Source organism: Gopherus evgoodei, chromosome 14, assembly GCF_007399415.2.
Source record: "Gopherus evgoodei ecotype Sinaloan lineage chromosome 14, rGopEvg1_v1.p, whole genome shotgun sequence".
In the NCBI taxonomy this organism is placed as follows: Eukaryota; Metazoa; Chordata; order Testudines; family Testudinidae; genus Gopherus; species Gopherus evgoodei.
Genome location: NC_044335.1, coordinates 19,792,694 through 19,864,782, shown reverse-complemented (window position 1 = coordinate 19,864,782; position 72,089 = coordinate 19,792,694). Strand labels below are relative to the sequence as shown.

General features: G+C 43.6%; 1 protein-coding gene across 2 annotated transcripts; it reads right to left on the bottom strand.

Annotated features, from left to right (window-relative positions):
• Positions 1 to 14,830: 14,830 nt before the first annotated feature.
• On the bottom strand, positions 14,831 to 44,623 carry LOC115635055 (thyrotropin-releasing hormone receptor-like). 2 transcript variants are annotated; one of them, XM_030533279.1, is made up of 3 exons: positions 44,542 to 44,623; positions 42,000 to 42,889; positions 14,831 to 17,005 (listed from the first exon to the last, which is right to left on the bottom strand). In XM_030533279.1, the coding sequence occupies exons 2-3, from the start codon at positions 42,804 to 42,806 to the stop codon at positions 16,625 to 16,627; spliced, it is 1,188 nt and encodes a 395-aa protein (XP_030389139.1). In that variant the 5' UTR covers positions 42,807 to 42,889; positions 44,542 to 44,623; the 3' UTR covers positions 14,831 to 16,624. The 2 variants fall into 2 exon arrangements, with proteins under 2 accessions (XP_030389139.1, XP_030389138.1); XM_030533278.1 differs by lacking the exon at positions 44,542 to 44,623 and adding an exon at positions 43,788 to 43,889.
• Between the last annotated feature and the right edge of the window lie 27,466 nt (positions 44,624 to 72,089).

The following is a 72,089-nucleotide window of genomic DNA, read 5'->3' as shown; positions in this document are numbered from 1 at the left end:
ACAACTTGTGGAGTAGATGTTAAAAGAAATCGTGTACTTAGAAAAACAGCTATAAGAGGGAAGCCTCATTAACGTGGTATGCTGGCTGGCCAAAGGCACCATGGAGTGGCTACTTTGACATGGAGTTTCCATCCAGAGGGTCAATAAAAATACCTGTGAACATGCCGCTGATGTAAGACAGTGCAGGACATCCTACAGGTGCTTTTTATCCTTGCCTGTATATCAGACAGCGTTGATGAGAGATGCTCGTATCCATAACAACCCCTTGCACTATTCAGCCCTCGAAAGTTGAATGCAGACCTTGACCGGTGGAGTTCTTCCCTCCTTGGCCCCTACCAGTGTCAATTTTGATTAGTTCATATCTGCACACTGGGGGATTCTCACACCTTCCTCTGAAATAGGTGGTATTGGACACTGTCGCAGGCAGGACACTGGGCTGGATGAACCTTGGATCTGATCCAGTATGACCGTTCCTGTGTTCCTAACTACCCAGCTCAGCCCCACTGAGACTCAAAGGACCTGATTCTGCCACCGTAATTTACACCGAGTATTATGTACCTGTTTGCGGAGGTCACTCTACGGATTCCATAAGAGCCTGGGTTATAAATGAATGGGACTACTCCAAGGTAAGGTGCTACTCAACATACAAGGGGGAGAACTGAGCCCAAAGGCAGCAAGGAAAGGGAGTCAATGGCCCAAGGGATAGAAAAGAGCAGAAGGGCGAGATTGCCATGAGGTGGGGGTTCATTTCTTTAAAGCATCACCTCATGCTTCCATTTCCAAACTAGCTAACACAAGGAACAGGGCACCATGTGTGCGCACAACTCAGGGAAATGTTGGTGAACATGAGCTGAGCCCTGGCTGATGTCTGGGGCTAGAGATAAGTGCTTCCTCCCTCTGGAAAGGAGGTGGGAAGAGACATTCAGATATTGTGATGGTGGGAGCAATACAAGCGCCATGGACTCCACTTCTCTAGCTGCATTTAAGCTGCCAGGGAAACAACCCTGTCCAGGAAACAAACTGCACAACAATGATACAGTCTTAAAGTCAGGAGCCAAGCTGTACGCTAGAGGCAGTCAAAAATTCAGCTGCTCTGCTGCAAGGCATGGTATACAGGCTGCATTAGGTCAGTCCATACATGGCTGCTCCAAAGCCCTTTAAAGCTAATGGAAAGGCACACGCACTGATATCAGAGGGCTCCAGCTCAGGCCCATAAAAATGAGATTTCCACAGGAGTATTGCCAGAGCAAACAGTGGCTACTAAATACTCACTCCTGCCATCTCAGGGACACAGCAAAGGTGTGGACAGGTAACCTCACGGTGGCACAATGCCCACGTGTGTGGGGGGAGTGTGCTTCCTACTGTGATGCGGGTACACCATGCACACACCCCTGGGGTGGGGGCTCGAGACCTAGGGCAGCCACTTGCTTGTGCAGTCAGACAGCAACATAGCTGCAAGGGAGGCTGACGCTGGGACATCCTCCCTCCCCAGCTCTCCTAGGAAGGTGATTCTCCAACTGTGGTTCTGTGTAGCCAGCCATTGCTCAGACAGATCGGCCAACCTGAATGTTACCAGTGCTCCAGAGTAAAAAGAGCCTCTTGAGTTCAGTGTCAGGGAGTGTTGCCCATGCAGCTGGAGTGCTCAGAAGAACTATTCAGCTCCTTTATTAAATTACTCTGTATTAGAAGGGATCCTATATATACACATGGTTTGATGCATGACATATTTAAATATACTTGTGAAATTGAATGCCTTGATTAAAAAATGTGCTGAAGAGCTACCGCTGAGCACTCAAAATCAGAGGACAAGGGTGCCAAAGTGTATATGCTGATTGAAAGCTCCCCAGGAGTCCTTTCAAAATAGGGATTGCAAATTAAACAAATAATGTTTGATTGATTACATTAATATGGCTGAGACCAATCTCCTCTCACCAGGTTTACGCCTCCCAAGCTTAATGGCTGCTCCTTAAACAGCAGCAATTTCATTTGCTCCCAGATTGTGTCTCTAAACTAATTAGCTCAGAGAAGCAATCTGGGACCAGATAATTTCAAATGAGCCATATTTTACTTTATTATTGAACTGGAGGTTCATCCACTCTTCCTCCACTACAAAGCTTAGTGGCTGTCCAGTTATTCAGATCTCCAGCACAGCCTTATGGAGCCTGAGCATTATAATTGAACTGTATTGTGACTTATTTTTAATAATGTGTTCCCTCCTCTTTACGAGGGTGTTTGTTCCTGATTTGTGGCTATGTCTCTGTTAATGGTGCCTATTTTAAAGGGATTGCAAATAGAGCAAAGAGAGCTATTAAATTTGCAGTCTGAGTCCTACAAAGAGGATCTCAGCAGTATTTGCCTCTTGGCTATCTGCCTGCAGATCCTGGATGGCAGGGGCTTGGGTTCTCTATTGAGGTTATGGGCACCGGAATCAAATTCAGCCTAGCTAGGGTGACCAGACAGCAAATGTGAAAAATCGGGACTGGGGTGGGGGGATAATAGGAGCCTATAAAAGACAAAGACCCCAGAATCGGATGATTCAGGATAAGAAACAAGGGCAAGTAATCACATTGAGAAGGGTTTGTAGGATTGAGCTCTAAGATAAATGTATTACTGTTGTAGAGTGAAACAATTAACAGAGAATGAAGGCAGAACTCTATGCGGAGAGCAAAAAATGATGAGGGAATGTGCACAAGAGGGAAGGAGTGTGCCTGACCCATTTCCAAGAAGTACTATGAACACAGAATAGCTGAGGGGACCAAGGAAGTTAATCCAGTAGTTAAAATGCATCATGATTACCAGCTTCATTTCTTAGGCAGATTGCTCTTGGGATCTTTACCTATGGGAGGGAAGGTTAAAAACCATACCAGCTTTGAACCCTGAATAACTCTGACTTGATTCTGTTATCGATTCCTCTCGAAGTTACTAACTGCCCAATCCTGACAAGCTTGCCGTATGCAACCAGCCCCAATAAGGTCAGTGGGGCAAGATCCAGGGGGATGAGCTTCTTGTAGGAGGAAAGGTTTGCTAGGATGAGCCCTGAACACCCAAAGCAGATACCTCGACCATAGAGTTAAACAAGAGCTGTGAAGATTTGCTCCTATTACAGGGAGAATGGTTAGTACCAAGAGCTCTTCCTCCCTCCAGTTTAAAGGGAAAAAGCCAAAATTTTAAGCACAGTTTTATGAATTTATTTTAGCTTCCATGTTTTCTGATAACTACCTCCACCTCGCCCAAAGCTTTAATATAACATGCCCCCTACTGGCTCAGTTGCACCTACTTGACAAACACTGATCCATCCTTGCCATCTCAGTTTCTCATCTCAATTGCATCTTCACCAGTACTTTTCTGACAGCTGCTTATTTAACGTTTGCTCTCTTGGCTGGCTGGCTGGCTGTTCTGTAGCTAGAGAGCAATAATATTGCTGGCTCATGCACTAACTGAGCCAAGTCCTGGACATTTTTATACTAGATATTTAGAACGGAGGACATTCTCCTCACCTGCCAGCCTGGAACACCGGGGAGGTAATTACCTTGACGGCACCAGGGTCCAGTAGCTATCTTCAGAAAGAATTGGTGCACGTCAAAACTACTTTGGGGCCATACACTGCAGTCTTCACGTAGACCTTACACAGGCAGAACGCCTACTGACTCAATGGGAATTTCACTTGAGCAAACATAGGACTTAGATGCCTCCATACCTTTGTGGATCCAGGCCTTAGATCAGCAACAGGAAGTGTGTAGGGCAGTGGACCCTATTTGACACATGCATGGGTAGGTGCTACAAAACGGATGTCAAACCATCTGTGGCCCACTTTACAGCAGCGATTAGAGACTGCACAGTTTGATAAGAGGCTGTAACTATTTCAAAGCAGAGTTCAGAAAGAACTAACAAACCATAAATGAGGAGGCTGTCTGGGTGGAGAGAAATTCAGGCAACTCCTCAGATGAGTTAGCAGGACTTGTCTTGAGGCAAATGTCAAGTTTTGTCCTAAGACAATTCAAATTTCCCCTGTAAAATCTACAAGCCCATACAACAGGTAAAGCGAGAGACAGTGTTGCCTAATAGATAGAGCACTGGCCTGGGATGCAGGAGTACCACATTCTATTCTGGCCTGCTGGGTGACCTTGGCTAAGTCACTTAACCTCTATGTGCCTCAGTTTCCCTATCTGTAAAATGGGGATAATGATGCTTGCTTTCCTTTGCAAAGCACTTTGGGATCTACTGATGAGAACTTGATATTGTTATTATTTTAGATAGTTGTGGTGTGCACTGCTGGGCTTACCTCTTGTCATGTAAATCTGAGAGCCTGTCCTGGTAATGAGGAGATTGCTAGTATTTGCACACACACACACAAGCAGATCTTTTTGAAAGGGACATGTAAGGAAAATGTGCACAAAAGGATCCACTGATGAGAACCACTGCAAGGATGAGCAATATGAAAGATGAAGCCTGCTGCTGAAAGACTGGAATCCCCAAGCATTGGTTCCACATCCAGATTATGGCCAAATTAAGTTGAACAGTATTTCACATGGCATCTTTGGGCATGATCGTGCCATTTGCACATCTTCTAGCTACTCTAGGGCCCTAGGATATAACTGAATAAGTAACTGTCTGCCCTATTTCTTTTCTTCGTATCCCCTTCTCAACCACATTTTGATTGCATATTCCTTCCCTGATATGCCTTCAGAGTTTCCTTTAATGCCCGAATGAGAATAGAATATGTCCAGATCCACTGCGCACCCAACAGCTCCATAGTGCACAGCAGCGAGCTTCACCCCAGCGTACAAAAGCCCCATTTTGAAAAGCTCCCTAGATTAGAATGAATGAACCCTCTGCAGGAACTGGCAGGGTTGGGCTTAAAACTCTTCTCCAAACAAGTGCCTTGAAAAAGCTTCCAGAATTGCAGAAGAATGAAGCCACCTGGCTGCCTGCAGTCTACTGCTAATCAGTCTTAATGGCTCAGCTGCAGGATGGCCAGACAGGAATATGAATTAGCCCCACCTTCTCCAAGGGGAAATATAAACCAGAGCTGGGGGCTGTGACTAGAAGATACTGTAGTTAGATAGGGGGTGTTTTCTGTGGTGGAAGATGGATGCATATGGTCAGCATTGTTGTAGGGACAATGAGATTGGAGAGGCTGAGCTTTTTCACACGTTCCTTTTCTTCTCCCTCCTCTCCCCCATTAAATTACTTTTTTGAGGTTTGTAAAAGCCGTTCTACAGATAAGCTTTTCCCCTGTCACTTAAGCCTATGAATTTAAAGAGGGAAAACACCAGAGTACATGTCTTCCTGTCATTAAGGGGAAACTTGTATTGAGTAGTGGGGAAAGGAGTTCCCTGAAAGGTAGCTGGCATCAGGGATGCCCATTATCTGGGCTATTGACACTAAAATATTTCTCTCCCTTAGTATTTGCTCTTGATCAATTTTGCATCTTTTTTATCTCTCTCTCTCTCTGTTACTTTCCTCCTGGTCATGTGATGCAACTAACATTTGAGCTGAACTTCCCAAGACTGGTGGATGGAATGTGGCTGGAACTAGGAAGACAGAATTTGCTGCTCTCTTATTTGTGTGGGTGCTGGCTGCAGAGAGCCTTTTCCCTCCACGGTCTGCATTAAGGGTTCGCAAACATTACCAAGCTGCCACCCAACCTCAGTCTCTGGGAGTGTTTGCAGCCAGGACCCAAAAGCTGCTGCTGCAGCAAGAAAACATTACTGGAAGGACTATCCCAGGGCACAATAATACTTTAGAGTGTAATGGTTGTCCCGGAAACACCTTTCTCCCAAACAGCCACAACAGGGAGTGAGGATGCATATTTATGTAAAAGCGAGTGCCAGATTCTGGGTACAAAACACTAGCAGTCTGTGGATGAAGCATCCCTGGTTTAGCAAGACAGGTTGTTTTCCTGCTCTCTGCAATGTAATTTCATACAGAGGTTTTTGCTCTGGCCTGCTTGTGCATATTGGTACGTGACTTTTGGTATTAGTCTCCTAGACATTCTGCCTTCTCCTAAATGCAACTTCTAAAAGGCGCAGTCTCATCTTTGTTCAGAGCAAGATATGGGATCTTTCTAAAAGTCGTGCTGTAGCTCAGACAGAACTTATGGGTTTGATACGGAATGGACTGGGTGAAGTTCAGTGGTTATGTACAAGTCAGACTAGGTGATTGGCATGGCCTTTTCTGGCCTTAAATCTGTGCACCTTTCCGTCTCCTGCAACCTCTGCCTTTTGGATGCTTTTCTATTTGTCTTGCAAACAGGGATCAAAGGGTGCAAATATCTGTTTCTCCCGTTAAAAAGAAAAAGAGAACCCCTAGGATTATTTTATTCATTTTTAGAGCATCATAGGTAAGCTGTGCTCTGTACAGATAAAGAGAAAACAGACTCCTTGCACCACAGAACATCAGTCTGAGTTCAGTGCTGATAAAATACAGAAATACTTAGGGCCAGTGTCCAATGGAGCAGCTGTTTTAAAAAGGAGGGGTGTTGAGGTCAACACAAGGTAATTCAGTTTGTCTACTTCTATGGCTCCTATCTCCACAATACCCATGCCTGAGTTGCGACTAAATGCTGCATGAGACTGGCTGGGGTTAAACCAACTGGGTAACACAGAGGGGTTATGAGTGTAACAAGATGCAGGGGTGGGGTTAAGAGATCAAAGAGAGTCAGATCTCTGCCCTTATAAAGGAAATCAAGAGGGATGTCAAGCTCACTGCTAATTGATAGGGGGCAGACTCTGTAGGAAGACTTCTCCTGATGCTATGTTCAAGGTGTGTCAGCGAAGAGAACCTTAGCACAGTCAGACAGTGGCGAATGTAACTAGCAAACAGAAAGGAAGAGCATTTCAAATGCATTTCAGCTCTTTCTTGACAGAATAGGCAATTGCTGCCCCAGACTGATAGACCCTCCTTTTTTAGCATGTGCTTTAATGCCTAGTGCACTGGCTTTAATTAAAGCTGAATAGCAGTGGAGTAACTCTATGGAGCTCAGGAACATGGCTGGGAATTTCAGTCTTGTGCAGTTATCCCAGCTAATTGCCTCTTATGAAGCCACCAGATAACATTGTGCCTTGTACCTACATGGGTATAATCTGAGCACTGGGAGCAATGGCCTTTCGAAAAAGTGATAATTTATAAGTGTATGTGCTGCTGTACCATAGCAGCTCAGCACATAACTGCTAGTGGGCCTCTGTCCCACAGGGTTTACAGCCTAAGGGCAGGAGCCAATGCAATGCAATCCAAGAGAAGACAGGACGCACATGCAGGTGGGCTGTGGGTTTTAGAACTTCCGTGCACGTAGCCATGTGGGATTTGTGTTTTCAACAACAGCCACCAGGCCCTTTTTTGTGTTTCTCTTGAGGAGCTCTTGCTTAAATTCTGGGGAAGGATAATGAGAGTAACTAGGGAAAAAAGGGAAAGGACCAATGAAGAAAGAGAGAACAGAGCAGAAAGTATGGTTACAGGTACTCCAAATGCCTACAGTAGATTATGTGCTGGTAGCAAGACAAGGGAGAGCAACCATCTTTACCAAGCCAGGGCCTTTCCAGAAAGGGGGTTCCCTTTGCTATGTGTCATGGCTCATTATCAGTATTCTTAAAATATTTCTTTTTCCACATTTATTTTATACTTTCTTGTATCGAAAAAAAACAAAACAAAGAAAGAAGATACTAGATTGACAGCTTGGGCCAGCTGAGAGTGGTATTCAATTTAGTGAGCAACAGAATCCACTCAGAATCCTCCCACTGACTCATGCAATGTCAATTCAGGGCTGAATTGTTTTTAGATTTTCATTGATAGTTGAATTTATGATGATTATGTGAAATTGTCAACCAGTGTGACAGGTCTCTGGCCCTGTCTGCCTGGTGTAAAATTACATCCATTTACTCTGGCTGGAGATGCTTGTGATACTCCATTTGCCAGTAAAATCTTTGAGAGTCACCATCAATAGCCTCCTGCATCTCAATTATTTTAATTCTATCCTGCTAATAATTTATTTTTTGACCAGACAGGTGCCCTTCACCAACATCCTCTTTTGTGAGCTGAAGGTTATCAACTTCCTTTCCCAAACAAATTAAAACTGCCTAAATGCCACCACAAAATCAGAGTTAATGCCCCGTAAGCTTTGCCTTGGGGGAGGATAACCCACAGCAGCTGATGGAACTGTATTTTGCATCTCATACTGCAGGAATGTGCCATATCCAAACTTGGACCCACTAGCTTTCTGCTGTTGGTGAATCATAGGAGTAAATGATGAATACCTCTCTTTTCCCATGTAGTTCATCCCACCACTCAATGTAGAATTATTCCTGTGAGTTATGTTCTCCAGAGTTTTGCCCAGCCAAGGTTTAAATGTGATGTAATAGATCCTGCACTGGACTCTGATATTTCAGATCTGTCTTGCAAAACACAATGTCTCATTTAAGGAGGACACCTCAGCTATAGACCATCTAATCTTCTGACTAGTTTACCAGCATCCCTGTGGATGTCTCTTGCTGCTGAAATAATTTATTTGCCAGTTGCACCTTAAAATAATTAACTGTCCATTCTTTCTCAACAGAACATAAGAACGGCCATGCTGGGCCAGACCAATGGTCCAATTAGATCAGTATCCGGTCCTCTGACAGTGGGCAGTGCCTGATGCTTCAGAGGCAATGAACAGAACAGGACAATTATCGAGTGATCCATCCCCTGTTGTCTAGTTCCAGCTTCTGGCAATCAGAGGTTTAGGAACTCCCAAAGCCTGCCAGCCAGTCCTTACTTTGCCTTGCAGGTTAACAATAGGTGCACCCCTGTCCCTGAGTCCCTTTTGAAGCATTCCCATGTAGCATCCAGTGCCCTTATCCACCGAACACTCACAAAAATCCTAGGTCTGCTGTCCCCAAAGGAGCAGTGTACACACCAAGTTGTATGAGTCAGCTCAGGATCAGCACTTTGCTTAATATCACAGCACTTAGACATAGTTATAGTCTATAGTCTAAGAAGTTTATTATCAAAGATTCAATTGATGATGAGTAAGAATATTGGAAACAAATGGTTACATATGCAACAAAATCATAAAAGACTTTCTAGAGACAAAACTTAACAAGTTAACCTCCTGTCTTAAAGAAGTATTTTCTCACAGGCTCACTATCTTTCTTCTAGTATCAGAGGGGTCCACGTTAGTCAGGATCTGTAAAAAGTGACAGAGTCCTGTGGCACCTTGTAGACTAACAGACGTATTGGACTGGAGCATAAGCTTTCGTGGGTGAATACCCACTTCGTCAGACACATATCTTTCTTCTGCAGCTTTTCAGTCCAGGTTGGCTGAGATCCTGTTTTCATGATGGGTAAATACACTTCCTGTTTACTTCCTAGGTGCAGGATGATGGGGTGTCTTCTTTGCCTCATAGATATATTCTCAGACCTTATTATTTTTGCACACAGCCAGGATAGCCATCTGTGGTTTGTTTTTCTTGGGTGCTCCTTCACTGTTGACTTCACATCTCTTTGCTAACTTCTGACTTTGTATGTAAACTGACATCCATTGTGTTAGCATGCTTAATTTATATTCTGACCGAGAGAGATACGCTTCTTACCTCCTCTTTGGAGGACAACCTGGTTTTCACTCCTGCCTTGATATAGACTTTAAAACCATATTGCCAGAGGTAAAGATAATTCCTTACATAGTATCAGTACATACATTTCACAGCGATATGAGTGACCAGAGTGACTCCAACTTTCATTTAAGACTTCACATAACATTCTTTGGTCAACCAGAATGTACATCCCAGAATCAAGATAGTCCTGTAAGCCCCTTGCCAGTTGGCAGTAAGAGGTTCTTGGGTCACAGCAGTTACTATGTGTTCATTTTACCGTACGGGAGAAATTGCTGAACTGGATCAGACCCCTGATTCATCTAGTTCAGTAGCTTCTCTCCAACAGTGGGTGGTACCCTTAATTCTTCCTCCCTGCATCCTCAACAGCCTGTCCCTCCCTAATCACATCAGTTTGTTAGCAAATTTATGCTCTGGGAGCTTGTTTTTGTTGTTGTTTGTTCCGCAAAATGCTTAGTACACTCCTAGGTTCTGTCAAAAATAACAAATGAAGGAATGTTGGACCCAGTTCTTTCCTTGCTTGCCACCCTTGCTCTAGGGTGAAAAGTAATTTACTGTAGCCCTCAAAAGGGTACAACTTCCCCTTCCCGCTTGTAACAGTGCATCTCTGCTGGCCTTATCATGGGTGGGTAATGAAGCCACTCCCCACTCCTCTCTGGGTGAGCATGCATGTATTGTATACACATGCCTCGACTCCCTGTTCAGGGAGCACTAGACGTCCCTTTTTCCCATGTGGTGCTGAGCGAGAGGAGTTGTCGCAAGCAGGGCCTGAGTGGTTACCAGAATCACTTACAGATATCAACTCTTCACTACAAATACTCGATATCCACTGTCATGGTGTTTGATTGGTCTCCCTTGTCACATGGTACTGATCCTGGTTTTTTCTGGATGGATGACTGAAACTCATAAGCAGCAGAATAACGAGCAATGAAATTCCAAAAAGAATTCTCAGGGGAATCATTTGTGGAGCTTTTGGAATTCACACACACATTCACATATACCCAGCAGTCACCTGAAAATTCACAAAGAAGAAACAATGTGACCCTGTGAGCCAGGGTGCACCAAACTCTGCTTTTATTGACAAAATAATCACAAATCTGGTGTTTTGATCAACTTTCATTTCAAATATCTCTATTGAAAGCCTCTCAACAAGAGTCCTTTCTTGCCCCCAGAAGTTTCTATATTATACATTATTTGTGCCACCCAAACGGGATTTCGTGTTTACCTTGTAAACCAATCAAATAACAAATGAATAATAAAATTGCTGGAGGGAAGAATTCCAAGCAACTTCCCAAACCAAGAGCTGCCTCACTTGTATCTACAGATTAAAGGGCCTTGGGGTTTTAATGACTTTCTTCTCACTGTAAACGTTACAAATGCAAATATAGCCGCTCTGCCAGTCGCTGGTGATAGAGCTTCCAGGCTCTGCTATGAATACCAGGTCTGTTGAGACATCGTATTTCACTGGCATGTTTAAAAATAAGCAGCACACCAGGAAATTGCAGTAATGACACTGAGGAAACAGGAAATGGGAGTTCAAAACTCAGCTTGTTTAAGAATCAGTTAAGATTCCATTTATGAACATGTTAACAATCTGTAGCTGATTGCTACATGCAATGTTGTCATTTAATGGTTTATTGAAAACATCTTGTAAAACACGTTAGCAATAAATGTATATGGGGATGAAACCAGTGTATAACACTGTTGCCTGTTAAAAGGCTTATTCAATTATGAAGATGGAAAAACAGGGCCAGCTGAAAAGGCACCAGAATTATTCTAAGGAGCAAGAAGCTGTAAGTGCAGAGGGTAGGATGCTGGAGGCAGCATAGAGGGGACTGACAGCAGCAGCTGTGTGGACCCTTACTTCAGGAACACATTCTGCCAGGAACCTTAAGGAAGAGAAGCAGCCGCCACATCTGGCAAGACATTAGTAATCAGAAAAGTGACTGTGAACGGCGAGAGGAGATTTGGTTGGCTACAGCTCTTTGCTAATTGTGATTATTTGGGGTCAGGGTAAGTGCAGAGGGTCAGGTTCATCCTGCGATGTCTCCTATGCTGCGTAAAGACAGGACGCTGCTGTAATAAATACAGAGGGGTAACATTAGTACTAAATATAAAGGGGTTATTCACCGAAGCTGCTGGACTCAGACCAGTCATGAAAGGAACTATTGACCTCACTAATCCTTCCTGTAGCAATTCCTCCAGCCTCATTAGGTTTATGCCATGGATGAATGTGGCCAGAATGGGTGCTGGCTGGTGACTCTTGCCCACATGCTCTGGGTTTAGCTGATCGCCATATTTGGGGTCGGGAAGGAATTTTCCTCCAGGGCGGATTGGCAGGGACCCTGGAGGTTTTTCGCCTTCCCCTGCAGCGTGGGGCACGGGTCGCTTGCTGGTGGTTTCTCTGCAGCTTGAGGTCTTCAAACCAATTTTGAGGATTTCAATAACTCGGTCCTGGGATAGGGGTTGTTATAAAATTGGATGGGTGGGGTTCTGTGGCCTGCTTTGTGCAGGAGGTCAGACTAGATGATCAGATTGGTCCCTTCTGACCTATGAGTCTATGAGTCTATAATTCAAGGTGTGGCAAGGACATTTCAGAAAAGGCGGAGTCACCACCAAAAATAATTTAGAATAAGGAATTGTTTAAAATAAAATAAACCCAGCAATAATTGAAAGAAATTCCTGGCTGAAATGAGATTGATGAGAAACAGGACTTAATAGACGCAGAATATTGATTGTGGCTAGCAATGTTTGCAAAGAATTTGTGAGAACCACAAAGTTTCGGGTTCAAAATATTCCATAGGCTTAGGCAATCTAAATGCCTAAGCATAGGGTATTATAATTTAAGAGGGTTCAAAGATGGAGCACTGATTCTTCTAAAATGAGTGGCCCAGGGGCAAAATTCTTTGTATAGAGTTCTAATACCTCAGTCCTGTCCTGGGAATTACGATTCCTGTGTAACACCTGCTCTGATTAAGATAGTGTGTACTAGATCCTCATCACTATTTTCTGCAAATTACTGAGGTAAATGATACAATGTAAGGCCAGATCTTTGGCAGGTGTAAGTCAGAGTAGTTCTGTCAGTCTCGTGGAGTTATGGTGATTGATACAAGCTGGCCCACCAAGTCTCATTTTCCAGGGATTCTAGTATCCGATGAGCATTCTGATGATCATCAAAAGAAAGTGGTAAATAAATAAAACCTGAAACAAAATTGTTACATTCACAGAGACTTGTTAGAAGTTGCCATTATTTATTCATACAGAACTGGAAGGCTCAGAGGCCGAGCTCAAAAGGAAACTAATTTGTTTCTAAAGGCTGCCTGGATATCTGAATTTTCAGGCTCATTTTGTGTATCAGCCATTTCAGTCTACGTCGAGTTTAACTTACAGCAGATGCCCACTGCTCACCTGTTTGGTTCAAGAACTCCTTTGAGCTCTTGAGAGGAGGCAGAGGGAGTTACTGGTAATTCTGCTTTATTATTGAAATTGTCAGAGCTGATCCAGTTTGAGTATAAACCTGTTTCAAGTCACTACCTTAATACCCTAAGCATTGCCCTTGTGATACTCTAGGGGCTTGTTAACAAGGGTCACTTTGATCTAGATTTCACTCAGCATGTCCACCAATGTCTGGTAAAATGTCTAACCACAGCCAGTCAACAATTCCAAACGTATTCTGATAATGTGTGTAGTGCTTCTTGTGCATCAAACTCCATCCACCACCTCACTGGCATCGAGCAATATGTTACGAGGGTATTTCTGGGGGTATTATAGCCCATGCCAGGGGGGGAACAACATCACAACCCAGTGGATGAATGGCCAGATGCCGATGGTTTTAAGGGCAGTGGGGTTCATGCTCTTTCTACATCCAGTTCTTCCTAAACGTAGACGCACTTGCTATCATTTTGCTGCTGAACATGTCCGTTGGAACCTATTGGCTCGTTAGGACTGGTAGCCTATTAATATGGGTTCATTGCTCTCACAAACTGAAACTACTGTATATACTTACCTCCTATCCTGTTAAACTGGAATTGTTCTCTATGTCCATTCTGCCAGGCACAGCAGACCGGGATCATTCTAGTTTGTGGATCAGCCACAAATGGAAGAATAAGACCTGAGGTTACACAGAATTGCAAAACTCAGTAGCAGGCGTTGAATCCCATGAGGGGTGGAGTTGCTGTCTTGGTTTGACTTGTTATGGATACAGGGACCAGCCATAAAATTAGGGTGCAGATCAGGGCTAAGATTTTGGTAGTGTTTGGATTCAGGGGTTTGTCTGAACTCATCTCTAGATTGTATCTGTTTTTTATCAATTAACCAAGAGGTGGCTGGAGTAGGGGAAAGGCTGGAAAGTCCCATCCAGGTCAATAGTGATCTTTTGCTGTATAGAAATACAGGATTTGACATGGCAAACATTCCAAACAAATTTACAACCAAACCCCAGCTCAGCCAGTGAGAGCTTGTACTGGTCTTTCATTATGCCCAGTTCTTCAGTGTATTTATTAATATCTAAGAGACCAACAAATTTATTTGAGCATAAGCTTTTGTGGGCTACAGCCCATTTCTTCGGATGCATAGCTATAAATAAATAAATTTGTTAGTCTCTAAGGTGCCACAAGTACTCCTGTTCTTTTTGCAGATACAGACTAACATGGCTGCTACTCTGAAACCTGTCATTAATATCTAAGTCGTCCATTCTCTGAGTACCTGGGGACCCCCTACCACCCCTTTTGCACACTTCAATATACTCTATATCACATGGTTTGGCACTGTAAGCTCTTTGGGACAATGACTGTCTATTCATTACGTGTATGTACAGCTTTGAATGTAGAGGGGCCCTGATCCGTATCAAGGGCCTCTAGATCTGGGATTCTCAAACTGGGGATTGGGACCCCTCAGGGGGTCATGAGTTTATTACATGGGGGTCACAAGCTGTCAGCCTCCACTCCAAACTCCGCTTTAATGGTGTTAAATATATTAAAACGTGTTTTTAATTTATAAGGGGGGTTGCACTCAGAGGCTTGCTATGTGAAAGGGGTCAACAGTACAAAAGTTTGAGAACTACTACTCTAGATGTTACTGTAATGCAAATAAATAGCTATAATCACAATACTTCCCTATTCACCACGATTCATACATACAGATGAAACTTGTTTACCTCTAGAGTTGTATGAGAGATTGTCTCATTATAGAAGAGGAAAACAGCTGGAATTGTTGTGTCATGAATTTCTGGAGTGGCACTTGGGCTACTTTTAATGTGAGGTCATTAATCATGGCACAGTTTCTATCATACCTTCCATGTACCTTCCACTGTTTTTGAGATCTTTACACCTGATGATTTTGTGTGGTGGCAGCTGTTCTACTCTGAGCTGCATGTTAATCTTATTATTAACCTCTACTTAGTGCCATAAAATATTAAGATTAGAGAAAAATTGTCTCCTGTAAGATGTGTCTTTTACTTACTCCTTTGGTACAATTTTCACATGCTGTAGCCATGGTAATTCTATCCAGTTCTCTTTGTAGAATCCAATTGATGCTTTGATTTAAAATCAGTGAGCAGAACTCCCAGTGATAACAGTAATGAGAAAGATGGTTCCTAAAGACCTATATACGTTAATGACAGGCCAGCTGTTAGCACATGAAGTACATTTGTTCATAAATTTCCAAACAAACATTTCTACAATATGCATCTGAAACAACAATTTGCATTTTTTAAACATTTTCTTTGCCTTATAATTATTTTGGAATAGTTAAATAAAAGACAGTATAATACGCAGCCACATATCAGACCAAAAACAAATATATGCTGTATAGTCCTCAGATAGGTCAGAATGAAGTGCCGGTTCGGTTCTCAGAACAGTTCTCTTCTGTACATGTACAGCTGGATAGCTGCACATTTGTGCTCTAGATGTACTGTACTGTCCCTTTCTAATTTGAGGATATGGAGCTTTAAGATGCCACACAGTGACGAAACAATTTCCAATGTATGGTGAGAGTCTGACAAAGTCTCTATCACTCACCAGGATTACCAATGGCTGCCATTTATTTTATGGAGCAAAATCTTCCCTAAGAATTCCCAGGATTCAGAATGTTCCTTTTAATCATTTGCAATCTTCTGTGCTTTTTGATCTAGTCCAAATAATATCTTGCAAGTATGGGACATGCTCCACTGGATGGTTTCATTGAACTGTAAAATTCTGAATATCCATTTATCTTCTTAGAGTGTAACAACAATTCAAAATAATAATATTATACATTTACATAGTACCATTCATCACAAAAGGTCCCATGCCACTTTACAAACTTTTACAAATTATTTATGGTATCTAACACAATCATTTTGCTTGCCACTGAAATGCAGTTATTCAATAGTAAACAGCAACACCACACTATAGTTACAGCAGAACAGAAAAGGAAGAGTACTATATGCAATTGTAGATACTGGAGAGACTTTAAGTAGGAAGAATAAAATTTTCCAAATTGGAATTTGGCCAGGACAATGGAGCTGACACCTCTCCTATTATTGAAAGATCCTATGGGATCTTCATATAATGACTTCAAGTGGCCTGGGTCTCGGTTCTATGTCCCACCAGAAAGATGACACTTCAGCAACACAGTGCCCCTTACTACCGCTTGGGAGGCATTGGTTCAGAGAAAAGATATCCTACTGAAGACTTTGTACAACCCCGCAGCACCTGGATTTTCTTAGGTTTCCTGTGCAAGCCTTGACTAGGCCCAACAAATGAAAATATTTGTGCATAATAGGAAATGTAATTGCACCACCACATTAACTACAGACCATGCAAAATGCTGGTAAAATTCTAACACACAATACTGATTGTGAATAAATTAGCACTCAGGAAAAACAAATTAATTTGCCCTCTACGAATCTATTTTGTTAAATGCCCTAGAGAGCTCTTTAATTAATTTTGTTGTGTGCTCTCTGCACATGGCAGAAACAATTTTCAAGAGGATGTTCCAGACAGGTAAAATACAACCACGTACTTCCCAAAGTCTGTGTTGTTTCATGGTCCCCACGTTTATCTGTAAAGTTTACTTTTCTTCACTGTTGCGGGGAAACCATTTAGATCTTCTTGTTCTGTGACGTCATGATCGGACTCCTCATGAGAATAGTCCTTCATGACACTATAGTACACCGGAACATTGTATTGGGTGGGGTTCTCAGTCCTTTTCTGTTCACATTTGCATAACTTTTTGAAGGCTGCTCTAAATTTCTGAGACATCAGGTTGTAAATGATTGGGTTGATGGCACTATTCAGGTAAATGCACATCCTACAGAAGAGGAGGAACCAGATGTTGAGGTAAGGAGGGTCCAGGAAGGAGTTCACCACCACCAGTGTGCGATATGGCATCCACAGCAGGGCAAAGAGGATCACCACCACAGCCAACATCTTGGTCACCTGTTGAGTTGGGAGGGACCAAAAATAAATAGCTGATGTTACACCTCTTCCAACAGGACGTTACCACTTTTGAAACTGCAGAGGGCCAGCTCAGGGTCTGTGCATCACTTAAGTCCCATTTAAAGCTCCAAAATAAGGCTAAGTGGGGCATAGATCTTGGCAACGCCTCTGGAGGGGGCCAATTTCACTCCTGTGAGCACATTTTATATAACAACACACTTATATAACAGGTCTCCCATCATCATTCAAGACATTTAAAACCCCATTGGGAACAATCATTCATTGGCTGGGAGATGAGCTGGATAGAAAGGACTGAAGAGGTCAGAATTTCTGACAGGATGCAATTTTGAAAATTGCTTGTGACAACAAAAAAAATCAAGGGGAAAACTGTCCTGTATGTTAGGGCAGAATCCCAAGCAGCATTTGGTGCAGGAAGCATTAAAATTACTTCTCAGATATTTAAATTATTCTTTTGTACTCTGTTGACTGGCCGCTCAATTTAAACATTTCAGAGGCAAGTGATTCTGCCTGTAACTGCTATTCGAGCACCCAGACTCCAGCATGAATTCCAGATGTTCCAAGAGCCATTTTTTTTGCACACAGTAGCTAGTGAATATCTTTAAAATCTGAAGCATCTGCAAAGTTCTATATTGGCACATTAGGAAAAAGGACGTGATGAGACTTCAGAAATGAGCTGCAGTTCCTCTCTGCTGAACTCCAGAATTTTTTTAAAATGCATTTCTCTTACATTGATTTTCTACAATAATCCGAATCAGGCAGTTGCAAACAGCCATTTCTATGAGGGTTTATATTTCTTTCAGCACATATTTATTGAATACACATGCTCTTCAGAATGCCTTATATATGCTAGTGGGAGTATGACATGCATATTAAGGGTGTAGGCACCCCTAAAAGCCCAAAAGGGGGTAGTTCAGTAATTATGCTTTTCTGCAGGTAGATATTTTTGTCAAGGTCTGACTGCCTGGTTCTCTTGAAGTATAGTTTTCAGTTGGCTACAGGGTACCATGCCCTCTAGAACGCTCTCTGTGGGAGCTGAGAATAGTGACATGTCACATTGTAAAGCCTGGAACAAGAAAGGGATTACTACCAAGCTGGAAGGCAGAGTACAGTACAGTGGTGACACAGGAACACGTCCCAGCATGAGATAGTGTGATAATTCTATGAGTTACTGTATCACAGCTAAAAACCCAATGGAACAGTTATTGTGTCTTACTCCTTCTGGGAAATACACATGAAGGATTGCAGTATGTGTGAAGTGACTCATATCTGACACAGTGCTACCATGCAAATCCTTACTTACAAGGAACAGGCTGGCTCAGGGGATAATAGAGTCATACAGATTTCTGGTTCCAATTTATCCCATCTAGCACCAAATGCCATGCAAATGGGTAATTTTTAGAAATATGAAGAAATAGGTTGGTAGTGACCAGCAGTCATTATAGTCTGATGGTTGGCTTGGTGCCCCACAGGAAATCTGTTGGGGTCCATCCAGTTCCAGTTATAACCAACTGTCATAATTGGTACCACTGTCTCAGCTAAAAGGATTAAGAATGACTGGGCCATGGAGATTGAACCATCTTCTGCTCAATAAAGGGTGTATATTCATGTCAGTGCTGAGGCACATTTAGGGGGCAGTATGATGGAGTCCCACATTGCTGCAATCTGTGCTATCAGTGATCTAGGTTGGGAGAATTTTAGTCCCCAGAGCTGTCAAACCAGTGCAGTAAAAGACAGATTTCCTTACCAACCCCCGACATATTGTACTTACAATGCATTGGATCAGTGTGACTCTATACAGATGTTATATGTTAGTAACATAACATTCAACAAATCTGTTAAGGTCACTATAATTGAAAGACAGTTTTCTAAAATATTTTCTATTTACCACAGCTGGAGATGGAAGATGTATGAAATCTTGAAGATGAGGATGGGTTTTACACTATTCCAAAGGATGAAGAAGGTAACCTTGATGGTTAAGCTTTGCAGGTACCAACTGGGACGTTGCTACTGATAATGACAATGAAGGCGATGAACCTGATGCTAAAGATTTGTAATGGATACAAAAAAAATTATATACGAATATAAGAAATATTGTTATAGCAATTAACTGAGAGAAACTGCTCAACAGGATGGAGGCCAACACACCACCTGGAAAAGCAGTGGTCAGCACAGATAATCAGCCAGTTTTGTGCACAGAACAAAGTCAGTAGGGAGACACAGACTAGAGGGAGAGATCACAAGAAGACACTTGTATCCTTTTAGGAAGAGAGAGGGCCAGATCCTCAGCTGGTGTAAAGTGGTGTTGCTCCAAGTAAATGGAGCTATGCCAAGGATCTGACCCGAATGTCTAGCAATCGTCTCTCTGTACAGCTGTAAGGTCTGAACACTTCCACCTGAGTCACTGCACATTTACCTGCTTGTCAAGTTTGCAAAGAGGATTGCTCTTTGCTGTGTATTGGTACTGCTGAGATTTGATTCTGTATGAGAACTTGAACGTGTTCACCTTGGACAAAGCTGTAACAATCAACTGAAACCTACAGCAAGAGGCAAGTGCCTGTCTTAAGTGACCCTGAGTACAAATTCATTAGTTCACCTCTACTAAACTATTTATTTAGCTTGGTCTCCTGGGTGGTTAAAGCAGACTTGGATGTATATTCATTTGGTCTAAGCAGGCTGCAAGCATCCTTGTCCTGTGTGAATGGGAACTCCATTAAGGATCTGGCTGTCCTCTGGGATAAGCAGAAAATTCAGTATTAGAGATTTGGGGCTTGTCCAAAAACTGCTGAAATTAATGGGAAATTTTTCATTGGCTTAGTGGGCTTTGGACTGAGCCTATGCAAGATAGCTGCCTGAGAGTGTGTCCCAGAAACCTTTGCTAGCCTAGGCCTACCCGGCATTGAGCACAGACATTCCTTCCTAAGGTGATGAGTTATCAGATTCTGAATGGATACAATAATCCCTTTCATTTACATAGTCCGAATATAAACTCTGGCATGTTTAGCTGAACTCTCTGGTGGACTTCACTTCCCGCTGGGGGACCAGAGCTTCATTTAAACCTCTAAGATGATTTTTTTTCTTTGATTATTTGTAATTCTCTTCTTCTTTGGTTTGAAGCACCATCATGTTTGAGAAGGGTGACCTGTTCATTCACGAGTAACAGTACCGCTCACTAATAAAGAGGGAATGTCCCCAATAGGATGGAAATTAACATCTGATTACCGATGTTTTCTCACGCAGTAGGAAATTAGGATGGAAATAACCACTGGTCCAGTTGCCTTTTTACCAGAACAAACCTCCCACTCCTTTTTCAGCAGGTGCTTATACAAATGCTAGGAGTTCCCACTACTCATTCACTCTAGTTTTACCTGACTTAACATTCACAGCTTCAACTCATTCCCACAGTACCTGATTCCATGTCACAACAGCTCTGTGATCAAAAAACCTCTTCCTGATCTTCGACCTGAATCTACCCTTCCTCAATTTTTGGCCAAGTCCAGTAATTTTACCTTTGTCACATCATATAAAGCCCGTGCTGATTTAACCTTGAGAAGAATTTTATTACCTTTATTAAATCACTTTTGGTGTCACTTTTCCCATACTCTGAGCACACTGAACTGTCTTTTATCATAGGACACTGCATCCAGATCCCCCCCAACCCCCCCAATAAGTCTGGCAGCAGTTCTGAAAGACGTTCTCTAAGATGTAAATGTCCTTAGTCAATTGGTACTGGTCATGATCTCACAGATCAAGACCTAAGCAAAGCTGCATCTAATGGAATACATACCTCCTTTGACTGCAATACCATTTCCTTCAGGTCTCTCACAAGCCCACTTTCATTCCAGCATCACTGAGAATGACAAGGTCCTATGTCATAGCAGTGCATGACTGACAGGAATCTTTTGCTGTCATCTTCTGTTGGATACTCCAGGTCTCCCAAGGCAATGACTTACCTCATGCTGACCTGCTGAAGAGTGGCTACAGTGAGTGACCATCCTTTCTTTCTGACTTTAATTAAATAACTGATGTACAGTAAGTACTGCATGTTGGGTAAGGTGGTTAAATGGGAAATCTAAATAGAATTGTTAAGCAAGAGAGAACTTATGAAGGTTAGGTATACAATTAATAATATGTCATGACTAGTAAAGGTTATCAGAATGGTTTTAGTGACAAATGTTCTCAGTGACTTTGAGCATGTTTCATCCCAGATCTAACCATCTCCAGTTGCTAAAAATAATTCTATTCCATTGTGGACCAGACAGTTGCTGTTGGAGATTCCGGTTACAACACCTGTCTGTTTTGGTGGATGTGCAGCTCTGCCTGGTACTGTGGGCCTGACTCCCCACTTCACTGACAGGCTGTGTCATTTGCACCAGTGCAAAGCAGGTCTCAGATGCTACCCTTCTGATCTGGTAGTATTTTGCAATGCCATTAGGTGACTATGAGGTGTAGGGTAACAGAGAACCATGTTGGTCTCCTGCCTATCCACACAGAAGCAAATAGTTATTTAGGCTGCTCCCTCATCTGTCCTCCTGAGGAAAAATTAGACTACAAAGAATCACTAGTTCACTACTTAATAATAAAGGAGGGAGCAGGGCTGGGAGACACCAGTGGAATCATCAGAGAGGATGTCAAAGTTACCCGCTTTTCCAGCCCAACAGGGGAAGCGAGAATCTCTTCCTATAGTGACTACAAAGTACAAGGCTGTAGTAAATGGAACCACCCTGCTAAGTGCAAGAAGACATGCCAAAGGGAGAAGGGGCATCAGCACCCTAAAAGGCTTTCTTGCCTTCTAAGGGCTCCTCACTGTATTTCAATGAAAAACCAGCCCAAGCAGCTGTGTAGGGTGGGTGGGTGTATACATGTGGGCCCAGGGGGCATGTTTTCTTAAAAGCAAGAAACTAAAGCATAAGCGGGGACATTATCCCCCCGGGAAGACAGCTGTTGGTATCTGCTAAAGGACACTGAGGAATCTCGGTATAAAAGCTGTTCCTTGTTACAGCCTCTTCCCCAGCAAAGGTGCTTGCCCCCCGCCCTGGAAGGAGAAGGGTGGGGAGTGAGCTCAGCAGGGGTGTCTAGGGAGCTGGGCTAGCAGCAGCTTCAAAAGTCTTGCAAAACGATTATTGTGTCAGATCTCAGATAACGTGGGAAGAGTGAGTCAGGGGCAGACAGAGAGGGAGAGATCAAATAAAACTTCTGAGGAGTTAGGTCCTTTTTTATTCAACCAGCTCAGCTGAAATAATCTTTGGCTTCCAGACACTCCACAGGACATCCGGCTAAAGCCAAAGGCACTAAGCTTTGTGGATATAGGTTTCTGCCCAGGTGCCTTTCCCACACAGATATTAGGCATTCGCTGGCATCTTTGTTTTTGTTTTATTGTTTCAAGAATAAGAGATGCTGGGCAATTAAAAGCTAGATCTGAGAGAGAGGGAGAGAAATGAACTGTTCAGGGTTTGTTTGCATGTCACCCTTCTGATCCCACCTGCTCATTCTTAATGATAACTCATAGCGTAAGTTATAACTGCTCAACAGAAGAAATTCAGATGAAAGTCAGCTCCCTGTCTCTGAGGGGAAGAATCTCAGTTACAGAATTAGCTCTTTGTCTGGGCTGGAGCCTGGACTGAAGGATCCCAGAGCTCAGGCTCCAGCCCACGCCTGAATGCCTACACCACAATTAAGCAGCCCCTTTGCCTGAATCCCGTGAGCCCGAGTTAGCTGGCATGAACCAGCCAGCCGCAAGTGTCTGATTCCAGTATAGACACCTCCCCGACACAGTCTGTGGTTTATCTTACAGCGGCTTCCAGGTTTCATATACGTTGCATTAGTGAAATAATTGTGCATGCAAAGCCATTTAAAAGTGTTGAGGGGAAATGTAAAGGATCTCAGAAATGGGAACAAATACTTATAGCAGTCTCCAAGTGCTCAACTTACTGACCCTGACCATAGGGTTAGAAGGGACCACAAGCGTCATCTTCTAGTGAAGCCCCCTGCCAGGTTGCAGGATTTGTTGTCTAACCATCCAAGACAGATGGCTCCAGCCTCCTTTTGAAACCCTGCAGTGAAAGATCTTCCACAACTTCCCTAGGGGTCTGTCCCATTGTCCTAATTTTCTTATAGTTAGGAAGTTTTTCCTGAGATTTAATCTAAATCTGCTATGATGTAGTTTGAACCCTTTGCCTTTTGTCCTGCCCTCTGTGGCAAGAGAGAACAACTTTTCTCCATCCTTTTTTATGGCAGCCTCTCAAGTATTTGAAGACCGCTATCATGTCCCCCCTTAATTTCTTTTCCAAACTAAACATACCCAGTTTCTTCAGCCTTTGCTCATATGACTTGCATTCCATCCCTCTGATCATCTTCGTCAATCGCCTCTGGATCCTTTTCAATTTTTCTATATCTTTTCTATATACTGGTGACCAAAATTGGGCAAAGTACTCCAGCTGAGTAGATTGGTACTATCACCTCCCATGACTTGCATTCTATGCCTCTGCTAATGCAACCTACAATTGCATTTGCTTTTTTTGCAACAGCATCACATTGTTGACTCATGTTGAGGTTGTGATCCACCGCAACTCCCAGATCCTTCTCAGCAGTGCTGCTGCCAAACCAGTTGTCCCCCATTCTGTATTTGTGCATTTGGTTTTTCTTCCCTAAGTGTAGCACCTTACATTTGTCTTTGTTGAATCTCATTTTGTTGTTTTTAGCCTGGTTCTCCAGGTTATCAAGATCCTTCTGAATTTTAGCTCTATGCTCCAAAGTGTTGGCAATCCCCCCCACCCCAGCTTTATTTTATCTGCAGATCTGACCAGTATGATCTCTATTCCAACATCCAGGTCATTAATAAAGATGTTAAACAATGCCAGACCCAGAGTGCATGGGGAACCCCACTTGAGACCTCTCTCCAATCTGACATCATTCCATTAATAGTTACTCTTTGTTTGCAGTTGTTTAACCAATTATGTACTCATTTAATTGTAGCTCTGCAAAGCCCACATTTCTCTAGCTTACTTAACAGAATGCCATGTGAGACTGTGTCAAAAGCCTTGCTGAAGTTCAGGTATATTATGTCCATCACATTCCCCTCTATCCACCAAACTCATTACCCTATCAAAGAAGGAAATCTAATTGGTTGGCATTTGTTCTTAGTGAATTCATGCTGGCTGCTAATGAATATGCCAAGGTGTGGGACTGCCTGTGTGTGGGAAGCAGCTTTCTTCTCAAAAGTTTCACTCAATAAATGCCTTCTGCATCTCTGTCTTCATCCCCGTTCCCCTAACAAGGTTTTTCTCAGTGTGACACGCTAGTTTCATTACAGGCAGCTCTACACAGAAAAGTCACAAATGGAACCAACCCATAAGTCTCTCAATAAAGCACAAGCTCGGCAAAGGGAAGTCTTTCAAAGCAGTTAAACAAGCACACAGGCCATAACAGCTAACTCTAACTTTGTGGAGCAGTGAGAGCTGTTTGCTATACTGAGCACAACCACCTCCACAAGCATCCCTTTCAAGACCATGCCATGGGAAGGGGGACGGAATGAGCTACACTGGAAATCTCTGGGACTGCAAGTAGGTTTTAATCCACAGAATAACTTCTCTCTAAGGGTACGTCTACACTACAGGATTATTCCGATTTTACATAAACCGGTTTTGTAAAACAGATTGTATAAAGTTGAGTGCACGCGGCCACACTAAGCACATTAATTTGCCGGTGTGCGTCCATGGTCCAAGGCTAGCGTCGATTTCCGGAGCGTTGCACTGTGGGTAGCTATTCTGTAGCTATCCCATAGTTCCCGCAGTCTCCTCCGCCCCTTGGAATTCTGGGTTGAGATCCCAGTGCCTGATGGGGCAAAAATCATTGTCGCGAGTGATTCTGGGTAAATGTCGTCACTCATTCCTTCCTCCAGGAAAGCAACGGCAGACAATCATTTCGCGCCCTTTTTCCCTGGATTGCCCTGGCAGACGCCATAGCATGGCAACCATGGAGCCCGTTCAGCTTTTTTTTTTACTGTCACCGTATGTGTACTGGATGCCACTAACGGAGGCGTTACTGCAGCGCTACACAGCAGCATTCGTTTGCTTTTGCATGATAGCAGAGACGGTTATCAGTCGTTCTGTACTGTCTGCTGCTATCATGGGTGCCCCTGCCTGAGGTTGGCCGGGGGCGCAAAGGCAAAACTGGGAATGACTCCCCGAGTCAATCCCTCCTTTATGGTTTCTAAAAATAGTCAGTCCTACCTAGAATATGGGGCAAGTGTACTAGAGAACTAGTATATCAGAGAGCACAGCTGCTCCGTGTCAGATCCTGCAGAAATGATGAGCTACATGCCATTCACAGGGGGGTGCTTCTGCAACAACCTTACCCATTGCTTCCCTCCTCCCCAACCTTCCTGGGCTACCATGGCAGTGTCCCCCCCATTTGTGTCATGAAGTTATAAAGAATGCAGGAATAAGAAACAGTGACTTGTTAGTGAGATAAAATGAGGGGGAGGCAGCCTCCTGGTGCTATGACAGTCAAAGCAGAACATTAAGCGGTGCGGGGAAGAGGAGCCCAGCATCGCGCCTCTATGATAGTCCAGGCAGTACAGAATCTTTTCTTTACACATGAAAGGGAGGGGGCTGATGGAGCTCAGCCCCCAGTTGCTATGATGAGGATGGTTAGCAGCCGTTCTGTACCATCTACTGGGAATGACCAGGAATCATTCCTATTTTTACCCAGGCGCCCCTGGCCAGCCTGACCTGAGGCCAGCCAGGAGCACTCACGGGCTCATGACAAGGACGGCTAGCAGTCCTACTGCACCATCTGCCACCAGGGAGGGGAGAGGAGCGGATACTGCTCTTCACTGCTGCAGCATCGCATCTACCAGCAGCATTCAATAGACATAGGGTGACATTGAAAGAAGTCAAGAAATGATTTCTTTCCCTTTTCTTTCACGTGGGGGCGGAGGGAGTAAATTGTCGAGCTATACCCTGAACCACGCCGGACAATGTGTTTGAACCTACAGGCATTGGGAGCTCAGCCAAGAATGTAAATATTTTTCAGAGACTGCTGGGGACTGTGGGATAGCTGGAGTCCTCAGTACCCCCTTCCTCCCTCCCTGAGCATCCATTTGATTCTTTGGCTTTCCATTACGCTTGTCACGCAGCACTGTGTAGCCTGGAGATTTTTTTAAAACGCTTTGGCATTTCATCTTCTGTAACAGAGCTCTGATAGAACAAATTTGTCTCCCCATACAGCGATCAGATCCAGTATCTCCCGTATGGTCCATGCTGGAGCTCTTTTTGGATTTGGGATTGCATCGCCACCCGTGCTGATTAGAGCTCCACACTGGGCAAACAGGAAATGAAATTCAAAAGTTCGCAGGGCTTTTCCTGTTTACCTGGCCGCTGCATCCGAGTTCAGATTGCTGTCCATAGCGGTCACAGTGGTGCACTGTGGGACACCGCCCGGAGGCCAATACCATCGATTTGCGGCCACACTAACCCTAATCCGATATGGTAATATCGATTTCAGCGCTACTTCTCTCGTTGGGGAGGAGTACAGAAACCGATTTAAAGAGCCCTTTATATCGATATAAAGGGCCTCGTAGTGTGGACAGGTACAGCATTAAATCAGTTTAACGCTGCTAAATTTGGTTTAAACACGTACTGTAGACCAGGCCTGAGACAAGGCCCTCACGATGAGAGTGGCACTTCATGTTGCAATGTGTTTTCAGGGAGGGCTTTCATCCTCCATCACTGTGAATGCATTTCCATTGGGTCGGAGTTCACCGCTCCCCCCATACAGAGCTTACTGGAGTTACAGTCCTCCCAGCTGATTTTAGTCATTTAGGAGATGGCTGCTGCTTTGCAATCCCACTCCATATCCCCATCCCTGCTTCTTATATCTGGCCTCAGTGACTTCCTTAGGCTGTATGCTTTCTATTACCCCTTCCATCTGCTACAGTCTCACCTTAGGCAGTTGCTTCTGAGCCCCTGCTGCTGTTCTCCGGCTTCCACACCCTCTCACTTCCCCTTGGACACCTTCTCCCCTGCCTTATTTTTGTCCTACCATTCCAACACACCTTCAGCCCCGCTTCATGTGGTCGTCCCTCTAGCTTCTTAGTCCTAGCCACAGTGGTTTAAAGAACATCTCTGCTGCCCACTGGTGGTCATTTATTATCAGATAAAATCATGTTGCATTTTAATTTATCCCTAAGCACATTGTTTCCAACATAAACCTTGCAAAATAGCCTCCCTTATGAAAGTCACACTAATCCCTGGTCTGTGTCTGTGGATTCCACACAGATCTTATGCAAATGAGCTTGTTCACACACTACATTTGAAAAACTAACCAATTGCACCACTTGAATCACTAAGACTTGTGCAGCCTAAATTGGCTGTAACACATATCCTCCCTTGCCCCTCCCCTCCCAGGTTTCATAGATTTTAAAGCCAGAAGGGACCATTATGATCATTTTATCTGACCTCCTGTTTAAAGGTGGCCTATAATTTCTACATCAAGCCCAACATTTCTGTATGAGCTACAACATCTCTTTAGAAAGATATCCAGTCTTGATTTAAAGATTTCAAGTTTCCCTAAGTATGCTCCAAATGGTTTTTTAACATCACTATTCATAATTCATAGATTCGTAGTGTTAAAGGGCAGACAAGACCATTAGCTCACCTAGTATGACTGTCTGTACATCACAGGCCATTAAATTTCACCCCATAACTGCTGTATGGAGCCCAATAACTTGTTTAACTAATGCTTTACTTGTGTTTTGCTGGAGCATATCTCCCAGAAAAGCATCCAGTCCTGACCTGAAGACATCAAGAGATGGAGAATTCACTATTTCTTTTGCTAGTTTGTTCCAGTGGTTAGTCATTATCACTGTTAAAAACTTATGCCTAATTTCTAATTTGATTTGTGTCTGGTTTTATCTTTAGGACCTGGTATTTTCTCCCTATGAAGATACTTATAGACTGTAATCAAGTCACTGCTTTTTGAAAGGGTAAACAAATTGAGCTCTTTAAGTCTCTCACTATTAGACATTTTCTCCAGCCCTCAAATCATTTTTGTGGCTCTTTCTGCACCCTCCCCACTTTTTCAACATCCTTTTTAAAATATGGACACCAGAACTGGATGCAGTATTCCAGGATCAGTCTCACCAGAGCCATACACAGAGATAAAATCATCTCTCTGCTTCTGTTCACTACCCTGCTGTTTGTGAATCGCAGGATCGCATGAGCACTCTTGGCCATAGCATCACACTGGAAGTTCATGCTATGTTGCTTATGCACTATCATCCCTAAGCCCTTCTCAGAGTCACTACTTTCTAGCATACAGTCCCCCATTCTGTAGGTATGGCCTGCATTCCTTTGTCCTACACGTATAACTGCATTGTGCTGTATTAAAACACATTTTGTTTGAATGGGCCCAGGTTAACATGTGATCCAGATTACTCTGCATGACTGCCTTGTCCTCATCCTTTACTAGTATACATATCGTTGTGTCCTCTGAAAGTTTTAGAGCAGTGATTTTGTATTTACTGCCAGATCTCTGATGAAAAGGTGTACCTTATTTCTGGTTTGAATCTGTCTAGCTCCAATTTCCATCCACTGGACTGCTGCAAGATCAAATAGTTGGGGCATGTTGTATCTGCTCCTGTCTGTCATGGTAGTCACATAGGCCCTAATCCTGCCACATGATTAGGTCCATAAATAGATAAATTCATGGAGGATAGGGCCATCAATGGCTATTGGCCAAGACGGATAGGGATGGTGTCCCTAGCCTCTGTTCTTAGAAGCTGGGAGTGGGCAGCAGGGGATGGATCACTTGGTGATTGCCTGTTATGTTCATTCCCTCTGGGGCACCTGGCATTGGCTGCTGTCAGAAAACAGGATACTGGGCTAGATGGACCTTTGGTACGACCCAGTATGGCCATTCTTATGTTCTTTAATTCAAACATCCATGAGTGTTTGCAGAATCCAGGTCTTAGAAAGTAAACTCCTCAGAGCAGGGATCTGCCTTCTATTTGTTTGCTGTGAGATGCCCAGCATACCTGTGAACAGTAAGAGATAACAAATATAATAATATTTATTGCTATGTTAGCACCACCTGCAGAAGCACATTTGTATTTGAAAATCTGCTGATTTCTAGCTGCCTCCCTTGTGTTTGTACCCACTTGGCAATTGTGCTTTTAAACAAGCTCCTGTACTGAAGCAGAGAAATCTCATCATTAGCATGTCTACTGGTTTTTTAAATCCTAGTATTTAGCATTTTAGATAAGATGCCTCTCCCATGTCTTTTATTATAATATCAGCTTCTGGTGCTATTCAAAGTTTCTGACACAAATGGCAAGGTAGCTTTCTGTAGGCCATCACGAATATTTTCTGTGACATTTTCAAAAAGCTGTCAGGGCTTCTGAATGGCAGAAGGCAAATAATCCACACCAACAACAAATGATTCATAAGCAAATGAGCCTTTCACAGGTTTTGAACCTGTATCACTTGTGAAGCAGCATTTTATGGTGCTATTCAAGAGACACAAGTTCCTAAAGCCATCCGGGTTGTCTTGTGGTTGGAAAGAGAGAGAATGTCACCTGACATATCTCAGTGCTAGTGATTCAAGCTATTCCATAGAAAAGGGGCCTGGAGATTGAGTTCTTGAGGCTAAGCCAAGGCTAGATGCCATGTCATGCTAGTGCAGTCACTACTTGATGGCAGCACAATTATTAGGGATGGAACAGACCTGTAAAGTGGAGTCCATCTCCTTGCCATCCGCAAGATCAGCCTTTACTGCACTACCGTATGGGACAAATCCAGCCTCAGTTTGAAGAACTCCAGTAATGCGAGCTTCAACAATATTCCTTGGGAGAGTTTCCCACAGATCAATGCAACTACCTGTTCCTGCAGTCTAGCTTGCATTTTCTTTTATATCTTTTCATGCCCCCATTCCTTGTTATTCCCTTGTTCCCCACCTCTTCCTCCCCCCAGCAGTTCCTTCCCCCCTTTAAGAACAATTATCTTCAGACTCAGTCTAACATGAACTCCTTCGTTAGCAGCCTGTTATGAGTTAAGCATGAGGGAGGCCGCACCTGTAAGGCCAGGAGAAGGCACATAATTTCTTTTAAGGAAGTGCACAATTACAAGTCAGATTTGGAGGCTGGAGAGAAATTAAGAGAAACCTCCACAATAATATAAGCTCCTCATAGCACATCGGAATAGGCTAGTATCCCTTTAAGTGGTTTGAGGGCCTGCTTGTGGCCCTCACCAATGTCTGCTTTGAGAAGCCACCAGAACAGCATGGTGTTAAGACTTGCATGTTGTAACCGTGGTTATTTCTACCTATCTTAGACACCTATCTAGCCCCCACTACTGTAATATCTGATCACCTCACAATCTAATGTATTTTAGCCTCACAACACCCCTTCGATGCAGCGCAGTGCTGTTATCCCCATTGTACAGATGGGAAAATGAAGCATAGAGAAGCTAAGTGACTTGCCCCAGCTCACACAGAAAGCCTGTGGCAGAGCAGGAACTTGCTCCTCAGTCTCCTAAGTCGTAGTCTAGGGCCCTAACCACTGGATCATCCTTCTCTCCATGTAGTTCCTTCATATTATGTTTTTTGTGTAAAGAGCAAGAGACATGAAAATATCCCTATTGCCTCAGCCAACTTTTCACCAAGCTCTGCATAGGTGCCTCGCCTCACTTTTCCTCCCAGGAGGTTCTTCCCTTCAGTTCCTCCATTATCTTTGTCGCCCTCCTCTGGACCTTGTCCGGTTGCTGTCTTTTCCACATCAGATACCCGAAACTCTCCAAGTGATTCCAAGGGCTTGATCCCGATCATTGAAATCAGTGGGAATTTTGTCTCTGATTTTAATTAGAAGCAAGACTGAACTGCAAATGCAGCCTCACCAGATCTGCTCAAAGAGGGACCATTACAGTATTGCCAATACCAATCATTCAGAAATCACCTCAGGCCCTGAAACTAACCAACCATCAAGGTTAGTTTCAAAGTCCTGAAATTTTTAAAAGTAATATATTTGGGGAGGGAAGGGAGGTTATTTCCTTTTGAGTGTCTGAGCCTTTAGATGCAGTTGTTTCACATTGTCAGACTTTTCTCCACAACCTAGAACTTACTTTTTTAGAAGCGTAAACTAAGATTCTCACATAATCACCTGATTGTAACAGCTGAGGCCTTATGAAAAACATCAAATATCATGAGACTTGCAATAAAATTGCAAGCATTGGCAGCACTGCTGTTACCCCTCTGTCACATAGTTTGATGCCTCTGCTTAGACAACACTATATGCACTGGCTTAGCAACCAGATCCCATTGCAGGGAACCAGCTATCACCCAGTGCTACACCTGGCTCTTCTTTAAGCTCCTCTCTTCCATCCACTACCTCTGTATTAGGGTTCTCCCGATTAATATTTTGCATTTTTCCAAATGGAAGCCTTGTTATTAATTATCTATCCATTTCCCCAATTTGAGCTCTGCCTGTGTCTTCTCTCTGCTATCTCTCAGGGTTTTATACTGCTGTCCTTCACCATACTACCGGAGCTCTGCTAGGTGTTTGCAGCATCTTTTTGCTCAATATCATCTCCAAAAGTAATTCAGGTGCTCCTTACTCCTCCAGATTCCTTAGCAAGCAGTAAAGAAAGCTGGCCCCAACAATGAACTAGATACCTTCATCTCCTCACAAATAGATGGAGCGTCATGAATCACCACCGTTTATGAATTATCTATTAGCTGTTCTTCAATCCAGTTCACAGAATTTGCATCTAGATCAAATTTATCCCGTTAGTTTTCAGACGGCATTGTTAGATGCACTACTAAAGTCCAGATTTATGATACTCAGAGCACTCTTTCTGTTTATTCCTTCAGCAGCTGCATCAAAATAGCTGTGATTTATCTGGCATGATTTTGGTGTGTAGATAATTTACTGCTAAGGATAACAGCACAAAGTTAAATAGCTTCACAATGACTCTAGTGCAGGGGTCGGCAACCTTTCAGAAGTGCTGTGTCGAGTCTTCTTTCATTCACTCTAATTTAAGGTTTTGCATGCCGGTAATACATTTTAATGTTTTTAGAAGGTCTCTTTCTCTAAGTCTAGAATATATAACTCAACTATATTGTATGTAAAGTAAATAAGGTTTTCAAATGTTTAAGAAGCTTCATTTAAAATTAAATTAAAATGCAGAGCCCCCTGGACCAGTGGCCAGGACCCAGGCAGTGTGAGTGCCACTGAAAATCAGCTTGCGTGCCACCTTTGGCACCTGTGCCATAGAATGCTTACTCCTGCTCTAGTAAGTAAAGGACAGGGAGTTGAACTCCTGAGTTCTATTCCTGGCTCTTTCTTTCACTCGGTATGCAAAACTGGGCAGGCCATTTAAGCTTCTCTGTGATTCAAACTAGCCATATATAAAATGAGTGTGATGATCCTTTCATACATCACGTAGGTTTGAGACACTTATTTCAAGTAGGTGTAGAGCACTTTGAGATCTTTGGATAAGGAGTATAAAAATAGGTAGGAAAAAGGCAGTGGAATTTTGATCCCTTTATTATTATAGAAGAAAAACTGGTACTTCAAAACATATGCTGCGATTCAAAGAAAAGCTGACTGCCCATTTAATTTCACCTCATATCACCTGTCTCAATACCACAATGTGAAACACATACTAAGCAGCACTTACATTCAGATTACATGGCAGCCTGTTCCCTGGTACCCCCCAAAGATTATTGCCTTCCAGACAGGAGACTGATTACTTTGTTTCTGCTATAGGGACCTGATCCTCTTCCCACTGAAGCTAATGATGAAACTCCCATTCATTTCAGTGGTGCAGGATCAGGACCTAAGTGAATTAGGGATATAAACACATATGCTTCAGGGCATAAGAAAAACTAACTAGTGGAGGTTAAGAAGAAACTTCCCCTGGGAGGAAGTTATTCCATGACTGTCTACGCTATGGCTTCTTGCACTTTCTTCTTAAGCGTGGGTGCCAACAACTGTTGAAGTCATGATACTGGACTAGGTGGACCACTGTCTGATCCAGTAGGGCCTTTCCTGTGTATAGTCCTATGAAGTGGGAAGTTGCATATCAATTAAGCCCAGAGGCATAATTTCTTATCCTACTGACTGAACTCGAAATGGTGATGAGTATCTATGCTAGAGACTCTTTTTCTGGACCTCAAACGTTGTTGAGTTCAGGTTTGGTGCAGATAAGTCTCCAGAAATGTGTGCACTTCTCCGTACTCTCTGTACCATGTGGGTCTGCAGACCCGGGTTGGCAATCTTGGGTGAACAAGATTTTGCACGAGATTTGAGGGCACTTCTGTCCACACATGAAACTACTGTGAGAATAGCCTTGCCTTTGATAATTCTGACTCTATCTGGGAAGTAGAAAAAACAAAAGTATCACCTCAAAACCTTAATGATTCCATTTGAGTTTAGTCCTAAAAATCGGTGAAGGTTTTTTCAGAGAAATTGGGCTCGCTTACCATACTATTGAAGTGCAGCCACCTTTGGGGTGGAACACAGCAACTGTTAAACGGTGCACAACAATACAAATGTTTGGATCAGGAAGTGAAGAAGAATTCTGGATCCAGCTGAAATTGCCTGGGCAATGCAGAGAGTGGAAACTCAGCCATGACAGTCAGATTAGCACCCTTATTCTGATGAAAGGGGATCTTTAAGGACCACAAGCTTTGGCTTTATGTCTCACCTTTAAGACTGTGGTTACTAATACATTTCTGAAGCAGGCACTAATGAGTCTGTAGTGCCTAACTAGAAGTCTTGTCAGACAGTTGTTTGATAACTGAGCTAATAGTGTAGCTAGCCTGCTTCCTCTCCATCAGTGGCTCTTTAAACAGATACCTTTCAAATGCTGTTTGTCTGGACTCAGCAGGACGCATCTAACAAAGTGCATCAAGAATCCATGTGAAATACAATGTTCTGCAAGCCATGGCATAAGAAAATGTTTCCAGACGCAGGCTCCTGCATATATTTGTCCTCTCTCTTTTTCCATGATAAACAGAACCATCTGTGAGAAAATGGCACAGAAAACATTCTGAGGTTGATTGTATCCTTCACACAAACGAGCATCTGGAAATAAATTATCAGAAAACCTGCATCCTTTCTCACTCCTGAGATGTGCCCTTATGCAATGCAAGACAGAGATTAGCAGAACAATCAGAGCCAGCTGTGTTATACATTCTTGCCTGTACCAAACTTTCAGATACAGAAAGGCATTTCCACTGCCTCCCCATGAATGTTTTTCACACTTACAGGGCTTCTCAGTAGTCTCTTCCATAAGGAAGGCTTTGCCACTGGGGTACGGGTAGATCATTAGCTTTACTGTTTACTTACAAACCTCACTTCTTCAAGGGACTGGAGTCAGCCATGGAAATCTCTAATCCTTGTACTAACTCTACTTAATTATAAGATCACAACCTAGGCTGGTGTGATGGCAGGAACTCCTAGTCAATGTGATATAGAGCACATAAGTATTTGGGGTTCAGGTATATTGAACACAGTTCACATACAGAAGCTTGAAATGGGGGTTTCTGGCATGTCTTCCCAGTCAGTATTTTTCCTCTAAGGTATTTTAGGTGTTATTTATAGCATCACAGAAATATAGGGCTGGAAGGGACTTTAAGAGTTCAACCCCCCTGTACTCAGGCAGGACCAAGGAAACTTAGACCACCCCTGGCAGGTGTTTGTCCAATCTATTCTTAAAAACTTCCAATGATAGAGATTCCACAACCTAGATAGGAAGTTTTTCCTAATATTTAACCTAAATCTCCCTTGCTGTAGATTACGCCCATTACTTCTGTCCTACCTTCAGTGGACATGGAGAAGAATTGATCACAGTCCTCTTTATAACAGCCATTAACAAATTTGAAGACTCTTATGATGTCCCCACTCGGTCTTCTTTTCTCAAGACTAAACATGCCCAGCTTTTTTAATGTTTCCTCAGAGATCAGGTTTTCTAAACCTTTTATCATTTTTGTTGCTCTCCTTGAACTATATCCAGTATGCCCCATCTTTCCTAAAGTGTGGCACCCAGAATTGGACATCACACTCCAGCAGAGGCCTCACCAGTACTGAGCAGAGCAGAACAATTATCTCCTGTGTCTTATATACGACATTCCTGTTAGTACACCCCAGAATTACATTAGCCTTTTTTGCATTGCATCACACTGTGGACTCATATTCAATTTGTGAACCACTATAACTCACATATCCTTTTCAGCAGTACTACCAGCTAGCCACTTGTTCCTCATTTTATAGCTGAGATTAATTTTTTTTTCCTTCCTAAGTGTCGTACTTTGCATTTGTCTTTTTTGAATTTCATCTTGTTGATTTCAGACAATTCTCTAACTTGTCAAGGTTGTTTTGAACGCTAATCCTGTCTTCCAAAATGCTTGCAACTCCTCCCAGCTTGGTCTCATCACAAATTTTAAAAGCATACTCTCCACTCCATTACCCAACTCATTAATAAAAATATTGAATAGTATCACATCTAGGACAGACCCTTGTGTGACCCCACTTGATATGTCCTCCCAGTTGGACTGTGAACCATTAATAACTTCTTTTTGAGAATGGTCTTTCAGCCAGTTGTACACCTGCCTTATCGGAATATAACCCTGTCAGGGTTCCCTCCCCACTCTGAACTCTAGAGTACAGACGTGGGGACCCGCATGAAAGACCCCTAAGCTTATTTCTACCATCTTAGGTTAAAAACTCCCCAAGGCACAAATCCTTCCTTGTACCGTGGATTAGGTAATGCTGCCACCACCAAGTGATTTAAACAAACATTTAGGGAGGGCCATTTGGAGCCCTACCCTCCCCAAATATCCCCTCAAGCCCCAACACTCCTTTTCCTGGGCAGGCTTGAGAATAATCCCCCAATTGGTACAGGTGAACACAGACCCAAACCCTTGGATCTTAAAACAATGAAAAAATCAATCAGGTTCTTAAAAGAAGAATTTTAATTAAAGAAAAAAGGTGGAAGGAGTACCTCTGTGAGATTAGAATGGAAGATAATCTCACAGGCAAAACTTTAAAGTTACAAAAGGAAAACCAGGAATACCCTCCCTCTCAGCACAGAGAAAATTCACAAGCCAAAACAAAACTAAATCTAACGCATTTCCTTGCCAAATACTTACTAATTCTATAGGAGTTGGATTGGTTGCTTCTTTGAACTCGCTCCGGCCAAAGCCCCATGGAGCAGACAGAACAAAAGCCTCTCCCTCTTCTCCCCCCCCCCCCCGCCGATTTGAAATTATCTTGTCCCCTTATTGGTCCTTTGGGTCAGGTGCCAGCCAGGTACTTGAGCTTCTTAACCTTTTACAGGTAAGAGGATTTGGTGCCCCTGGCCAGGAGAGATTTTAATGTACTGTACACAGGAAGGTTGTTACTCTTCCCTTTATATTTATGACAAACCTACATCACATTTTCCTAGTTTGCTTCTGAAAATGTCCTGTGGGACTGCATCAAAAGCCTTACTAAAAACAAGGCATATCATGTCTACAGCTTCTCCCCATCCACTTGCCAGTAACCTTTACAACAAATGGTAAGATCTTTAGGGAACGGGCTGTCATTTATGATGCTTGTACATCACCTAGCGCAGTAGGGTTTTTTATGTGATTAGGGCCTCTAGATGCTACTGCAATATAAATGTTAATAATAATAATATGCATGTTAGCTCATTGTCTGAAATCCTCCAAAGCCCATTGTAATGGTTCCAAATATTATGCTGGATGCAGTCAACATGCTAATAATCCTGTCGTCCTCATTGAGAGAGGCTCCCAATAGTATGTGTGCATTACATAGATTTACTCTCTGCCAGGTAAATGATTCACACCCACTGGAGACTCTCGCATGCATCCAAAAAGAAAAGGCAAAGAAAAGCTGGAGGATAATACCACAAAACAATATTTAGCTCACTGACTCTGGCTGATAAACTCATCTGTCTCTGTCTTCTCTCCAACACTCTCTGTGAACTGTAATAAATGTATTAAGCTCTAAGCAATTTGCTGTTAAAAACTGGATGGCTCTCAGCTAAATATTTTTGGGAAGGTTTTCTACTACAGATACTCATTGCATAATGGAAGAATCTAGTGAGGGGAAAGTAGTGGAGCAAGAAGCATGACTACATTTAAGACAAAGTTTGGGATTGGCATAAATAACTTGGATATTCCATTTGAGAACTACTCATTCTGCTTGACTTCTGTGGAGCTGCTCTCAATTTACAGCATAAGAAGTGGGAGGAGAAGCGAGACCCTACAGTTCTCTCCAGCCTTGATTTTAACATATGACAATGGCCCCTGTCAAATTTAACAAGACAATGACAGAAAAGTTAGAAGAAAAACAGTAGGTTTTCAAATTCTTTCACAGCTGTAATTTTCTGAAAATGGAACTAGAGTCAGCAAAGGAAGAGAGACATGTTCAGCTGCAGCAGCTAATGAACTGCAGAGAGATGCACACACTTATAGTGTGTGTCCCTCTCAGGCACACACTGCTCATCTTATTATCTCCTTCCCACATCTTATCATCTTCTTGCTGATGTCCCCCTAATATGGCTGCAGATCTCATGTATTCTCCCACTTGGTCCTTCCCAACTGCATTTTGTTGGGTTTCCCCTATAGCTGCAGTTATCCTATTGCCTCCAATGCTTACCCCGGCTCTGCTGACAGTGGTTTCTTCTAGGGAAGCAAAGAATGAGGAAAGACCTTTAAAGTGATCTTTGCACCATGTAGTAAACCTGAACACAACGTTCTGGCTGTCAGTCACAGGGCAGTGAAGCCCGAGCTGCATTTGGAAGGTACCTTCCTGCTTGCTGTCTCCCAGGAGCCCATCTCTCTCTGGTGACAGAGAGACCAATATTTCCAAAATTTATTTCCCACCATAATCTTTCTGGGGTCCCACCAATTTGGCTCACTTGATAGTTCATCCAGCTTCATAATTCAGATGTGGAGGCAGTGCAATCTAGACAGGGCTAGGAACCAGGAGATGCATGTTCTTTTCCTGCTTCTGCCACTGACTTGCCATGTGACCTTGGGCCCTACTCTTCATCTCTCTGTGCCTCTGTTTCCTCATTTGTGTCGGGGATAATGATACTGATCCACCTTTTTAAAATGCTTTAAGAACTACTGGTGGAAATATATTATTATTAATAATTAATATTACTTGTTAATAATAATGGGGGGAGGGATAGCTCAGTGGTTTGAGCATTGGCCTGCTAAACCCAGGGTTGTGAGTTCAGTCCTTGAGGGATCCATTTAGGGATCTAGGGCAAAAAAAATAGTTGGGGATTGGTCCTGCTTTGAGCAGGGGGTTGGATTGGATTGGATGACCTTCCAACCCTGATATTCTATGATTATATTATTGTTCATATCTCAGCCTCATCTAAGGACCCTCATGCAGCAGCAGATCAGAAAGGCCATAGGAAACCTGAGGCAAACAGAGAGCCCTTGCATGTTGAGAAGTCCCAGAATGTTATGGGTTGTGTCTCTTTACAAACAATACATTCTGGTGTGACCGAAAGGAGACAGTGTGATCCTATGATAAGTATCCTGCATCTGCTCATCTGCAGGAGCAGAATCAAAAGGTCTCCACCGGGCCTACAGAGTCAACAATTGTTGCTGAAGAGAGTTGAAAAGTGTTATACAGTGCTGTGCACAGCTCCACAAAAGACAAGGCAATTGTGCTGAAGAGCAGCCTACCTCAAGCAATGATGGACATCAGGCGGGGGAGGCACCTCATAAAGGGGCAACTTGTTTAGCAATTGTTCTTTGAAGAACATTTTCTGGACTCTCCAACCACCAGAATACAGTTCTGATGTGGTTGGATGCCTTACAAACCAAGAGCCATATCCTAAACTATCAAAGGCAGCATAGTCTAGAGGAAAAAGCATGGGGCTGAGAGCCAGGAACTCCTGTGTTACAATCCTACATCTACCATTGACTGGCTTTAGGTAAGTCACTTAGCCTGGGATTTTTAAAATGAGGTGTGTGTATTTGTGGATGTATTCTGAGTGTGTGATTATGGTAAGTGTGTGCGGATGATGGTTAGATGTCTAAGTGCCCATTAGAACAGGCTATGAGTGAGGGGGGAGTTTCTGTGATTTTAATCAGGAAAGTAGGGGTGAAATCTTGGCTCAGTGAAGTCAAAAAGGGTTTTAGCCTGGGTGTGTAAAAGCCCATGCACAGTTCTAAAAACCCTTAATCACTGAGCTGGCATGAAATGTTGATCATATTCCTCTTACTGACAAGGGTGCTGGGAGGACTAGTTAATGTCAGAGCAGGGCTCTGAAGATACAATAGGCTGCCTGCAGCATGCCAAGTCGTATACCTTCCTTTGCCACACACACAGCACTAAAACTGGTTGAAAAAGAAAGGGGACACCATGGAAAAAAGGGGACCCCAAAAGAGAGTCCCATTTCCCAATCAGCCTTTACACAGCACTTATCGGTATCAGCGCATCCATGCCTCAAGAGTATATGACCCTTACCATTTGTAGACTCCAAGGGCCAAAGTCAGCCCTGGTTTAAGCCCTTAAAGTCAAGGGAGTTGCACCCACTTACACCAGGCTAGAACTGGCCTTGCAAACTGCAGTCTCCAAATCCACATCTGAATCCTCTGCCTGTCCATTTCTGTTGTAAATTATCAAGCATAATCCCGAAGAGCCTCATTTGCTTATTATTTACACGTCTAAACCAATCCAGTTCCTTTATTTCAAATGCTAACACTGGGGTAGGCAACCTATGGCATGCGTGCCAAAGATGGCACACAAGCTGATTTTCAGTAGCACTCATACTGCCCAGGTCCTGGCCATCAGTCCGGGGGGCTCTGCATTTTAATTTAATTTTGAATGAAGCTTCTTAAACATTTCTAAAATCTTATTTACTTTACATACAGCAATAGTTTAGTTATATATTATAGACTTATAGAAAGAATGTTTGACTGGCATGCGAAATCTTAAATTAGAGTGAATAAATGAAGACTCGGCACACCACTTCTGAAAGGTTGCCAACCTCTAACATTTCACCCAGTTAATTTACAAGGATTCAGTACATGATCTAAACCTTTCCATGGGAAGAGAAGAGATCAAAAGTTAAAGGAGAGAGACTAGAAACAACACACACACACACACACACACACACACACACACACACACACACACACACACACACACACACACACACATTAAGAAATCCAGGTACAGAGCTCTATTCTGTTGCACCTGGTATTTCAAAATTGTCTCCTCACTGAGATGTAGTGACTCACTCCCTGCTTGGATTTGCTTAGCAGCTCTAGAAATGGCACCTATTCCAATCCAGTCCTGCCTCCCTGCACCCTGGAAAAGTTGACTAATACACAATAAAGTAAAAGTGCAAGTATAAAAGGAGAGGTCCCACATCCGGATACTGTGACTGTCCGCTAAAGGAAGAAGGATAATAAGCTTTTAGATAGTTATTGTCCAGCTAAAAAGTGTGGGTTAGACAGAGAATGAAAGCACATCCAGACAGAATGGTGAATGCTAACAGGAACCAGCCAGACAAACAGGGACTAACCAGCAAAGAAAAGAGAAATGTCTCCCCCTGCTGGAGGACAGCTCTTCTTTTTACCCAAGGAGAGTTTGCTCCCCAGAATTAATTCATATGCTATTGGCTCAGAAAGCAGTTCAGAGGGAAGGGATGGGAGTCTGGGTAATGGAGCTCCTGTCTGAGGTGTGTCCCATCAGATCGCCTCTTCCTTGGCGATTTTAAACTGGAAGCATTAATTAATCATGATTCCAGTTTGGGAACGAAGCTCAGGTCACATTACAGCAATAGAACACCTTTCTAATCATGGAGTGAATTAGTAGCTAGTCTGCAACAATAACCGCCTCTAACCAGGACTGCTCCATTTCTGAGGAATGCTTCCCTTTTTTATGGTGCTTGTAGCACCAGGCAATCGCTTCTCCGCTGAGACAGGGACTGTGGGAAACCAATGCTCCTGTGTAGTCAGGGGGCTTTTAAAAGAACTTAGCCTTTTATCAGCTTTCATGCCTTTTTTCCTCTTACCCCTGACGATTTCATTACACAGAGAAGGGAAAGAAAACCCGGAAATAGCAACGAAGGCAATAGCACTATTCCTCTGCTCAGCCCCATTCCCCCCATACAACCTCACTGTCTGCTATGAGGGGGTCAATCACTCCTTTAAATCCAAGAAGCTTTAGGCTCTGTTGAGAAGCCTGCCAATTTTGAGGGTGTTCCAGGAGAAAAAGATCCCTAAGATCCCTAAGAATCAGATGTAATTGAATAAATGGCGTTCCAGGGCCCCTGTCAAGTCAGGGATCAGAGTCGCACTTCTAAAGAGAGCAACAAAGAGTCCTGTGGCACCTTAAAGACTAACAAGTGTATTGGAGCATAAGCTTTCGTGGGTGAATACCCACTTCGTCAGACACAAGTGGGTATTCACCCACGAAAGCTTATGCTCCAATACATCTGTTAGTCTTTAAGGTGCCACAGGACTCAATCTGCATCTGTAAAAAGCAACAAACATGCTACCCCTCTGATACTTCTAAGATATTTTGTCCCACAGAGAAGGCCTTTGCTGCCAACTCAGAGTAAGGCAACTCCACAGACTTGTCTGTTCAGAGAGATGATGACTTTCTAAGCAGCCATCAGATGGGTTCCTTTAATGCATCCTGACCATAACAGGGGACCGGGGGTAATGCACTAACTCACCTATATCCATTCCAGGATGTCACCATGCCAACCATCTATAAACACCAAGAAAAAAATGCCACTCAGACCAATTCCCAGAGTCTTTCTTTATAACGCGTGAGAGACAGAGAGTGAACATTTCTTTAGAAACACAGAAACACTGCTTTTCTCATACCTCCAGTCCCTGCCCCACCTCACCTGTCTCATGCCCCCCATCCTCCCAATGCCACCCCCTCTCAGGTGCAGCAGGAGGGGGCAGCAGACTGGCTTTCAGGCTGTACCTGTTTCCTGGAGCTCAGAGCCCCCTTGTTGCCCTGGCAGGAGAGCTTCATGGAGCTAGAGTTGGGCGGCTTGCCCCGGTGCATGGAGCTGAGCCTGTCGGGGTCCTGGGGGGTGGCAGGCAGGGGGCTCATGAAGAGGATGCGGGCAATGAGGCCGTACAGGACAGTGGCCAGCCCCAGCGGGATGACGTAGAAGATAGTGAAGTCCAGGAAATAGATGGGCAGGTATAGGTTCCTAGAGACCCTGTAGCCACAGCTGACCTGTGCCCCGTCTGAGAAGGTAGCCTGGGCAGTATCCACCAGGAAGAACCACATCATGCAGTAGAGGGAGGTGAAGAGCCAGACGCAAGCGATGATGCGCTTGGCTCGGGCCACGGTGCAGAGCAGCTGCGCTTTGATGGAGTGGCAGATGGCGATGTAGCGCTCCACTGTGAAGGCGGTGATGGAACATGCTGAGATGTTGATGCCCAGGTACTGCAGGTAGGTGATGCACAGGCAGCCAGCATAGCCGTACACCCACGAGGCCACCACCTCTGATATGTTGGGCAGCCCCGCCGCCAGCAGCACGATCAGGTCCGCCACAGCCAGGCTCACCAGGTAGCAGTTGGTGGGGGTCACCATGTGCTTGGTGCGCAGCACCACCAGTACCACCATGATGTTCCCTGCGATGCCCACCCCGCAGATCAGCAGCACCAGCAGGATGGTCACCACCTGCAGCTCCATGGGGTGCTGGGGCATCTTCCCTAGCGTCTGGTTGACGCTGCTGTTGCCCAGAGGGGGTCCAAAGGCCAAGGTCTCATTCTCCATGGGGCCTTGCTTAGAAGATCTCTTGCTGGTCCCACAGGCTCCCCAGATGCTCTCAGCAGCTCCCCGGCTGCGTTTCAGGGGTCCTGAGCAAGGAAACGCAGAGAAAGTCAGTTGGTTCAAAGGAACTGCCCTGGTCTCTCCCTTGCACTCCCCATCAGGAGATCACTCTCCCCACAGTTACCTCCAGAGTCTTCCCCGAAAACACCAGGGGCCCTTTGATTGCACTGCTCAAGAGTTTGGCAGGGTTTTGTTTTACATCTAAAGGTTGGTCCTCTCTGCCCTAGGACACACACGCACCCCACCCAACACCACCTCACATACACACCCCAACAACCCATTACAGAGCCCAACACACACACACAGCACCCCCTTAATGCACACCCATACCCCAGCATACTTACATGCCCCCTCAACACTGCCTCACACACACACATCCCAGCAATCCTTCACATAGCCCAACACACACACAGCACCCCCAGCACCTCCTTAATACACATCCATACCCCAGCACACACACGCACCCCCCAACACCGCCTCTCTCACACACACACAAGCAACCCTTCACAGAGCCCAACACACACAGCCCCCCAGCACCCCCTTAACACACACCCATACCTCAGCACACACAGGCACCCCCCCAACACCGCCTCTCTCTCTCACACACACACACACACACCAGCAACCCTTCACAGAGCCCAACACACATACAGCCCCCCAGCACCCCCTTAACACACACCCATACTCCAGCACACACACGCACCCCCCCAACACCGCCTCACACACACACCCCAGCACCCCCATAGCCCAGCACACCCCTCCAGCAGCGATTCTGGGCTAGGAGACTGCAAACCCGGGCACAAACAGGTGTCCCGTTGGCCCAAACTTTCCGCGCCTGCCCATCGCTTCACACCGCCCGGCCGCGCCTTTGCCTGAACTCCTCTTGTTCTAAGCCGGAGAGAGCCCGGGCCGGGCGAACTTTACCAGCTCGGAGCGCGCTGGCCGGGCAGGGTGGCCAGCGCCGTCCCGGGGCGGAGACGCTGCTGCTGTAGCCGGACTCCGACCCCCCTCGCTCTGCGGTGCCCACCAGCTCTGCCGCGCGGCTGGAGCTGCCGCTCTGTGCTGAGCCGCTTGCAGCCAGAGCCTCTACCTACCCCCCGGGGGTGGGGGATTCCCAGCTGCCCTCTCCGGCAGGGTCCTAGCGCGCCCTTCTCCTCCCCGCGGAGCCGGAGGGGAAAGCCCCGAGCCCAGGGAAACGGGGCGCTAGTGACTAGGGTGACCAGGCAGCAAATATGAAAAATCGGGATAATAGATGCCTATGTAAGAGAGAGATCCAAAAATCAGGACTGTCCCTATAAAATCGGGACATCTGGTCACCCTACTAGTGACTAGTTCTCCCCCACCTGCCCCCAGCACGGGGGCCTGTCGCCCTCTGCCTCCTCTACATGTTCAACTCTCCGCCCCTCTTCTGCAGCCCACCGCATCCCCCCCTTCCGCCTTTGGAGCCCTTTGCATGAGTGCTTATCTTCCAGCGACCCAATCCTGACTCCTGGGGGTCTGTGCAACCCGAGCCTAGCTTCAGCGTGGGGATGAGCCCACCTCTGCGGTTCACTCACGCTCCTGGGGACTTTTCCTCCCCCTTGGGGATCCGGGTTGCACCTGTGTGTCGCTTAGAGCCAATTCAATTTGCACAGTCCACCTTTTCAAACGCCACTCTGACCTATATTTCAGTCCCCACCTGGTTTTGATTGAGACCCACAGATACGGGGACTGAAACAGCCCCTTGAAGCTTCAGATTCTGACCCTCATGATAATTCTTCTGAGCTTTTCCTGGGAGTCACATCTGTTATCAGCTCTTCTCTGTATGAAGAAGAAGGAGATACACAAACCCTAAGAATGTACAGTCAGGGCTGCATAAAGTAATGTAACACTTTCCATAATAAAGGATATACATACAAGTCCATGAAAGGTTGTTATAAGGAGGAGCGAGAAACATTGTTCTCCTTAACCTTGGAGGATAGGACAGGAAGCAATGGGCTTAAATTGCAGCAAGGGAGGTTTAGCTTGGACATTAGGAAAAGCTTCTTAATTATCAGGGTGGTTAAGCACGGGAATAAACTGCGTAGGGAGACTGTGGAATCTCCATCATTGGGGATTTTTAAGAGCAGGTTAGACAAACACCTGTCAGAGATGGTCTAGATAATACTTAGTCCTGCCTTGGGTGCAGGGGACTGGACTAGATGATCTCTAGAGGTCCTTCCAGTCCTACGATTCTTGCTACTTTTTTTTCCACCAGAACTCTCATCTCACCTTCATTTTCAGCAGGCCTTTGATATGCAGCAAGGGGAATCCTTTCAGGCTACAGATTTTTATTTTTATTTTTTTGTCTCATGAAATTACATTCAGTTTGACTCTAACATTAATATACTGAAAAATCACCATGTCTCTTCTCCCACTTGCCTTTCTGATGGAAATGTTGGGAGCCTGCCCAAATCACTGACCATTCCAAGGCTGGGCTCACACCACTGCCAAAGCAGCAGCAACAGGAGGTACTGCATTGGGAACACCAGGAAGCTGCCAGCGTAGCTGTAATGGGAGTGAAAAAGGCAGGCTCACCTTCTCCTGTAAACCTGCACATAACAAATCTTGATTTTCCCCTTTAAAAAACCCTAAGAAATTATACACAAAAGGTACATCGAAAGAATGTTGTTTAATTGCAAAGCCAAGTGTTTGAAAGTTAGGGAATGCCAGATTTATGGTTGCCCCTGCAAATTTAATCCTGCCTCTTTGTGTGTATGCATTTTAACTATTTAAGCACATAATAAAATACTATTTTTCCACAAGACCCCCCCCCCGCCTCAGTCAGTGCACAGAACAGACACACAAGGTTGAGGGGTGCAGACAACCACACCTCTAGTACTTCCTAACTTTTGAGTTCTTGACTTTACAGCCGAAATAACATTCTCTTAACACATTTTGTTATGTTTTATATTTAGATAATAAACACACACATATATATGTATATAAATACATGTTAGACTATATATATATATATATATTATAAATTGCTTTGCAATGTTTGTAAAATACTTTTCAAGTTAGTGAAATGTTAGTCATAATAATTATTATCATCATTATTGCTGCCCTCTGATATATGATCAAGAACATAGCATTATATTTATTATAGATTTACAGCATTCCTGGTTACTTGTTGCTTGGCACCATTAGCAGGGCTGCAGTGCATTGTTCCTCCCTGAATGCAGCACTGTTGCTCCACTTTCTTCTCTCTTGGCCCTGCTCCAGCCATAATAAACATTCTCTTCCTATTACTTCTCATTGTGTTCATCACCTGCCATTATTTTCTACAGAAATAATAGCTGACATCATCATCAGCTCCCACAGCAGGATGCTATTTGGTAACTGTCCAGATCTGGGATTTATGATGTTAAGAACCCATGTCTTCACCACTGAGCCAGCACTTAAAGTTTACTGCTTAATAGCACGTCATTACTTAATTATTACTTAATAATTGTTGGATGATTTAATTCTACCTCTTACCATTCAGCATTTTCTGTCTCATTTTTCATCCAATGCTGCCAGACTCGCCAAACTCCTCATTCACTTTCTGTCAACATAATAACTTTCAGCTTCCTACCCAAAGAACCTCTTAATATAAGAGCTACAGATTTGCAGGCACTGAATGTGGCCACTCACTTCTTGCTTTTCTCCATCATGACCTCTACCCTATCCCTTACCTTATGCAGGCTAAGGTTTCCAGTGAACTTCTTGATCACCATTCATTACATAATCCTTTTCCACTGAGTGCTTGAGACTGTTGGAGAGGGCAGTCTGCTGAATTCAACCCCGTATTTGGCACGGCACTAACCTGAAGTGCAGTCCATCAATTAGACCTTATCTACAATGGGAATATGTCTCAATTTCAGCCATTAGTAGCCAGCCACTAGAAAGCCAGCACAGGTGCAAACCCCTAATGTAAACAAGGAAAGCTGCAATTTGCCCAGTGGAACTTATCCCTGCTCGAAATGAGGGGGTAGGAATCAGTGGCTAGCTGCTGATGGCTGAAATCAGACTAATTCCCAATGTAGACAAGGTCTTAGTGTTGCCTTATGATTTTTCTCCATAAGCTGCTTACAAGTGAAATCCATGAATTGAATTTTCTCTGGTCTGCTAAGTGGGGTTCCTTGGAGTGGGTGCATGTTTGTGTGTGCTCATTTAGTTCATGGTGTTCAAGGGTTGACACATGTCACTATTCTAAACAGAGTGACTGTAATGCCAATCTGGTTGCTGCTGTTCATCAATACACTGCTCTATCTTAACAATAGCAGAGGGTCCAACGTTAGACATGGATGTTATTAGCTGACACCACATTGCTGTGCAGTGGTGTAATTTTGCACTCCTGGTCTTTTGTTTGGTAATTAAAATGTCCTCCTTCAAAACAGAAATCCATTGTGGTAAAGACTGTCACATAATTTTGAGGCAGATGCAGGAAAAAGGTACATCAGAATAATAGGTTCAGTAGTTACTGTGCACTGTACATTACAATAATCTCCATCCAAGAGTATTAAAGGAACTGACACAAGAAATTGCAAGCTGAATAGCAAGAATTTTAATGAATCTGTAAACTGGGGGAATCATATCCTATGACCGGAGAATTGCTAATATAGATCCTATTTGTAAGAAAGAGGGAAAAAGTGATCCAGGAAACCGCAGGCCTGGTAGTGTGACCTCAATTGTATTTAAGATCTTGGACCAAATTTTAAAAGGAAGGTCATTAAGGACATAGAGGTAAATGGTATTTCAGATCAAATACAGCATGGTTTAACAAAAAGTGGAGATCATGCCAGACCAACCTGATCTCCTTCTTTGAGAAGATAACTGATTTTTGAGACAAAGGAAATGGAGTAAATCTACCTGGTTTTCAGTTAGGCATTTGATAACGTTCCACATGGAAAATTATTCGTTAAACTAGAGACACTGGGCATTAATATGAGAATTAATGGGTAAGGAACTGGTTAAAGGGAAGGCTACAGTGGGTCATACTGAAAGATGAACTTTCAGGCTGGAGGGAGGTGACTAGTGGAGTTCCTTAGGGATTGATCTTGTGGCCAATCTTATTAAACATTTTTATTAATGACCTTGGCATAAAAAGTGGGAGTGTGCTAATAAAATTTGCGGATGACACAAAGTTGGGAGGTATTGCCAATATGGAGGAGGACCAGAATATCATACAATATGATCTGGACAACCTTGAAAACTGGAGTAATAGAAATGGGATGAAATTTAATAGTGCAAAGTTCAAGGTCATGCACTTGGGGACTAACAACAAGAATTTTTGCTGTAAGCTAGGGACTTATCAGTCGGACGCAACAGAGAAGGAGGAAGACCTGGTTGTATCTGTTGATCACAGGATAACTATGAGCTGCAAATATGATGCAGCCATGAAAAAAGGCTAATGCAGTCCTAGGATGCATCAGGTGAGGTATTTCCAGTAGAGACATGGGAGTGCTAATAATATCATTATACAAGACACTGGTGAGACCTCATCTGGAATACAGTGTCCAGTTCTGGTCTCCCATGTTTAAAAAAGATGAATTCAAACTGGGACAAGTATGGAAAAGGGCTACTAGGATGATCAGAGGAATGGAAAACCTGCCTTGTGAGATGAGACTCAAAGAGCTTGGTTTGTTTAGCCTAACCAAATGAAGGCTGAGGGGAGATATGATTTCTCTCTATACATACACCTCTACCCTGATATAACATGGTCCTCGGGAGACAAAAAATCTCACCGCGTTATAGATGAGACGGCTTTATATCAAACTTGCTTTGGGCCCCCTGTTGCTTGTTCCCTGACTGCCCCCTCCAGAGACCCCTGTCCCTAATCACCCCTCCGGACCCCATCCCCTATCCAACCTCCCATCGCCTGACTGCTCCAACACTTTTCTACGCCTCCTCCACCCCCTGACAGGCACTCACCTGCAGCGGCAGGAAGCGGAGCAGCCCAGCTCCAGCCACCAGCTCCCACTCCACTCCACCAGCTCCCAGCTGCGGCGCTCTGCTTCCACCGCAGGTGAGTGCGGAGATGTTGGGTAAAGGATGCCCCCACCTGCCTCGCACTCACCTGCGGCAGGAAGCGGAGCGCCGTGGCTGGGAGCTGGCGGAGTGGAATGGGCTGGGGCCGGTCTGCTCTGCTTCCACTGCTGCTGGTGAGTGCTAGGGGGATCCTCCAAGCCCCTCCCCTGAGTGACACAGCTGGGGCCGGGGCGAGGGAAGCAGAGCAGGCTGCTCCCTGCCCCCTGCTAATCCCCAAGGCCACTCTGGGACTGCGGGGCCCCCGAAAGTGCCCTCCCACAGCTCCTGCCCCCCAGACCCTGGGTGGGGGAGCCCCTGACCACCCCCGAGACCCTCTGCCCCTTATCGAACACCCCAGCCTGGCCAGGCACCCTTAACACACTGCTCAGAGCAGCGTGTCAGAGCTTTACCGCCTTGTATGTGAACCAGCATTATATCGGGTCACATTATATTGGGGTAGAGGTGTATATCAGAGGGATAAATACCTGGGAGGGAGAGGAGTTATTTAAATTAAGCGCCAATGTGGACACAAGAACAAATGGATCATCAACAAGTTTAGGCTTGGAATTAGATGAAGGTTTCTAACCATCAGAGGAGTGAAGTTCTGGAACAGATATTCCAGTGGGGGCAAAAAACCTAACTGGTTTCAAGACTGAGCTTGATAAGTTTATGGAGGGAATGATATAAGAAGACTGCCTACAACAGGTAGCGTATCTCCAAAGGCCAGTGACGGGACAATAAATGGCTAGGGCTGTCAGTTACTACAGAGAATTCTTTCCCAGATGTCTGGCTGGTGGGTCTCACTGAAATGTTCAGGATCTAACTGATTACTATATTTGGGGTCGGGAAGGAATTTTCCCCCAGGTCAGATTGGCAAAGACCCTGGGTTAGTTTTGCCTTCTTCTGCAGCATGGGGCACAGGTCATTTGCAGGTTTAAACTACTGTAAATGGCAGATTCTCTGTAATGTGAAGTCTTTAAATCATGATTGGAGGGCTTCAGTTACACAGCCAGAGGTTCTGGGTGTATTACAGGAGAAGGGTGGGTGAGGTTCTGTGGCCTGCAACGCACAAGAGGTCAGACTAGATGATCATGATGGTCCCTTCTGACTGTAAAGCTTATAAGCCTATGAGTAGAAGAGTGCCACATGAACATCAAAAACAATAGAATATCCCATGTTCCCGACTAGACTAAGGAGCCATTGGAGCACACTATGACTTGGTGATTGCCACCATAGTACAGAGGGAGGCACCAATGTCACCAGGACATTCTTGGAAGAGTCACTTGCATCTTTTTGTATCTTCTATTGTCCTGCAATAACAAATGCGTTTATCTCTTGGTTGAGGAACTCATGAAGAAAATAGTACTCGGCGCTTATATAGCAATTTCCTTCCAAGAACCCCAAAGGGTTCATACAAACGTTAATGAATTAACCTTCACAACACCACTGTCAGGTAGGCAAGTATCATCCCCTACTGTAGTGAGTACTCCCATCCCTGCTATATTCCCCAGATGGAGAAAACAATGCCCAAAGAGATACAGGGGAGGATTTTCAAAGGCACAAATAGGACTTGAATACCCAATTCCATTTCGCTAAGAGTTGAATGCCCAACTGTCCTTTGCACCTTAAGGTAAGATTTTCAAAGTGATATGCCTAAATTCACACAGCTAGTCAGTGGCTGGGTCAGAAATAGAACTTCTTGCATCTGTCCTGTCCTCTAACCACTGTACCAGACTTCCCTTTTCTTTTTCCATATGTTGCATGTGACAAGACTTGTGGTGTTCTGCTGTATCATATGGCAATGCAGCTCAGCAGATGTACCGAATCAAGAATCTGATGCAAAACAAAACCAGGGTGTTAAAAATGCAGCAAAAAATCTATGCTGAGCATTGTCATCAGCCAAACCAGCACTGCTTCCTGAAATAGGCTATGTGGGAGAAGTGGACACAAAGTTATTCACATGTCCTTCTAATTTGGATGTCTCTGTAACTTATTCCTGACATGTTGCTTGCATTGCAAAATACAGAAAGAGAGAGAGAGAGAGAGCTGGAGGCTGGGTGGTAAAGTGTGTGAGAGTGAGCTGAGAGGAAGGCAGAGTATAACACAGACAGAAAGCACAGAGAGTGGTTCCAGATTTGACTGGTTTCTCAAACACATTCCAAGAGCCAGTGGCTGTGACCAGGACAGAAAAATAAAGTAATAATACATCTTGTTGCTATTTCACATCAAATAGCAAACCGTCTGTGGGATCATCATTTTTGACTGTTTTCCCCTCATACAACAAACTGCATTTCAGTTTACTTCCAGAACTGCCCATTCAACAATAAATGACCCTCTAGTAATCATGATGATAACGATAACCATAATAATAATGGCACCAGATCACACCAATAGATCCCAAAGTATCAACTCTCCTTTTGCCCAAATGCTGGAGGAAGTGCACATAAAATGTGTGTATACACACACACACAAGCATAATGCAGACATGTAAGGTTATAAGCAGTGCAGTAGCAATGCTTATTATTAAAATTACCTAACAACTTCCTTTGTAACTCCCTGTTTTCAGTTGCTTATAATTCAGAAAAAACTTTAACCTTTCAGGCATTAAAAAAATAGCAATATAATGAGGTGCTTATAAATAAGATCTGGCCAGCCAATGAGTGTTAAAGAAGAATGTGCCTAAATAATTACCCCAAATTTGAATGAAATCCAAAAGGTGTGTGTGTCTTGAAGCTTGACTAATTTTTATTTGTAATTGACATTTCCACATACCTGTACTTCTGCACTTGCTAGTTTCACCCAGAAGCAAAAGTGTCTACAACATCATAGAAAATCTCTGTGGGTTTTTCTGAGACTAACTAAAATCAGGAAGCAGAAACTGAACTCTTGAAAGAATGTCTGATCTGCTGAGATGTTTAGTCCCCATTGTCCAAGCCAAATCTGATCAGGTAAATTCAGAGAAGCTGTGACAGTCATGGCAATTTCTTGCAAAATCTTTGGGAGAAAATAATGGTATTAAGTTTATGTATCACTGTGGACCAGGGATTATATGAAATTCCATAGGGTAGAGGAACCACAGCACATGAAGAACTAAGAACAGTGAGAGGTGACTACAAGGGTATACTCAGATTGTAACACCTCCAAAGAGGCACCACCACCTGGAGATACTTGCATATGCTGGTTCAAATGGGATTCTCCAGAGACCAGCAGACAAAGAGAAGACTTTTGGACAAATAACCTGAGTTCAAACTGACTCAGGGCCTTCATTCTGGTCCAGCAAATGGACAGAACCTTCTGTCCAAGGGGAGTGGCCCTAATCCGTAGGAAGGACTGACACCAATGAAAGCCATGGGTGGAGATGGAGGGGTGAGGTGATCTCTGGTAAACTTATTAGCATGAGACAAGTTTCTTTTATTGTTTGGAATATGTTTTCTCGGTAATACTTTTACCTTAAGAATAAATGTGCTTGCTTAGAAAGAGTTGTGTGGTAACTTAATGGTGGGTAATACACTGTTTATAGCCTCTGAGGAGAAAAGCAGAGCAGGCCTGCTGAGGCACTCTAACTTTGCTAAGGAATTCACAGTGTAAGCGGGAAAATACCCTGGCCAGGAGAGAGAAAGAGACACAGGTCTCCACTCTAATGTGCGGAGGCAGCTGAGAAGCTGAAAGTGTGAGAGTGGGTGTCCTTTCTGGACCATGGAGGGGGAAATTCAGGTGCCATTGCACTGAACTGTGACAGAAATATCTAGACTACAGGATCAGAGTCTCTGGTCTGCTTCATCCACTTTGCACCACTCAGGCTCACTCCTGGAGGGATCTTACACCAAGGGCAGTGATGCAGCATCAGGGACTCAAACTGGTATCATGATTACTCCTCCCCACTGCTCCTGAACTCTACTTAGACATAGTTAAAAATCCAGCCCTGAATGGTTTCAATGACTTCTGGCACTATTTACAAGCAACTGCTATTGCTAGGAAGAGCATGTCTCCCTCTGCTAATGGATTTGCATACTGTTCATCTGGGCTATGGATTATGAGGGTGTCACCCCCTCCCACTCCACCCCCTGCCACTTTTCCCTCTTGTTCGCTTATTTCTTTGAACAAGTTGGACACAGAGTATTGGTTTTCTGTAACAGGACAGTGAAAATAGCTGAGCAAACATGTTTCTCCTTTCCTCTTTAATTAATGTAATTCAGTAGGACAAGTAATGAAACTAAAATTAATTTGCAGTCACATTCTCTAGTGAGTTAGCTCTGCCTCATTACTCTTGATGGTCTGTCATTGGCTTTGTCTTGTGAAGGCCAGTGAATGACATTAATGAAGAGAGCACAGCAGGCACAGGAATTTGTTCTGCTATCACTGACCCCACATGAATACAGTCAGTGTTAATTTTCTCACACCAGGCTGTCCAGCATGTCCATTGGTGGCAGAGGATGCAAAAGCCGAGCAAAAAATGCTGGCATCAGGAAGAGAGATAGCTCTATAAAAATCAATCAGGGATGAGTAAGTGAGGGATGTGTAGACAGAGCCCACTGTCATATAATTAAAATGTGATGTGTGAGCATGCTATCTGCTTGGACACCAGGGAGGTCAGAATGGAGGTTTGCAAATGGAGCGGAGCTGGGGAGGAGGTTGAATAGCTCAGGCAATGGGTCACAGAGCCTTTCTCCTTTGCAGTCGGGCACATGCTAAAGTTTAGCTCAAGTCCTTAAAAAACAAATGTGATCATCTGACAGCTGTTCAATGGACTGTGTGACATGAGTTTCGGGGCGGGGGAGGGCTCTCAGTCCAGTTTGTAAAGGACAAATGCCCACAATGTAAAAGCTACCATTGCAAGTGGCAGTAGTTAGCCTCCTGTTTGGTAGCCTCAGGAGATAGCTGATAGAAGCAGCTGCAGAAGCAGCCAAAGCGAAGACTACAGCACGGAAGGAAAGGGGTAAAATGGGGCCTAAACTGTGCAGTGGAGACCCTGCCACATACGCATTGGGGGACAGTAGGACACCGTGTTCCCTCCCCTCCCAATGTCTGTTTTGGCTGTTTGTACAGTGTATAGAACAATGGGGCCCTGATCTCAATAGAGGCCTCAAGCCACTATTGTAATAAAAATAATTAAGAAAACCTATTCAGGCCACCTAGAGGCCTACATTCCCACAGTGCTCAATCCTTCACCTAGTATGTTATTTCCCATTCCAACAGCTCTGTATCTGTGGGTGAGGAGCTAATAAGGTTACATCTCACATGGACAATAAACAAATTTACTCTCCTATTTTTTTTAATAACCTCTAGAAAACGCATTCCTCTAATATGGCCTCGGTGAGCAATTTGATTAGCTCCATGGACAGAAAGACCTATGATGTTTTAACATATTTAATAAACAATGTGGGAGGAGAGTTTATCCGTGTCCAAACTTTGCATGAGCATCTTTCTCTTCTCTGGGGTGCCGGGTACACTGAAAATATTAAAACCATTAATCTTGTGAAATTAGACTGAAAGCTGGTGGATTTATGCTGTGTCTAAAGCCATGGATTTGGTAGATCCCTATTTATTTGTCTTGGTCTGTCTATTCAGTCAGATATTAAACCTCTTGACAAGGGCATTGCAGAGTAAAGCTTTTCAGGGATATTGGAATTCTTTAATTATCTATATACTGATGCTAGGAGCCCGGATAATAAGAGGAATTGGAATTGCTCACTCATGAGCATAAATTCAACCTACTTGGTATTACTGAAACCTGGTGGAAAGATTTGCATGATTGGAATGTTACACTCAATTGGCATAACCTATTTAGGAAGGATTGAGTGGGCAAAAAGAAGAGAAGGGGGAGTAGCACTGTCAAAACTGGCATTACCTGCTTCCGAGTCACTAACACTTGACAAATGACCTTGAACATCCACATATTGAACAGATAAAACACAAGATGGGGTATTAATTGGTCTCTATTACAGGCCACCAAAATCACATTAGGGAGTAGAATGACCAGTTCCTTAAGCATGTAACTATAATGTGTAGGGGAAAAAGCTGCATTATCATGAGCGATTTCAATCTGAGTGACGTATGCTAGAGGCCTCAGGCTGCCAATATGAAAACATCCTTGGAATTCCTAAAATTCATAGATGACAATTTCCTAACTCAAAAGGTGCTGCATGTGACAAGGAGGAATTCACCTTGACAGATAAAGAGGGATTGATCACAGAACGAAAAGTTAGTGGTAGTTGAGACATAGATGATCCTGACTTGAGTACATCTGCTATGTGTGAACAGAATAAATCCCAGACCAGTAATATAGTTATTTGATGCATTAAAAGTGCCAATTTCACAAAGATGAAAACAATTTTGAGCCAAATCAGTTAGGAGAAAAAAATTAAACAGAAAAAGATGAACAATAATTGGGAACTATTTAAGAACATTTTACTAGATGCCCAAAAAGATACAGACGTTAAATGGATTAAAAATTGGCTAGCTGATAGATCTGAAAATGAAAGCATAAGTGGGGAATCGTTGTTTCTCGTGGATTCCCACAGGGATCGACTCTTGCCCTTATGCTATTTAACATTTTTATCAATGGTCTGGGAGACAACATAAAATCATCATTGCTAAAGTTTGCAATGACACAAAGACTGGGAGTAGTAAACAAGAAAGAGGGCAGGTTATTGATACAGAGCAATCTGCATCATTTGGTAAAGTAGGTGCAAGCAAATAATATGTGTTTGAATATGGTCAAATGTAAAATCATAGAATCATAGGACTGGAAGGGACTTAGAGAGATCATCTAGTCCAGTCCCCTGCACCCAAGGCAGGACCAAGTATTATCTAGACCATCCCTGACAGGTGTTTGTCTACCTGCTCTTAATAATCTCCAATGATGGAGATTCCACAGCCTCCACAAGGCAGTTTATTCCAGCGCTTAGCCACCCTGACAGGAAGTTTTTCCTAATGTCCAAGCTAAACTTCCCTTGCTGCAATTTAAGCCCATTGCTTCTTGTTCTATCCTTAGAGGCAAGACGAACAAGTTTTCTTCCTCCTCCTGATGACACCCTTTTAGATACCTGAAAACTGCTATCATGTCCCTTCTCAGTCTTCTCTTCTCCAAATTAAACAAACCCAATTTTTTCAATCTTCCTTCATAGGTCATGTTTTCTAGACCTTTCATCATTTTTGTTGCTCTTCTCTGGACTTTCTCCATTTTGTCCACATCTTTCCTGAAATGTGGCACCCAGAACTGAACCTAATACTCCAGTTGAGGCCTAGTCGGCGCAGAGTAGAACGGAAGAACTACTTCTCATGTCTTGCTTACAACACTTCTGCTAATACATCCCAGAATGTTGTTCACTTTTTTTGCAACAGTGTTATGCTGTTGATTCATATTTAGCTTATGGTCCACTATGACCCCCAGATCCCTTTCCGCCGTACTCTCTCCTAGGCAGTCATTTCCCATTTTGTATGTGTGAAACTGATTGTACCTTCCTAAATGGAGTACTTTACATTTGTCCTTGTTGAATGTTATCCTGTTTATTTCAGACCATTTCTCCAGTTTGTCCAGATCATTTTAAATTTTAATCCTCTTCTCCAAAGCACTAGCGATCCCTCCCCACTTGGTATGGTCCATAAGCTTTATAAGTGTACTCTATATACTATTATCTAAATATTTGATTATGCGCATCCAGCATGACTATGAACCATTGATAACTACTCTCTGAGAACGGTTTTCCAACCAGTTTTGCACCTACCTTATAGTAGCTCCATCTAGGTTGCATTTCCCTAGTTTATTTATGAGGTTATGTGAGACAGTATCAAAAGTTTTACTAAAGTCAAGATATACCACACCTACTGCTTCCCCCCATCCACAAAGCTTGTTACCCTGTCAAAGAAAGCTATCAGGTTGGTTTGACACAATTTGTTCTTGACAAATCCATGCTGACTGTTACTTATCATCTTATTATCTCCTAGATGTTTGCAAACTGATTGCTTAATTATTTGCTCCATTACAGTTCCGGGTACAGAAGTTGAGCTGACTGGTCTGTAATTTCCCAGGTTGTCCTTATTTCCCTTTTTATAGTTGGGTACTATATTTGACTTATTCAGTCTTCTGCAATGTTTCCTGTCTTCCATGATTTTTCAAAGATAATCACTAATGGTTCAGATATCTCCTCAGTCAGCTCCTTGAGTATTCTAGGATGCATTTCATCTGGCCCTGGTGACTTGAAGACATCTAACTTGTCTAAGTAATTTTTAACTTGTTCTTTTCCTGTTTTAGCCTCTGATCCTACCTCATTTTCACTGGCATTCACTATGTTAGATGTACAATCACCACCAACCTTCTTGCGGAAAACAGAATCAAAGAAGTCTTTAAGCACCTCTGCCATTTCCATATTTTCTGTTGTTATTTTCCCACACACACACACACAGAGTAATAAGCCTTCCCTGTCCTTGGTCTTCCTCTTGGTTCTAATGGATTTGTAGAATGTTTTCTTGTTACCCTTTCTGTCTTTAGCTAGTTTGATATCGTTTTGTGCCTTGGCCTTTCTAATTTTGTCCCTACAAACTTGTGTTATTTGTTTATATTCATCCTTTGTAATTTGACCTAGTTTCTTAAGAATGGTCATACTGGGTCAGACCAAAGGTCCATCTAGTTCAGTATCCTGTCTTCCGACAGTGGCCAATGCCAGGTGCCCCAGAGGAACGAACAGAACACGTAATCATCAAGTGATCCATCCCCTGTCACCAATTCCCAGCTTCTGGCAAACAGAGGCTAATAGCATTGATGGACCTATCCTCCATAACGTATTTAGTTCTTTTTTGAACCCTGTTATAGTCTTGGCCTTCACAACATCCTCTGGTAAGGAGTTACACAGGTTGATTGTGCATTGTGTGAAAAAATACTTCCTTTTGTTTGTTTTAAACCTGCTGCCAGGTTGTCCTTATTTCCTATTAATTTCATTTGGTGGCCCCTAGTTCTTGTGTTATAAGAAGGAGTAAATAACACTCCCTTATTTACTTTTTCCACACCGGTCATGATTTTATAGACCTCTATCATATCCTGCCTTAGTCATCTCTTTTCCAAGCTGAAAAGTATCTGTCTTATTAATCTCTCCTCATATGGCAGCCATTCCATACCCCTAATAATTTTGTTGCCCTTTTCTGAAGCTTTTCCAAGTCCAATATATTTTTTTGAGATGGAGCGACCACATCTGCACGCAGTATTCAGGATGTGGGCATACCTTGGATTTATATAGAGGCAATATGATATTTTCTGTCTTATTATCTATCCCTTTCTTAATAATTCCCAACATTCTGTCACTTTTTTGACTGCCGCTGCACATTGAGTGGATGTTTTCAGAGAACTATCCACAATGACTCCAAGATCTCTTTCTTGAGTGCTCACAGTTTAGACCCCATCATTTTAAATGTATAGTTGGGATTATGTTTTCCAATGTGCATTCCTTTGCATTTATCAACATTGAATTTCATCTGCCATTTTGTTTCCCAGTCACCCTGTTTTGAGAGATCCTTTTGTAGCTCTTCGCAATCTACCTGGGACTTAACTGTATCATTTTCAAATTTTGCCACCTCACTGTTTACCCCTTTTTCCAGATCATTTGTAAATATACTGAATAGGACTGGGCCCTTGCCTCCACAGAGGGGGATTGGTGTGTAGTCCCACCTAGCATTTGGGATACTCCTCACTTGCACCAGAGAGACCTAGCCCCTGATCCTATGCCCATTTAAATCAATGGAAAGCCTCCCATTGACTTTGGTGAGCTTTGATCCAGGTCCTAAGTGCCTGATCCTAAACTACTGACACCCATCGGAGCTTTAACCTTGACTTCAAGGGTGCAGAACAAAGCCAGAGGGTGAAACTCTGGCAAAACACCCATTGACTTCAGTGGGTGAAGGATCAAGGCTGTGATTTATTTTTTGGGGCATAGCAAGGCAATTCCCCTTCCAAGCCCTCTCTTCACTGACTTCCCCACCAATACATAGGTCCTCCATCTCCTTTATGTCATTGTCTGATTTCTGTTATCACTTCTATATATATTATATGGCATAATCTATTCCAGTGACCTCACAGCTGCTTCTATGCCTTGTGGGATTTCCCTTCCCCCTCACCATGGGAGTTTCACAACTTCGTAAAAACAAAAGAGGAACTGACTGCATGTGGATGTTAATGATTTTTCTTTAAGAACTTTCAGCTGATCTGTCTAAGAAACCCATATAAGGCGACTGCTACATCATTAAATTAAAACAATTGATTTCCATTTTCCCTTCCTGCTATGTTTCACACCCCTCAAGCTCTCAAATGAAAAACTTTTCACCCGGAATAAAATGGGAAATGTCTTTCCAAAATGAAGTATTTAATTAGAATAGGCAATTCTGAGCCTCTTGCTGGTGCTAAGGACCTGAAGGTTTATGGCTCCATCAGTATGCGAGCAGCCCAGTGTCAGAACTGTGATTCATTTTCCCCCTCCTGCTTCAACATTGATCTAACAATTATACAAAAGAAAGTTACAGTTTTACCGTGAAACTTTTTGTTTCTCTGCAGAGGTGTCTTTTGCTATGGGATAAGGGAGCAGTTGCCAGATCTTGGTCCCCCCATAACTTTTCATATATCTATATGCTCCATTTCTTGTTCCCCTGACTTTTCAGCATATAACATAATCATTTATAATGTTCTATTTGCTGACATAACTCTACCTCCCCGCCGAATTTGTCTGACATGATGTTCCTGTTTCTCTGTTTTTCTAGAGGTTTACTTAGATTACCTAGTTCTGTGCTCTCTTCCTGAGAGTCACAAGAGCAGGGGTCAGCTAGGGGGAGAGAAAATCTCTCTTATTCTCCCTGTGTTTGCATACTGGGAGAAAGCGAAGTCTCAGGTCAGGATGTTCTATTTTGGAATTCATTTCCTCCCACTGATGTGAAAGAGCCTGAATTTCCTAGTTAAATGAAGAGTAATTTTCACTTTCCTGGTGAAGGTAGAGAGAGCAAGTCACTTGATCTCTCTAGGGAAAATCATGGTGTCAATAGAAGTTATGACTTGACAATGGGGCCAGGATCTCACCTTTTGTGTCTCAGTTCCTTATCTGTACAATGGGGATAACAATACTTCCCTTCTCCCACACTCGTCTCTTTAGACTGTAAGCTCTTAGGGGCCGGATCCGATTCAAAGACGTTAAGTTCAGAAGAGACCATCATGATCATCTTGTCTGACCTCGTGCACATCGCAGGCCATAGAACCTCGCCCACCTCCTCCTGTAATAGACCCATAACCTCTGGCTGTGTTACTGAAGTCCTCAAATCATTATTTAAAGATTTCAAGTTACAGAGAATCCACCATTTACACTGGCTTAAACCTGCAAATGACCCATGCCCCATGCTGCAGAGGAAGGCAAAAAAAACCACCCCAGAATCTCTGCCAATCTGACCTGGGGGATAATTCCTTCCTGACCCCAAATATGGCAATCAGTTAGACCCTGAGCATTTGTGCAAGACCCACCAGCCAGACACCTGGGGATGAATTCTCTGTAGTAACTCAGAGCCCTCTGCATCACTGGCCTTTGGAGATATTTGCTGCTAGCAGTCAAGATTGGCCACATGCCATTGTAGGCAATCCCATCATGCCATTCTCTCCATAAACTTATCAAGCTTGGTCTTGAAGCCAGTTAGGTTTTTTTGCCCCAGCTGTCTCTTACTATGTTTGTGCACCGTGCCTGGAATTAATCCCCATTTTAGTAGGAGCCTCTGGGTGCTACCATAATAATAAATAACGGAAACCATCACTGACTTAGTTGAGTGAGAGTTTTGCCCACGTAAGGACAGCAGAATTCAAGCATAAATTAGCAGCCAAACAGAAAATAAATTTTGTTGCTGATATTTTTTCCTTAAAACTGCAACACCACAGCAGATTTGTTCCTCCCTGTAGGCCACAGCAGCAATGCACCAAATGAACCTTTCATACCATTTGACCACATTGTGCTCATCCCAGACATTAGTCAGATTTTGCTCTGAATCCATTTTTAATAGAAATGTTGCTCTAAAAGAAGAAGGTAGCAAGTGTTAATCTGACACAAAACAACAGGAGAAGGCAAGCTCCAGGGTTATTGATAAGTAATTTTTAATGGAAAAAAAAAAAGAAATTATCCTGTTTTTCTTTTTCTTTTTTGTGCTTTAAATAGAACTTTCAGACAGATGTCCCTCTTCCTCCTACTTTCTCATATTCTTTATCCACTGCAGACATGTAAATCACTATAATTCATCACTGACGCAGCCTCCTATATCCAGGAGCATCCAGAAATTAAATTATTTTTCTCTGCCTTTGAATATATCGATCTCGCATGTTACAGTTATAATCAGTGCACATTTTGGAATCCATTCTGACCAGCTTCTGGAATGACTGAGATCCTATGAATACACCACGAAGAGCAGAAAAGCACTTGTTAGTGTGATGTATTATAGACTTGTTTTATAAGCACAATGAATTGAAACACTGGGATTGATGCAGCTCTGAACAGAACAACCTTCAGGAATGAGGATGCATTATGTAGTTCTATGGATACCAATTTCCTCTTTCCAATACCTATAATTTCCATCTCCTTATAGTTTAAGAGCTAAGCAGACTGTGTACAGTGTATCTTTACAACCTAGTTAAATCAGACGTTTGTGAGTATTAGCATTGGCATCTTCTGTACAGAAAGCTCCCCTTCTTTCTTCTGTATTTCCCAGTCATTTTGGCTATAGGCTAGCTGGGACCAATTTGAAGTGCCTGAGCTATGTTAGAGAAAGGCCCAACACTCACATTATTTTCACCTTTCCAATGGAACCCGAGGAGAGGAAAAGCAGTTGTTTTTGGAAATTTGATTGGCAGCTACCAAGCTACCAGTTCTCAGCTTGAGTCTTATAAATGTCTTATGCAAATTTTTAAAATTATTTAAAACAAACAAATAAAAATTGCCAGTGAAAATTGCCAGAAACATTTTCTAACTAGGGACGGGAAGTGCCTCAGAGAGTTCAGGCTGGGCAGCCAGCTCAGGAGAGGGCACCTGCTACCCCAAGCCTGGGACAGGGACTGTGGCTCTGTCTAAGGTTATGCCAATCCCCAGAGTCTGTGCTCAGTCACTAATCATCATGTCCGATAGGACAGTCTTATTGGCACAAGCTTTTCTGGGAGATTACTGATTCTGCCTGGCTTCAATGAGTTTGAAAATATTGTCCTTTGCTCATGACGTTTCAGTGATTCTTCTGGGCTCAGGCTGATGTCCAGTGTGGAGTCTGCCCTGTCAAGCTGGCCTGCAGTGGCTCAAGAGTGTTCTTACCAACCTCCGCGCAGACTGCTAAGAAGCAGAGCACAATCTCCAAATGGGCTATGAGCTCTATACTTAGATTTCACCAACCAGTTATCAAGTACAAACTCCTCAAGCCCTGTAACAGCCTAATCACGGAGTCACAAACCATCCCCTTGGGTACACTGGTCTATCTTGTAACCTCGGCAAGCTTGCCTTTGTGATAGATGGTCCTCTACAACAAAGATAACTGCAATATCCAGGTTACTCCCAGTCGCAAAGGACCAGTCACTTACCCCAAGTCAATTGCCCCTTTAAACTATCTAAAATATTTATTGATAAGGAAAAGGAAATAAGACAAATATTTACAAGGTTAAAGCAGGTAAACACACATAAACAAACAGGTTACAATCTTAAGTTTCTTTGAGTGATAGAAACTGCTACAATAAGCAAGCTCTATATGCCCCTGAGGGCTAATCCAGGGTAAACACTGGGGATCTCTTGCTTGTGTCTAGAAACCTTGTCTCTAAGAGTCCAAGCAGCACAGAGATCCAGTTTCTTCTTGTTAGGTGTTTATCCCATTCCATCCTCTGAACTGTCAGTTCAGTTGATGGGAGGAATTCTTCTTCATGGGGTGGAGGGGAGCAATTACACAAAGTCTTTTGTCCTCTGATGTCTCACACTAGTTTGTCTGGTGTGATGAGCCTCCTTTGTTAGGCAGGGTGTAACACCTCCTGTTATTAACACTTGACAAAGCTTCTCTCCTGTCTGGAGATTTACAGTTACATAGCAAACACTTAAATATTACTTTATACCATGGGATGCAGATTGTATAAGTGAGGGTAATGCCTGAAGCAATTTACAAGCATTAATTAAAGTCTAAACACTAAACACATTTTTATAACGCTAGTATCTGCTTTAACGATACTACTGCAGCAGGTGAGCCAGACTGGTTCCAGGATATGTACTGGTCTAGGTGCTGAGTTTTTCGTTTCCCTAGGGGTGCTCCACCCTTCCCACCAAGGCCCGGGCTTTGTTCTGCCCCTTCCCCAAGACCTCATCCTCGCTCCGACCCCCTCCCCAAAGCCATGCCCTGCTCTGCCTCATCCCACCCTTCTCTGCCCCCTCCCTGAGGCCCCCGCCTACTCACTGCTCTTTGCCCTCCCCCAAGCTCCTCCTCCAGCCAACAAACAGCTATTTGATGGTGCCTTCAATCAGTTGTTTGGTGGCACCCTGATTAGCTAATCGGGGGTGCCACTAAACAGCTGATTGGGGGTGCTACCAATGGGTGTGGCTGGTGTGTGCTGAGCACCCACAATTTTTTTCCCATAGGTGCTCCAGACCTGGAGCTACCACAAAGTCAGTGCCTGTGGTATTGGTCAGTGTTCCATTGAGACCTGGCATGAGCTGGCACTGGTCCGCCAGCATCACATACCCACTGTATGGAGGACTCTGCTAGCTTGTGTCATCTGTTTCAGACAATGCCTGGTTACTGGTAGGTGGACACAACTATTGGTGAAGAGGAAGGGAATAATTCCCACATGTAGTTTCTGGAAAGAAAGAAAGAAAAAAAGCAAAAAAAAGCTGGGATTTCCAGTCAAGATTAGAGAATAGTTTTTCTCCAGATTTGAACATCCTCACAGAGTGAGTGGAGATGTGTTTTGGGACCGTCTGTAGCATTGTCACTTAAAAATGGCAAGGTCCCCCAGTTTGCAGTCACATACAGATGTGCCCAAAGCAGACTAAAGGATCACTGATAAAAAGAACCTATAATTATTAATTGGTCATGGGTCCCGTGTGCTTTAATGCCTAGTCACCAGTTGGCAGAGAGAATGAGTTACACACTTCTATCCCTGCCCCTGAGCAGCTGTCTGGGGTAACTGTTACAGTAGAAACCCACCCAATTGGCCCCATTTCCAAGGAAGATGCCCCGTAGCTGTTGGGCAATCCTGTTTTGCAGCAAGAAAACAAATAGCGGTACAAATATTGCACAACCTGTCTGGCCAATCTTCAGTTTGTGAGGATTTCGTGAGTAGAAACTGAATAGATAGTGTCACAAATGCGAAGAATCTTTAAAGGGAATATACTTATTGCCACCAATTTATAAACCTCCCATCACAACCTTGCTTCCCTGCCAAAAGCAGGAAGACGAGTGCTCTACAGGCTACTTGTTATCACTTATTTTCACCTTACTTTTGTGACACAGAATTGGTACACATGTTACAGAGGAGCTACGCGCTTGTGCTTGCTTTCTTTCCCGCTGCCCCTATTCTTTCATGTGTGCTTTTTCTTTTAATCTAAAATAAAAACTAGTCAGGCTGAAAGCAAACAGTTTCTCTCTGTACTTGGGAAAACATAACAGATTGTAGCTATTTTGAAAGAAATACAGGCTTGAAGCAGAGGTATCATCTGGATCTGTGCTGTTATGGGTCCCTCTTGGAAACCAAGTACATTTGGATGTCCCAATTTGAGACTGCAATGGTGTATGCACAATTTTCAATTGTCATGACTGCATGCACATATTGGAGAGTGGCACTTGCAAGCAGCCGTTTAGGTGCACATCATGCTATAGTGATGGGGGCTCTCCAGAAACATCAATGATAGAGAGATAACTGATCACTAACAGGATTTAGGATTTAGGAGTACATTTCAGGTGCACAGTAGCATACACTTTTTTTTTGTCCCCCATCCCACACTCAGGACATTAATGCTGTGAGTGCAATGATACCCTGAAGTCTTGTGAAACCATGGATCTGGTTTGCTTCAGGCTCATACAAAGCTGTTACCTAGCTCCATTCAACATGAGATTTAAACAAGTTTCCAGAGCCTGGTTCTTCCTTTCCTGTTACATTCAGAGTGCAAGGCCTCAGTGTAAATGAGAACCAGGCCCTAGACCTTTAAGCAAACCTAAGCTGTGATCATATTTAGCAAGATTTAAGATCATACCTTGGTATATTTTCTCCTGCAGTGTCAATAAGCCTAGCTTGTGTTTCACAATTATAGCTAAAACCTGAGTTTTACCTGCTTTAATGCTGATTGTGAAAGTTTCACACTCTTCTCCTTCACCTAGGGAATTTCAGCGCTCTGCCTCCCTGGTATATAAAACAGAGCCACATTTCCATTCTGATGTGGCAGTGTTGTACAGAGAGGCCTATTACTGAAAATCTCCCTCCAGGGAAAGAAAGCCAATTCCTCAGACTGCTCTCATCATTGTCAGTGGTGCTTCATCAGCCAAGAAGAATCTACTTTAGATTTGGCACACTTAAGTTAGCAGGAGAACTTCTACTTGGGAGAAAATGTGATGCAAGTCCCTGAAAAGAACTGGTCTGTAATGTGAGTGTGGGACACACTCCTTCTCTTTGCTGCTTCCTGGATCACTTATTAAACAATTAACATGTTGTAATATAACCTCAGCGATTCATCAGTAACTGTTGGCTGAGCTGATGCATCCAATTCATTTCTCTATGAACAGCTATATATGGCTCCATCAAATCCCTAGAAATGGTCCTCACAAATGACAATCAGAGCTGGTATCCCAGATGAATTTTGAATGGCCAATGAAATAATAAGCAGAGGTCCAGCCAATGTCTTGTTTGTGGAACCTCAGTTAAGAGAGATTTCCAGCAGCTTAGGTCCAGAGTCAATGGTACTGGAAAGGAAGAGCATGAGGGATTATGTTCGATCTCTTTGTAACATAGTTAAATTCTCAGAACATTGGATTGGCTGAAGTATAGTGGAAATGTAGCCAACTCCAGAGACCATGTGTACATTCCAGAGACAAGGCTGACAAATGGGAGATGGACAAAGCTCAAAAGATTCATCCAGTGGCTTCTCTGAAGTGCATCCAAACCTATCCCAACCACATTGGCCAGGGAATCAAAGTGAAAATTTGTATGAAGACAGCCTCTCTTGTAAACTTTCAACCCACTCCCTCGTTTTGCCAAGGACAAGAAATATCTTAGAAATCTCCTTTTCCTGGTGTATTCTGCTTCTGGTCCCAGCCAAATGGAGGAGGTACAGAGGCTCATGGAGCCTACAATACACTTTTAAATAGTTAGCCAAGCTTTTACCAACTTCAATCAAGTTTTAATCACCATATGTGATGGGGATTCATCTTTAGGGACAATGGTTCAAGCTGGATGTATTGTGTGTGAATTGGATTACCTAACCCTCTCCTGTCCTAGAGAAGAATGCATGGGCTAAGTCAAAATATAGTGGTTTGGGGCCAGAAATAGTCGGTTCCTGAAAATAGTAACCAGCCTGTTTGAGTTATTAGACTGGAGTCCTGAAGGGATAATAGGAGGGTTAATGCAAGGATTAAATACAATATTACAAGAGAAGAAAACCCTGGCAGAATAACAAGGTTGTAATTATGGGTGATTTCAGTTCCTGTAACGTGTCAACCTTTTAACACTACTACAACAAGCACTTAGGTACAATAACACCACACACACTGCTGATTAATATCGTTGTTGAGGAAGGTGAACTCAGAGCTATTTTTTTTTTTTGCTCTGGCTCATATTAGAATCTAGAATTGAACACAAAGCTTCGGTTGCCACACACAATTCAAGCTAGAGAAGGTATCAGAGTAAAAATGTCAACATCCAATACAAATGAGTGCTTCTGATGGATACAGAGGTTATCTGTCCGGCTTGTAACTGTCCATCCACGGTGCTAAATGTGCATCTTCCCTGGTAGCAGCTGAATTTATGAGGCGCTGAGCACTTTCACCTGTCCATGTCTTCAGTGGGAGGTCAGAACACTTGACACCTCACAAGATTGGACTTTACATGTTAGATGTTATGGACCATAAATTCCATTAGCAGAGGATGGGCCAGAATCAAATGCCCACTAAGAACTGCATGCACCAGGGAAAGCCTCTCTGCACCCCCATGCTTTCTCATCCAGAAGAGATGCTCACAGCGGTACTATTTCCAAACAGTCTTTATCTATAGTGTCAAGGGCAAAAAAAAAGTTCCTGGCCATGCAACACAAGCCACACTCTCTCCACCCACCCCAGTGTTCTGCAGTGCCCAGCCAAGCCCCTTTGCCCATCTCAAATCATTTATAAGGGAGAAAGCTAAGATACTATTGACTAAGTGCTTTAGTTATATAAAAAAAATCTGTCACTAAAAATTCATAATTGATTTTAAGGGTCCCAATAATTCCAAACCCTAATCCTTTGCATCTTCGCTTAAGAAAAACCCACTTATGCCACTAAGTGGCTGGGAAATAAAAATGCATCCAGCGTGTGCATTTAAAAGTTACTCAACATCTAGATTGGGTTGACATTTCAAGGGCCTGATTTTCAGCCCCTGGCCTCACTATACACACTTACACATGGGCCCACATGTTGCTGGGGCAAACAATTAGGCACACACTTGAACATTTATCCAAATGGGTTTTGCAGCGGTGTGTGTGTACATGTGTGCGTGTAGGCCTTTGTCCTTCCAAAGCATGGGGACCCATCCAATTTTATATGTGCACAAGTGGAGGCAAAGCAGAGGCCTGACTGGATATTTGGCACAATGTTAAAAGATGCCCTGTGAACACACATGGAGCATCATTCAATGTAACCTCGGGATGGGGCCTCCATTGTTTGATTATCTGGTAGGAGACGGGTTGTGACAGGGTGCCACCTGGAATTGAGTTACCACTGAGCCCCCTGACACCCAGCGTGGGGGTCCCTCTCACACTGTACTGCTGTGACAATCTACAAAGCCCTCCAGCCTGCACTTTCACCAGCATTCATACAGGTAGGGACAAACCTAGCTGCAGTTTCACACAGACTCTCTAACCACCAGCTTCCCAGCCTGGAACCCCAGCGCAATATCGTCCAGCCCTGGTCGAGTCTGGTCAGTATGCAGGTTTAATACCCAGTCCACCTCTCCCTCAGTGTGACGAGAACAATGCACGCTTGTGGTAAGCAAGCAGAGATTTTCCCCAAGCACTCCAGTCAAAGCTCACTGGTTTAGATTAACACAAAAATAAGTTTATTAATTACAAAAGATAGCCCTGATAATCACTTTAATCTATTAAACAGATCAAAGCAGATTTCCTAGCAAATAAACAAAAAAATGCAAACTAAGCTTAATATAATACATAGCTCAGATATGAATAGCAGATTCTCACCCTAACAGATGATACTAGCAGGCTGCAGAGTCATAAGGGGCAATTTCACTTACTTTACAGCTTGGAATCCCAGGTGTTTTACACACCGACTAGAAATCCCTTTAACCTGGGTCCAACATGTCCCCCAGTTCAGTCTTTGTTCCTCGGGTGTTTCCAGGAGTCTTCTTGTGTGGGAAGTGAAGAACCCCAGATGATGTCACTCCCAGCCTTGTACAGCTTTTGCATATGGTGGGAAAACCTTTGTTCCAAAGCTTGGTTCCTAGATGAGTCTCTGGAAAAATACTGACATCTCAAGATGGAGTCCAGCATCATGTGTCCTAGTCACATGTCCGTGTGAGTAATAGCAGCCATTACTTACAGGCTGTTTGGAGTGTTCTCAGGAAGGCTCACTGGGTAGGAGATAAGCTTCTCCTAAGGCCTATTGTTTTCCCTTGTGGCTCATTGCCCTTAATAGGCCCTTCCCAACCAGCTATCTAGACTGAAAGCATCTTATCTAGTGGGAGTTACACAGGTGTAATTATATTTGAAATACAGATACATAGTCAATATTCATCCTGACAGGTTGCCCCCCTTAGGATGCCACCTGATGTGCTGAGATACCACTGAGCCTGCCTGTTATGCCAGCCTGGCCCCCTTTTTACCTGTCTTGCTGAGCCAGGCTATTAAGCCTCTCCAGCACACACACAGGCATGGCCACACCCAAATGCAGAATTACAAAGACATCAGTTCTGGGAAGACTCAGCTTAAGGGACTTGCCCGAGCACTCAGGTGTCCACCTACCTTGGAGTGCAGACCCAAAGGTATATTATGAAATCTACCTCCTCCCTCAATGTGGAGGAAGGTATGCACAACCTCTTCCACCACCCCATCCCCACCCCCCAATTATGAATTGTACAAATGGGGTTATATTCTAAACAAGAAATAAGTTTATTAACTACAAAAGGTGAATTTTAAGTGAATATAAAAGATAACAGATAGAACAAAGCAGATTACTGAGCAAATAAAAAGAAAATACACAAGCTAAGATCAATATACTTAAGAAACAGGTTACAAAATGTATTGTCTTACCCTAAATTTTATTTAGGCAGGTTGCAAAGTTTCTGTAGCTTAGAGTTCCAGTTATATCTCTTTTCAGACTGAACCACTGTCTCAGTCTGGACCCCGCCCCTTGCCTTTCCTTCAGGTGTCTTTAGCAGTCTTTCTTCTTGGGCAGACAGGCCATGAGGAGGAGTCACATTTGCCTTCCTCCCCACCCTTAAATAATATTTACATAAGGTGGGAATCCTTTGTTTCCCAAATTTGACCCCTCCCTTGCCTTTAGTGGAAAGTTACAAGAAGTCCAAGATAATGTTTACCATCAGGTGACAAGACCACCTGACCTAGTAGTGTCACAGTTATGTACCTGGAAGCCTCCCAGAAGGGAGAGGAATTAGTATCTTCATGGTGTTGTTGTTCCTTCCTAATGGGCCTCAAATCTGATAGCTTGTCATCCGGTGGGTGTCTTCCCAGTTGTAATTGTTACATAGTCCATATTCCTAACTTTAGATACAGAAATGATACATGCATACAGATTGGATAATCACATTCAGTAAATCATAACCTTTCCAATTATACCTCACAAGACCCATCTTGCATAAAGTATATCTCAGTTATGTCATATCCATATCATAAGCATAGTTCCATAAAGAATATGGAGTGTAATGTGACATTCATAACTTAAGATACAAAAATGATACATGCATAACAATAGAATAATTATATTCAGCAAATCATAACTTTTCCAATAACCCCTCACTATGAAAAAATATGGGGTCCAGTGTCACACGGGTTATAGTACAAGGTGCTCACAATCCCTTCTCTGCGAGGGGTCCTGAAGTTAGGCAGCACAGCCCCAAAGGTGAGTGGTGGTGGCTGTGGACGAGGGCATGGCCTGGGCACTCACAAAGTGCACTGGGGATAAGGCTTCCATAAAACTTCCACTGCTGAGGAAGCTTTAATCTGCAATTGAATACCTGGAGAAGGTGGGTGCTAACACTGCATGGTCTTCCCTTCAGTGAATCAAATCACACCTGTGCTGGCGTGAGTAGTGCCATTTGCATGCTATGCACTAGCAGGGGCAAATCATGTCCTGGATCTTAAAAATCAACCACTTTTCACAGCTTCCTACAAATTTGCATCTTTATCACCAGCAGATGGGGCTAATTCTGCTCAGTTCACACTCCATTCCACACCAGTTGTATTACAGTGCTTGTGAAATCTATCTACCCTGATGACTGAGGGAGCAACCCTGCTGCTTTCTCTAACTTTAAACCTACTTGAGATCAAATGTGATGGGTTCACGTGCCACTGAGAAGAGACTGAAAATAGAGAGAGCAAGAATATTCCCAGCACAGTGAACAAAAAAGCTGTGAGAAGGAGAGAAAAAACTCTAAATGGGGTAAAAAAATGCAGAGGCGTCTGGTTCCCCTATTGCAGTGTTTCCCAAACTTGGAACACTGCTCGTGTAGGGAAAGCCCCTGGAGGGCTGGGCCAGTTTGTTTACCTGCCACATCCGCAGGTCCAGCCGTTCACAGCTCCCACTGGCTGTGGTTCGCTGCTCTATGCGAATGGGAGCTGCTGGAAGCAGCACGGGCCGCGGGACATACTGGCCACTGCTTCCAGCAGCTCCCATTGGCCTGCAGCTGTGAACCACGGCCAGTGGGAGCCGCGATCGGCAGGTAAACAAACCGGCCTGGCCCACCAGGGGCTTTCCCTACACAAGTAGCGTCTCAAGTTTGGGAAACACTGCCCTATTGCCCTGCAACTCACATGTCATCATTTACACTGTGCCAACCAGGTGTACAATACGACCAGATCAGATGGTAACATTCTGCACTCACTTTGCAGAGGGGCAAAGCAGGGGAGAGCTGGCGCCAGACTGCAGAACGTTTATAAGGCTTGGTCACCTCTCTTCCCTCTTCTCCCACTCTGTCTCTTTTGACATAGTTACTGCCGCTCACTGAGGACAAGTAGTGGATGGAAGAACAGTGAATGTAAAGGAACAGTCCTTACAATTAGGGATGTTAAAAGCAATTAAACTAAAATAGAATCCACCCTGGAGCCTTCACCTCAAACTTTTTAGAGGTTTTGAAAAAGTTTTGACTCACTCTTGGGTTTGGAAGGGATTCCAAAATCCAGCCAGGATCAGGACATGGAAATGCAGCAATACCTCAGGCAAAAGTGTCTTCCTATGGTATTTTTTCTCCATCTAGAAGTAGGAAGTACCAAGAATCTTACAAAATAAACTGTTCTTAGAATGGTTACAGCACTATCTTAGGACTGAGAAGGCCTGGATTCAAGTCCCTGCTCCACCAAAGATTTCCTGTCTGAGCTTGGGTCAGTGACCTTGCCCCTCTGTGCTTCAGTTCCCATCTATGAAATGGAACCAATAGTACTTCCTTACCTCGGGGGTGTTGTGAGAATAAATATAGTAACAATTGTTAGCTTCCCAGACACTATGACCATGGGGGGCATTAGTTCCTTTAGATAGATGCTGAACTTCCAAACCTTGGTTGCTCTTCTGAGCTGCTTAGAGTCACCCGCAGTAGACAATACTGAACGCATGCAATAGCGTGCAATAAACATGAGGACAGTGGTTCTGATAGGCATGAGAGTAACACTTTCCCCTTGGTCACCAGAGAAGCTGGGTACTACAAATTCTGACACGACGCTGGGTGAGGACAAATCCCGTTAGCATTTTGAGCTCACTCTGCAGTAATGTTCCAAAGCACTCTGAACCCTGCCCAGTAGA

Coding starts and splice junctions, on each gene's coding strand:
- LOC115635055 (XM_030533279.1), bottom strand. CDS start 42,806: ATGGAGAATGAGACCTTGGCCTTTGGACCCCCTCTGGGCAACAGCAGC. Junction 17,006..41,999: donor CTCTGAGCTCCAGGAAACAG/GTACAGCCTGAA, acceptor CCAACTCAACAG/GTGACCAAGATGTTGGCTGT.